Source organism: Pygocentrus nattereri, chromosome 28, assembly GCF_015220715.1.
Source record: "Pygocentrus nattereri isolate fPygNat1 chromosome 28, fPygNat1.pri, whole genome shotgun sequence".
Taxonomy (NCBI): Eukaryota; Metazoa; Chordata; class Actinopteri; order Characiformes; family Serrasalmidae; genus Pygocentrus; species Pygocentrus nattereri.
Window position 1 is genome coordinate 14,451,093 of NC_051238.1, and position 72,089 is coordinate 14,523,181.

General features: G+C 38.1%; 2 protein-coding genes across 3 annotated transcripts; both read right to left on the bottom strand.

Annotated features, from left to right (window-relative positions):
• Positions 1-27,558: 27,558 nt before the first annotated feature.
• tcf15 (transcription factor 15) lies at positions 27,559-39,964 on the bottom strand. Of its 2 annotated transcripts, XR_001857676.1 has the most exons (3): positions 39,285-39,964; positions 38,356-38,541; positions 27,559-28,246 (listed from the first exon to the last, which is right to left on the bottom strand). XR_001857676.1 is itself a non-coding variant. In XM_017693416.2 (2 exons), the coding sequence occupies exons 1-2, from the start codon at positions 39,768-39,770 to the stop codon at positions 38,476-38,478; spliced, it is 552 nt and encodes a 183-aa protein (XP_017548905.1). In that variant the 5' UTR covers positions 39,771-39,964; the 3' UTR covers positions 38,152-38,475. The 2 variants fall into 2 exon arrangements, 1 of the variants encoding a protein (XP_017548905.1); XM_017693416.2 differs by lacking the exon at positions 27,559-28,246 and having other exon boundaries at positions 38,152-38,541.
• A 23,077-nt stretch (positions 39,965-63,041) lies between these two features.
• On the bottom strand, positions 63,042-64,837 carry srxn1 (sulfiredoxin 1 homolog (S. cerevisiae)). The gene is made up of 2 exons (XM_017693417.2): positions 64,563-64,837; positions 63,042-63,747 (listed from the first exon to the last, which is right to left on the bottom strand). Exons 1-2 carry the CDS (start codon positions 64,785-64,787, stop codon positions 63,538-63,540), a joined length of 435 nt encoding a protein of 144 aa, XP_017548906.1. The 5' UTR covers positions 64,788-64,837; the 3' UTR covers positions 63,042-63,537.
• Between the last annotated feature and the right edge of the window lie 7,252 nt (positions 64,838-72,089).

Consider the following 72,089-nt stretch of genomic DNA (forward strand, 5'->3'; position numbering starts at 1 on the left):
TCAAATTAGGTTAATCTGGGAGGCTGGGAGTTTTGGACTGAGGAGTCAAGGCCAAGCCCGGAATACAACCAACTTGCATATCTGGAGTCTGAGTCAAGACTAAGACTTTCAGTAGTCGAGTCTGAGTCAAGACTGAGAACAGGAATGGCCAAGACAGAGATAAGACCAATACCAGATTAAGATTGGTTTCCTCTCCACAGCCTGACATCCAGCACCCAGCAGCTGCTAAATCAGCCTTCGCATTAGGTAAGTCAGAAAAAGACAATCTGACCACTTAAATGTGCTGAAACTTTTGTGGTCACCTGTGTGGGCTGCCAGCTGCAACAGTTTGGATAGACCGTGCCCAAATGAAGTTGAGACAGAGACAAAACTGAAAGCGCTAGTTTAAGACTATTCTTCAGAATATTTATCCATGCTTGGTGCAATTTTGTTATGATAGAAACATTTTTTAAAATTTGAACCACATTCTCTCAGACTTTACATACAAGTTTATCCAATTTTCAGGAGAAAATTCTGAAGAGATTAGATAAAGAGATAAGATGCTCAAAACTGGAGTTCAAATATTGTTAAAAGATACAGAGACAGTGAAAGTCTTCACAAATGCCCAAGATATGGTAGACCATCAAAACTATCAGATAAACAGCACTTAAAGCTTTCATCTCTGAGAGAGAGGAGAAAATCAAGCTCCACTCTTTCTTCAGATCTGAAAAAAATAAAACGTATGTCGCTGTTTATTCTTCCACTTTGAGAAGGCAACTCAATGCTATGGGTCTGAAAGGATATGTAGCGGTCAAGAAGCCCTCACTGAGAAGAGGACAAACAAGAAAATCATAAATTAAAGAATCTGAAAGGCTGGACACATAAAATATGGAAAATAATATTATATTTAGTTGTTGACACCTCTGTTTCATTTTCTGTTAAATATAGGTTGTCTATCTGGTTCCAGTGCTGGAAAATGAATGACTTGTAATTAATGGCTGTTTTGACTGGACAATAAATAAAGGGTAGCCTCTGCCTTTGGCACAGTTTTGCACACACACACACATTTGTCATGTAGCACCTATATATATATATATATATATATATATATATATATGTGTGTGTGTGTGTGTGTGTGTATATATATATATATATATATATATATATATAAAACATGGTATAAACAGAGCAGGCACAGCAGTACTGACCACAGATGAAGTGAGTGGTTAGGCTGTACTTACCAGAATAGTTATGAAGCAAATGGCAACTTTAACCAGACAGAGAAGAATAAAGGGCAGCACAGCCCAGAGGGCAGGAATTTCCACCACTTCAAAAAGGCACTGGTTTGAAGTGGTAGGCCAAGTTGGACGCATAGTCGGGCACTCTGAAAAACAGAATGTGATTATTATTTCTAACATGTTAACATTACAGGTCAATCCAGAAACTTGTAATGTCTATGCATGTACAGTCATGGAGGCAGAATAAATATGTAATAAACATAATACATAATAATAAGAGCAATTCAACATAATTCATTAATAAGTTGCATTGTTCAGATGCTTGGCTGAATTTGGTGCTCTAACTCAGGGATTAGATCAGGGACACCATAATGGAGAGCTCACATACCTGATACACTGAGTGACACATACGATTCTGCATCTTTTTCACCAATATCTGCAGCCAAGAAACACTGGTATTTTCCAGAGTCATAGGGCTGCACTTGCTGCAAAACCAGGGCCTCATGTACTCCCAGAGATGCAGGAGAGGACTTGTTATAAAATGTGACCTCATTGTTCTTCCTTTTAATGATAGCAATGTTCTGTCTATACCAGACGATGTACCGATACTTGTCTTGTTGTTGTCTTACTGCACAGGGCAGTGTAACATCATCATTGCAGCTTGCCTGGACAGAGTCAATGCTCTCCACTATCCCAGAGTGCAAAGCAAGCACCATAAGCCATGCTGAAATATAACAACAAAACAGACTTTTAATGCACAGGAGAGATAAAGAAGCCCCTGAAGAGGGATTTCCATAGATTTTTACAAATGTGAGTGATGCCAAAGAAGAACCACTTTTGCTTCCCTGTGTTTGAAAAAAAAAAGATTTGTGAGAGTGAAGAACCCTTTAAAGGCTTAAAGAGCCATCACATAATACAAAGGTGCTTTACCAGTTTAGATGTTCTAAACTGGAACCTTTCCATTATATGGAGCCTCTTTCAACTTTAACCTCTTATTCTCCAGGGTATATTTTGTTTTTTTCCATCTGAATTTATGTGACCAAATCACAAGGCAAATTATTCAGTAACTGCATGAAATAAACACAGATTTTTTATTTATTTTTTTGTAAAAGCTCCCTCTTGACTGGAAGGAAAACAGGCACAGCCCTCATATGACATCCACCTTTTGAATGTAGCTTGTGAAATATGAAGGTTATGAAGAATATGACAAAGTGCATTTTGGAACCACTGGTGGTTCCAAGGAGTTTAAGAGGCTACAAAGGTTTTTCACACTCACATTTTTCATACACTGAAAGGTTTTTTTAGAGAACCAAAAGTGGTTCTTCTATGGCATAATACAAAGAACTCTTTCTGGAACCTTTTACACATTTTAAAGAATGCATGAGCATGTAAACAAGGTCATTCATGATATGACATGATGAAATTAGCTTCTCATTCTCTCGCCTTTCTGTCTTTTATGATGCAGCAGTTATGTTCAGACAGATGGATGTGTGCTATTGCTGCATTTGCAATTGCTGTGATATTTAAGGTGGAACAGAAATTAGAATAAGAAGCTAATACTAGACTCAAGAGATTAGAGTATTAAATTCAACGCGACTGCGTGAATCTGGCTGCAATATTATCCACCCTGTGCTGGCCGACACAACAGTTTCTTAGAATAATTTAAACCTGTCAGTTTATTAGCAGATGCCAGTTTTAAGGTTTGAAGCTCCAGCTGCGGTTAAAAGATGTAACTGGGACATTTAAAGGTACATTTGTCTCTTATAGTATGTCATTTCAAAGCTGAAAACAAATGGTAAACAGTGTTGTCATCATTGGTGTTCTGTGAATTTGGTATTACAAAACTCTGTTACTACAAAAGCTGGTATGGGAGTTGTAAAAATGTCAAAGCAAACATCTAACAGTAAAAGTAAAGCATAAATGAACCATAACCATGTTTCATGTCTGCTGTGGCAATATGCTTTTACCTATGATCATTAGGTTTAGGTTTTAAAGTTTGCTGTGTTTTTTGTCCATTGCGCATCTCAACTGTCTGATTTTAATTGTCTGAATTTTATCATCTTATCTGCATTTTATTCTCTTTTCTGTGGACACATGATTTAAAGTGAAGGTTCTGCAGTGTTTGTTGTGGTTATGTGAATTCAGCTTTCTGGGTGATTGCTATTGTTTAGTATCACCACGGAAGTTTGGGAATACTACTGTCAGGAATAGCTAATAGCCTGATGCAATGACACTGATGGACATTAGCAAGTTTTGAAATGGGTCATTCTACAGAAATGTCCATTTTTATGTCCCTAGAATTTACAGATATATTACGCTTAAAAAACATGTCATGGTTACAAAGTATTTATATTTTAGAATAAAACAATAATATTTTAACAATTACACCTTGTTGAGCCATAAATTTTGCAATATTGGTTTTTAAATCAATTATACAGAATGCCAAGCACCACAGAAGTGCTTGTCCCCACAGTCATGTGTAAAGGCTGAGCGCCATATTTTGAAGAAAAAAAAAACATTTTTCTGCAATTTTAACAACAATAATCTATACATGAATTTGGAATATATCAATTAAATGACATAAAGAAAACAAATGCCAAATTAATATTATAAAATATATAATGAAAATTATTGTCCCCATGAGTCGTGTCACTGGTGTTACAGCATAATGAAAAATCTCTTATTTTGAAATAAAAATCACACTGATGACATCACTGGACTTCCTTTGACCTATTTTCTGAGGATCTATGAAAAACGCACATGGTAAGTCCATGGTGTCTTTTCAGAAATGTTCTCGTTTAGCTCTTGACTCGTTTTAGTTGACGTCACTGGTATGACCTTCTTCATTCTTAGACAATTGTGAAAAAATAGAATACAAGTGGAATAAATTACATATTTTAATGAAAATTCCATGATGACTTATAGCTTGATGCTCTGCAGCAGCCATTCTGTAAACTGCATTTTTCATTAAAAAGGTCACTGGTGTTACCTTTCTTATGTGTAACACCAGTGACACCTATGGAGAGATAGAAAAGTAAACGTTTCTGTAGAATGACCCATTACAAAGTTCACCTCCCCACTTTATGTCAGGTTTGGGGTGGGCTGGCCTGCATAGTGACTCCCAGTCTAAAACAAGTCCTACTCAGGCCCTGATCTGATGCATTTAATACCTTTAAAAGCTACATTAAAGAAAGATATAATATAAAATGGTTATGAACATGCTGCCTAGTGCCTTTGTTAAAAACAGTGTTTTTATGTTTGTTTTGCAATAAGAGTTTGGCCTAAAAGAATTATTCTAAATTTCTTTAATGGAAAAGAAGTACAGTTGGCAGCTGAGAAGCCCATTCATGGGGTTCTTTTCAAAGAATTTTCAGAGCCTGATGCAATGGGTTTAAATATGTGTTTAATACTATCACCACCACTGTAAAGAAACAGGAGTCAGCTTTTCTACAATGAACCATTTCATATCAAACCATTCACAATGTCTTTGTTCACTTATAATCTTAGCAACTGAATTGTGAGAACATTTTAAAAATCATGTAAAATTTTAATATAACTTTCACTTATTAAATACTGCCAAAAAGACAAAAAACAACAGTGACCCTAAATGACACACACCACTGCCCTAGAGTTTTTCCTGCTTCAGCACACTTGATGCAACTAATAAGCTTATCCACTTCTTCATTAGTTTAAGTGAGTGATGTTCCAGACGCGAGACACTAAATTGTGCAGAGCAGGGGGCCTCAGGCTGGGAGCCACTCCTCTAGGTGATAGTAACTAACTTTCAATATGTACAAACAAAGAAAGCAGACAGTGAGTTTAAAAAAAAACACTGACTGAATGACTGACCACAACTTTTTTTAGCCCTACATGAGCTGCCGCTTTCCATTTCACTGAAATCAGGATGCGTTTCACAGAAACTGTGTTAAAGGGGAATTCTAGCATATTTTTTTTAGTTCTAGAGAAACTTATTCACAGTTCTTAACAGTCAGGGATGAGAACAATGCTTTGGAAAAGTACTGATGGCTGAACACTGAACACACTGTTCTTAAATGGAATCAATAACAAATTCAATTACAGTGCGTAAAAAGTATTGTATTCAAGATACAATTAGAACACATTTAGAATGCATATTGATTAGCACATGGGGAAAAGACTGCCGTTGTAATTTTTATTTAGTTCACACTGTTCCTTGCTATTGATTGATTTCTTCATGTGATTCTTTTGTTAATATGTTTCATGAAAAATGTACTTATTTAAATGAAGTTAGAAACTTCAAACAATATTTTGGCTCTCATCACCTGCTTCAGTCCACTGCTACTCTGGTGATCAGACTGCCTTCTCCTAAACTAGGCCATACACCATACCCCAATAACAATATCTTACAAATTTGATTATAAAATGGGTACCTATGATTTTCAGTTTATGGCACATATGTAACTCGTCATGAAACACATGCATGAGTCCAGCACATGGGGCATGGTTAGGGAACCAGCCTCGTGACCAGAAGGTGTTCTTGAGCAAGACACCCAACCCCCAACAGCTCCCCGGGTGCTGCGGATTGGGCTGCCCACCACTCTGGGCAAGTGTGCTCACTTGTGTGTGTGTGTGTGTGTGTGTGTGTGTGTGCGCTCACTAGAGTGTATGTGGTGTTTCACTTCACAGATGGGACTTAATCTAATCTAATGTCTACAACACAAATGCTGCCTTTTTATTTGCTATCCAATATGAACAGTGAACATTCCCATGTCTGAATAACATAAAATAATGTTTTGGCACTGGCCAAATTACATATTTTTTGTCGATTTTTGAAGAGAATCAGTTTTTGAGGAGAATTGAGGAGAAGGAATTAAATACAATCTCACCGATTTTTCTGCAGTGTAAGTGCTCACTTACTTAATTTCTGATCATTTTAAGAAATTGAAAACAATAAAATAATAATTATAACGTGCAAACATTTGCACATCTGTACAGTTGTCTCAGGACATATTTAACTTGTTAGATGTTCACTGACCAATTAGGACTAGTTAGGCAGGCCAACAAACAAGCACCCAAAACATTAAACAAATCTCTGACTCTTCAAACCTTGTGAAAAGCGAAGGAAAGTTATAAAAAGATATCAGAAAGCTGCCACCTCACAATGTCCACTGTCAGGACAAGAACTTAAAGACCAAAAAAACCCAGAAAATACTGCTCATATGCTGCCCAGCAAGGTAAAGGAAAACTCCCACATGACAGCAAATGATCTGCATAAAGGTTAAGCTGATACATGAGCGGTGGTGCTGCACTGTCCTACTGTCCTGCATTATTGCTCACGCTAGTATCATGGGCATGAAAGTGTCATCAAAAGGAAACCTTAACTGTGTCATCACAAAAGTCAACCTCTGAATTGTGTGAAACCACAACTAGAAAAGCCAAGGTCATTATGGAAACACATGCTGTAGATTGATGAAGTAAAAATGAAACTTTCTGGCCATGGTCACCAAAAGAATAAGGTTAAAGCAGCAGCACTTGAAGAAAGGAAACCTTGCTAACTGTTAAGTATGGGATGGATCTACTATGCTTTGGGTTTGTGTGGCAGCCAGTGACACAAACATTGTATTGAGCATATGGTAGAATAGATTCCACTAAATATCCAAAGAATCTGGAAGCAAATATGACACAATCAAGAAAGTGAAGCTGAAAGAGGCTGGCTTCTGAACAGGACAATAGTCCAAAACATACCCACCATGGACTACATTACAAAAGGCAAGCTGAAACTTTTGTAATGGTCCTCACAGTCCCCTGACTTGAACATCATTGGAAACGGTTACATCTTAACTGGAGAGGGCTGATCTTAAACATACTGGGCACGCAAGATAGTCCAAGAGTATCACATAAATGAAAATGTTTGAGGTCGAGTGGGTGAAAATAGAATACAAAAACTCCTGGCTGGCTACAGAAAGTGTTTGCAAGCTGTGATATCTGCCAATGACGGTGTTTCTATTTTTTAATTTTAATTAAAGATACGACTTTTTTAAATACTTTGCAGAGGTTGTGTTAACATATTTGTACTTAAAATAACAAAAAAAATATGTAACTTGGCCAAAAGTGCCCAAACATTTTCTCTTCCCTGACATGATAAAGGCACATAATTTATTGTGCAATAGTTTCAGATGACAGTAACTTAATTAGACCACATGTATAGCTGATAATGCCCCGACACCATGATAATGACTCTGTTTGATATTTGTGAACTTGCAGGTAACTGCTTTCTCTCAAAAGCTGTCTCCCAAACTTATAAAGTTCCAGTTCCTGAATGAGGTGAAACTCTCTGTGCTACTTTTACTTTTCCACAATGAAAAGAAGCTTACTCAGTGGCATTGTTTGCCTGTTTTATGATGAGTAAAGAAGACATTCTGCCAATCTGTTTGCTTTTGTTGCGGTATGAGGCTTGGTACTCTCTGGTGTAGTTTATTTGTTTCGGCTTATATTAGGTTTCTCAGTTTGAGATATGGTGGCTGTTTCATTTGTAGATTGCACAGACTCATAATCTTTCTTTTTCAAAGACCCTATGTGTAACCACTTATTCATAATGAGGGAATACAAACAAAAAGAGAAATGTAAACAAATATGTCCTTTTCTGCAAATATTTGATCACATTTAAAATACCATTTGGTTAAATTCCTATTTATCATTAAACACAACTTCAGCAGCACCCAAATAGTACTATTGCAGCCCACAGACTGAAAACCACTGATCTAGACTCAAACAATTGAAAGAACAAAGAACGTCTGAAAGATGGATGGAAACCCCCCAAAAAAATAAAGGTGCCAAGAGGGGTCCTTCGAGTGAAGTCAAACAGATTCACTTTTGATTCCCTGAAGAACGTTTTTGTAAATGAGATGTATGATTGTGAAGAACCTTTTTAAAGACTTAAAAACTTCCAAATAATTTAAAGTTTCTATATTATTTAGGTTTTTGAATAACTGTACATACAAGCCAAAACCTTTAGGGAACTTTAGTTTTAGAAGTGCACCCTATGAAACTACTGCTCTTTATCAGAGCCAGGGCACTTACAAACATTTTCAAAACTTTTCTATGTGATGTGATGACGTTAGACCCATGAACCAATGAATAAACTGTTATTAAAACAATCTTTAGAAGAAATACCCCACTTACTGCCAGCAGAAAAACTGACAGTTTTGTACAAAAACTGTGATTATGTCTGGGACAAAAGGCCCACTATCAATAATACCTTTTAAAAATAAAGTAATTGCTACATCAAAAGCATTCAAGGATTTTAACAAGGACTTGACAGTTTTAACAAATTTTTTTCAAGATAACTGTGACATTACTCTTTGGATCTTCATTTTGGGGACATCTGACCACTGACCACTACAACTTTGTTTATATGCATTTTTAAATAAGAAAAAAAAGTATCCATCCTACAGAGCACACACTTCTTTCATTTCAATGCACAATTACTGTTTCATTGGGAAAAAGAAGTTTTAAGTATGTTAAATTCAGCTAATAAATACTAATTGTACAAAACAAAAAGTCCTTTGACCGGGATGCCCAAACTTTTGCATGTGCCTGTGTGTGAACTTACATACGCATAGCAAGTGTGCATACAATGAATTCTTGCAAAATATTGAATACAAATACTGAAATAGTGGCTACAGGTTTATTGTGGTAGTTCCTGTTGTTTTAGTAGAGAGAGTAAAGGAGAAGGGAACTTCTTATTTTAGTATTGCTTCCTTAGAATCTCATCCTTCCTTACTTTTTCTTAACTTAATAAATTACAGGCTGACTAGTTTGTCAGACTGTAAATGGAGCCTGGTCCCTGAGTTATAAAGAAAATCCTGACTGACTGCACTGTCTAGTTGTATATGAACAGTCCCACTCTTGTTTCTAAAAATGTTAAACTACAGAACGGTATTAGTATAACCTATTAGTTTTCTGCTTATGTTGGATATGTCAATACTAAATAAATATATTACACAATAGGAAAAAATAACATGATTAGCACGGTTACATTTTTTCTGTACATGATACAATTTGACTGTATACAATACGTTTACACTAAGTCATTGTTACCAGATGAAATACTACTGTTCAGCTGTTAACTTACCCCAAAATCCTTCATGCATCTTGAGCTTTTCTCATATGTGAGATGTCCCGAGGTGACCTTTCTCTGTGATAGCAAAAGAAAAGGGTAGATTAGAAGGAAACTGCATTTTGTTCATATATTCACTGTCATGTTAGCACCCATAGGCAATTCGGTGGTGTTAAATTATATGAGTGGGATGTTTTACTAAAAGCCAATATGTACTGTAGGACCTCCCTTATTTTAAAATTTACTCCCATGGCCCCCCCAACAGGCCCCTCTAGTGGCAAAATGCACCAGGTAGACACATCAAGTTCACACAAGAGGACACATCTGTTGAAATGCTTTAAACCTAGAAGTTCTTCAGTCTCTATACTGGAAGTCCAAATTCCCCTGCTTTAACAGATAGATGAATACATGAATACATAGATAGATAGATAGATAGAGAGAGAGAGAGAGAGAGAGAGAGAGAGAGAGAGAGAGAGTAAAGATGACCTCTTTCAGGTAGGTGAGCAAAAAAAAAAAAAACACTTACCCTACAGCACTGATAAGTTTCCTAAACTTATAATGAAAAGCACTGCTGTAAATCGCTGTTCCTGCCAACAACCCACAACAAAAGTCAGACTGTATAACCGACAGCAAGGAGTACAAACGCTTAAATAACTTCCTTCTTTGTAAGTTTCGTCCTATGACCACACTGGTGCAACAGTATGCATTATGTATCAGATTATGATCAATAACCAAAACAACACCAAATCCAGGCCACTTGTCCCAACACAAACTGAGATTTAACATGCTATTTAACTAGGCAGTAAGCATTTATTAGTACAAGCTCTTATATGTAGTATCATTAGAATGAATACAAATGAGTTTAATTCCAAAATGATGTACATTTATTTGTGATGATTTTAGAAATAATGTGTTTTTGAAAAGAAAAAAATGTATTTTTATTTCTCTAATAAAGGTGGTATTGATAATTTCTTGTATATGGAAAATGCAAAGTCATATGCAAAGGTTTAGCCCTAGGACACCCCTGGTTAAATTATTATTTTTTTAAAGTTAAAATAAGCACACATTTTCTACAGAGAACACACTTCGGTGCATTACATTTTAATGCACAATTACTGTTTATTTGGGGAAAATATGTTTAAAATATGTCAGCAAATAAATAGAAATATTAACTTATTTTCACCTTGAACAGCTAATAAAATAGACAATGAGTGCACATACACACATGTATATACAACCCCATTTCCAAAAAAGTATGCAAATCATTTAAACCTTATATTTTATTGAAGATAGTACAAATTAAATGTTGAAACCTCTTTCAATGTTATTGTTTTTTGAATAATCTGAAACCTGAACCTAACCCTTACACTGTTGAGAGTCATCAGATAATCTACATAGGACTTTGAAAATAAAGTGTGACAGCAGGCTAAATCATCAGGGCTCCAAAAACAGGCTTGAGGACCCACTGCTCAGGTATGTGTGCTGTTCACATGGGAACCTTGGTGTATTTTTCTCTCTGTTTGTACAGCAGTGCAAAACAACACAATAGAAACACCACAAACAGAACTCCAACTGGAATTAAAATATGAGTATATGACACAGAGGTCATCTTCATGTCCATTGCATGACTGGCAAATTCTGGCATCATCTCAGCACTGTTTTGGCAACCTGCACACACGAGAAAATGAAATCAGTCCATCAGAGTGTGAAAAAATGGTGAAATTTGAAATAGAGTAGGTTTAACAGCAGGGTATATCAGTTCTGACCTTGTGGGAGGCTATAATCACTCTCCTGAATGTAATAACCTACAGGTGGCCATACAGAGCAGCGGTAAGTTTCACATTTCGTCTCCCTCTTCTCTCTAGGCTCGGACAGAAGCAGCAAAGACAAATCGTCCCCAATTTGATACGCGTGATTAGCATGTTTGTAAAGAGCTGTGGTGTTTTTCCAGAGATCTTTCATGATGAGACCTACAACAGAGTTAGACTCTGTTACCTGGAAACAGAACAATGCAGTGCAAGGTCGTTATTGTGTTTGTTGAATATTGACTGCTGACATACAGTGTAACTTACTGACCTTATACCAAAATATTTTACGATACTGGACCCCTTGTTCCAACTGAGCTTGGCATGGGATTTGTAAAGAGCGAGACAGCTGAGGTAGCAGCATAATGAAAAGCAGCACTGTGAGGACACAAAGAAAACATGTTCGGCTGAGGAGGTTCTTAAACACAGAGGTGTAGCCAGTGCCGCCCTGGAATGAGGCACGGCCAGCCTCCTGGCCACCCCAGTTATGGAAAGTCAGGCATCATCAGTAAAGCATCAGTTATTCTTCAAGGAGAAATTTGCCAACAGGGTAGTTACCAATCAGTTATGAGAGTCTGATGATGCCACGCTTAATAATTAGCATATCCTGCTGTGATTGGCTAAATTAGTCAGCAAAGGGATAAGTGTATGAGCACTGGGCCCCTTCAGCAGTGCTGCTCTGAGAGCTACATTGTGAAGTAGGCTATCCGATGGTAAGATAACTATCAAAAATAAGGCACCTATTATAATTGGTAATGCTAACCAATTACTTTTTACAGTTGGATACATTACCTAATAAAGTGCTGTCTGGCTAGTTTTCTAATCATTAGACTCCTGTATAGTGAGGCCTACATTAAGAACTTTTTTCTGCCTGTCTGTGTGAAAGGATTTTCGTTGGGTGTTGAAAGAAATGATGCTTGTAACTCATTTGATTCACACATGTCATTTCCTCATGAGTGACTACATCTTATGTCATCACAGTTTTGCCTTACAGCTTCATTTCAATAAGTTATATTGATATAATGTTTTATTGGTGTAGAAATGATGGACAGGCTTCGCTATGTACAGAGAGTGAATCAGTTTGTAAGTCATTTTAATGCAGTGTTTTATTTGTTTTCTCTCTTTAGGTTTTTGTCTTAGCAGTGGGTTCCCCCCATGAAATCTCAGGGAAATCTCAGGGGCTGACATGGCCACCCAGCTAAACGTTCTAGCTACGCCTCTGCTCAAACATGACTGAACTGCATTTTTTTCAGTAGGTAATAACAACTAAATATCATTAGTGAGTATTAGACACCAAGAGAAACCGACAGAAACTTTAAACCGTTTTTTTCCTGCTGCAGGTTGTACACAATGAACACAGTCAGGTAGGAAATAGCCTGCTTATACCCGACAGTGGGTTGCTTACTTACTGAGATATTGTCGCATTTTCGTCGTTTTCTTCACTTTAATCACGAACAGCCCTGTTTTAAAAAGGAGGAGCAGGAACCATTCAAAGTGAAACTGGTCAGGAGACTGTTGACTGTTCGCCGCGTCATCGGGACGTGGCTATTCGCCGCTTCCTTTTCGTTTACCTTCCTTTTTGGCGAATAAAGCTTGGTTTCTTATTCTGTCTGACCAGACATGATACATCAGAGGACCAAGTAGGAGGGAGGACTCCCGCTCTGTATGGAACATTTGAGCAAAAACCTCAGTCAAAGACTTCAAATGCTTAAACATTTTAAATATTAAATAATATATTATTAGTTCGTTTCCTGAACACAGAACAGCATGAATCACTTTAGCACCGCTGTTATATTTAAACGCTTTTTATAGAGCCTATGAGCCGCTCCGCTCGCCAACCAATCAGCACTCAGCAGCAGTCACGTCAGCGCCTTCCTGCCTGAAACCCAAAACAGATAAGAACTGGGTTAAGCTCTCGTTTTAAGCCGTTCAGCTGCACTCACGCCATTTATTGAGGACTGGCTCGCGGGCGCCCTCTAGCGTTTTGCAGTCCTGTTTGTCACATAATGGGGAAATGGGAAGAGGCCAGGCTCCTCATACACCGGCTCTGGATTCGTGAACCCAAGAGCCGCCGTGTCCGAATATTTCCAGGACCGCAGTCACGTGGTTTCAGAGAGTGGGCGGGGGGATTGATTCACTTTAGGCAGACAACAGAGCCTCATTCACACAAGCGGGAAATTCTGCTCATTTCACCAAACGTTAGCCATCTCTGACGTTAATACATAAATAAATGTATTTATTCATTATTTAAAGGAAAAAATAATAATGAATTGCTTTTGAAGTTGAGTAATTTTGTCTGACGTTATGTTAGCTGCTCTATGATTGTGCATATTTTCTGACTGTTGCCTTGGTAGTTCCATATGTTTTGTAAAAATGATGTCTGTTGGCACAGAGATGCACCTCTGCAGTTTGAAGATTAAAAGCTGTTAGTCAAATGGGCGCCAAATAGTTGTGGCTGTGTAGCAAGTATCTTGTATTGTGCCTTTTTAAAACAGAGAATATTTCGTATAGAATATCTAAAAACATTTTTTATTTGTGATTTCAGTGTCTCACATATACAACTTTGCTATGCATGTCATTCTTTTTTTTAACAGTGTAGTGTTGAAAAGTTTGAAATCACTATTCAGCCGTTTGTAATTACTGATTTTGATCATATAAAACCTATTTCTTTACAGATAATATTTCAACAATACTTATACACTCTCAGAAAAAAAAGTATGACACTGTCACTGTGGTAGTACCCTCAGGGGTATAACCCAGTACCTTTAGTTAGGGAACATAACTGCACCATAATACATTGAAGTTATATTTTCCAAGTTGTATTGACTCCACACACACTGTCTCGTCCCCAGGCTTTTTATTTTAATGTTCTGATTTAATACATTTGGTTACAAAACGGTGCAAATATCTACTTTTCCACTAGGAAAAACTCATGCAAGGTACACCATTGGACCTTAAAACCACTGTTGTACCTTTGAGGGTACACTTACATTGTCTGTACCTTGATGAATGAATTATGTACCTGCATAGTATGTTTATTTCTAATGGTGTAATGTCAGTCCTGTGCAACTTCACTTTCAAATAATGAAATAATGAGTATGACAATATGAAGCTATAAATAAAAATGACAATTCTAAATGTGTCCAGAATGATCAAAGGAGGATATTGTAAAATTATTGAAAAAGTTATGTAACTGAAAATGACCAAGACAAAAAAAATGTATATAGATCAATACAGTATCCTGTGTACAGTACAGTTCACAGAATTGCTGAAATATTGAATAAAGCATTTAAAAATATCTTTTGTCCAGTAGTTTGTAGTATTTTAACCCATTAAATTGCACCCACATTGTACACGTTTTTACACATCCACATTGTATACATTTTTATTGTACTTATTTGTACTTTTATTGTACAAAAACCTAATTGTTTAATGCAATTGATTTCAAACACTTGGCTCTTCACTAACCCCATTTAGTTTAGGTCTTTGTACTTATGGCTTCATATTCATTTATTTTGTTTTCGTTTAATATGATACTAATGTCTTTGAGTTATTAATACCAAAGGAATAACTTGTTGGTTTGCCAGACTTCATGAATTGCCTTGGAGTAAGTGCCCTTTTTATTTTTGAGGAATTGGAAATGCACTCTTCAGTGTTTAATCCAGATATTATATCTCTCCTTTTGGGTCCTTGGTTTAGAAAATGGATCACATCCCCTCCAAACTCTTGCGTATCATGTATCCAATTCATAAGTAGCCAACACACTATGCAAAGTTCTAAAAGTTTATCAGAAAGGCCCGAACAGTCACTAAGCTATGATTAAACACTAACTTTAGAGAAGGGGTTTAGTGAAAGATTAATTATATACTATAATATCTTTTAGCCTCACAAAAATCTTTGGATTGTTGCAAGACTGAAGCACATTTCTGCTGTCCCAGGAATGCAGAACCACTGCCGCTCTAGCTGGCACTTCTAGTGGTCATTTGAAGGTGGAATATGAGCGTAACCTTTGTTAACCTATCCAGAGATCTTTCGGCAAGTCTGTGCAATTCTGATATATGGGGAGTAATACTTAAATCAAGCCCTAGATGGGGATGTTTAGTTGTTTTTCAGTGACTGTTTACCAGTGTTTAAATTCAAAGTCTAACCACAAGTAGGCCTAACCTGCGTCATCATTTTTATGTCATACTATAGTTGTCAGAATTTGCACTGTGCTTAAATGCACTCTGCTTAAATGAAGTTAAACTCCATGATTTTACTGAACTGGGGAACAAGCTTAGGAACAGACAAGAGCGGGGTCTCCCAAACTAGTCCAGGCAACACCATGCTCTGTGCTATATTTTCTCTTCTCTACAAACTTGACCAAGCCCACAAGGAGCATATAAATTAGTTAATGAATAAAATAAGGCAAAGCAGAAAATGTGTCAGGATTAGGACCGGGAAGCCATGGACCAGAGTCTGCTAAAAAAAAAATAAATGAAAAGTCTAGATTTGTAGTCCTAGCATTTGTCCACAAGGTGGCATCATACTAATGGTTTGCCTTCAGCACACCATTTGAGTGGTCTTCAAGGCTTCAGGAGACTCTGCATATACTGGTTGGTGAGCATAGCAAGACACATATTGCCATTCTACTAACAGACATAAACTGTTCAGGAGGTGTGGGTTATATGATCATCATGTCTCTTCATCTTGTGTAAGATTTTTAAAGTGAATGACAGATGAGTAGATCAGACACAGCAGTGATGCTGGAGTTTTTAAACACCTCAGTATCACTGCTGCACTGAATATAGTCCACCAACCACAAATATCCAGCTATCGTTGTCGTGTGGGCGCTGATGAAGGACTAGAGGATGACTAACACAAACTGTGCAACAACAGATGAGCTACTGTCTCTGACTTTACATCTGCAAGGTGGACCGACAATGTAGGAGTGTCTTGACAGTGTTTAAATGTTTTCTCTGCGTTTGATCTAGTTGTACCAGCACAACACACACTAATACACTACCAACACATCAGTGTCACTGCAGTGCTGAGAATGATCCACAATCCAAGTTATACCTGCTCTGTGGTGGTCCTGTAGGGGTCCTGGCCATTAAAGATTTTTATGTTCACGTTTTTAAGTTAATGTGGTCCCAGGGAGGGGCTTGTTTTCTTTTGACATTGATAACAGGGATCCAAATGAGCCAATGATAATACATAAAAGTTTGCACTTACAGTTTATGCACTATGCCTTAGTTATGTTTCTATATCAATACAGATGTAGTAAGTAAATATGTATGTGGACTCCATTCACCAACAACATGAGATCTGTTCTGCAAAAGAAGAATCTTTTATTCACTCTTTCACTTCTATATGTCTGTGTCTTACCTTTGCCACATCTCTCTTGTACCCCCCCCAGCCCCCCCCAGCCCACACTCTCTGAAGTCCTTGGCTTCCTCTGAGGCCCATTTGTAGGTCACAAATGGTTGAAGCACACAGCCGTAAACCTGTGCTTCCTATGCAGTAAATTACACTGCTGTTGGAATCTCCACTACAGGAACTTCTCTTCTCTTCTCTTCTCTTCTCTTCTCTTCTCTTCTCTTCTCTTCTCTTCTCTTCTCTTCTCTTCTCTTCTCTTCTCTTCTCCTTCACAAAGAGAAATCCCCTCTCTTGTATTTAGCCTACTGTAAATCATTCTCACTTCCATCCTGTTGTTCTTCTTTTAGGGCATCCCCTATTCCCACTCTCTGTCTGCTTGGGGCCTGGATGTTTTGCGCATGTCACTCTTGTTGACAGAGAAGTGAAGGATGAGAGTTATTAATAGCAGGCTGAGCAAATGGAAAGAGGAAGACAGAGAGCAGCATGATCACACCATCTGGATAAAACAATACCTGCACTACTTCAGGATGGAGCGATACAATGGGGAGGGGAGGGGGGGTTGCTGGAGGGCTCAAGAGGGGAGAGGAGGGGGCGAGGGGGATACAGACAGAGAGGATCTGTTTGTTGTCAATCAGTAAACAGCCTCTTAGTTTTTTTTCAATATCTAACACATAACATTTCTCTGATATTTTATGCAGTAACACAAAGAAACTCTAGATAAAAAAATATTGCATGTTTCCTAGATAGTTTTTCTTTGAACTGGAAGGACAAGTTTCATCACAAAGCAAAATATTGTCATGCAGAAAGTGTCTCCATTCAATATACAAAGCTGTAGTTGCTGCAATGAAATACGTTATGTTTTTTTGTTTGTTTGATTGATTTAAAGGCACACACATTTATTAAGGGTTCTTCAATAAAGGCAATTGTACTATTTAGAACTATGAGTTTTATGTAGCATAATTTCATGCCTGAATGGTTCTTTGCATAGTGAAATGGCTCTTCAGATTGATGGAGAATGGGTTGTATATTGTTCTATATAGAACTTTTTTGAAAATGGTTCTAAATAGCACCAAAAAGGATTCTCTTCTTGCTACAATTGTGACATTTTAGCAATAGCAGAACACTTTTTGGAGCTATATAGAACCGAATGCAACACATTTGCTAATAACCTAAATAACCATTTCACCATGCAAAGAACTATTTAAGCATGAAGTAGTTCTATACAGAACTCATGGTTCTCAATGGAACCATTACCTTTTCTAAAGAACCCATGAAGAACCTTCTTTTTTTAAGTGTGCATTTATTTAATGTTGTGCATAAGTCAGAGTAAGTATGTAAAGTCTTTCATGTGGACTATAAGCATACCTTTAAAAAAACACTACCATAATAAATGCAAATAAACAATGAATTGTGATTGTATGTTAACTTAGTTTTGCTTCACAAGGACGTCCATATTTACAGTTACAGTCCAATACTGCCAATACCTTCAACTAATGAATTACGCTTTAATTTAAATCACTTGACCTGCTGATGGAATTTAACAGATCCATACAGTGAATGCATGCAGTGGAGTGCATGGAACCAAAGGAACCTTGTGTTCTTTGAACTGTATACACTGTAAAGAACTGATGTTCTTATGTTCCTTTATAACAGAAACACTGCAGAAATCTGTTGTATGCCTTAAATGGGGAAGGGTGATATGAAGAATAATGCATTATGGGAGATAAAGATCAAACTTCTTGTTGGATTTTACACTAATTTATGGTTATTTGCAAAGTATATTGGGAAAGTGACTGGTACTTTGAGCAGTCTTTAGCAGCCTGTCTCTGAATATTGTCAAAGCGTCATTATTGTATTCATTGTGGTTTTGTTAGATCTGGTTGATAAACTTTTTTTTTGTGAAATTTCCTCGCTACTACATATGCCACAGTCAACTGTCAGTAGTATTATAACAAAGTCGAAGTGAGAATGACAGCAACTCAGCCACAAAGTGGTAGGCCAAGTAAAATGACAGAGCGTTGTCAGCGGATGCTGAGGCGCATAGAGCACAAAGGTTGCCAACTTTCTGCAGAGTCAATCACTACAGACCTCCAACCTTCAGATCAGCTCAAGAACAGTGCATAACAAGCTTCATGGACTGGGTTTCCATGGCCAAGCACCTGCATCCAAGCCTTACATCACCAAGTGCATTGCAAAGCGATGAATGCAGTGGTGTAAAGCGCTGCCACTGGACTCTAGAGCAGTTGAGACGTGTTCCCTGGAGTAACAAATCATGTTTTTCCATCTGGCAATCCGATGGTTGAGTCTAGGATTGTTGCCAGGAGAACGGTACTTGTCTGACTGCATTGTGCCAAGTGTAAAGTTTGGTGGAGGGGAGATTATTATGTGAGGTTGTTTTTCAGGGGTTGAAAAACTCCTTTTCAATCTGATAGAACCCCTATGGGATGAATTAGAGCGAAGACTGTGAGCCAGGCCTTCTCATCCAACATCAGTGTCTGACCTCACAAATGCGCTTCTGGAAGAACAGTCAAAAATTCCCATAAACACACTCCTAAACCTTGTGGAAAGCCTTCCCAGAAGAGTTAAAGCTGTTATAGCTGCAAAGGGTGGGCCAACATCATATTAAACCCTATGGATTAAGAATGGGATGTCACTCAAGTTCATATGCATGTGAAGCCAGACGAGCGAATACTTTTGGAAATGTAGTATATGATTGAAGCAGTTCACATATTAAGTTATTCTAGCTATGATATTTTGTGTGTCAGTTAATTAGTTTATCCCTTAACATCATATTAAAACACATACTAGGCTACTACCTGATTTATGAATTACCAACCTGGCAAGTGTATGAAAGGTGAAGTCAGGTCCACTTTTTGACAAATCCTTTTTAAATGCATCACCTTCAGTTGTGTGTTTTATAATTTAGTCAGGTCTTATTTTTTCAGTTTATGTTGATAATATATTAGAAGAAACATTACTAAGTCCTGCAGTCATTCACTTACCAGATGTTGAAGTTGAAATACTTCAACACAATCACACTGTCATCAGGTAAAATGGGCTTTGTGTTCAGCAGAAATGAGCCAGTGAATCTTTACTGCAGGATAATCAATATTGTCTACCAAACAGGAATAACATTAAAATACAACAGAAATAATGCAAAAATAAAAATGTTAAAAAAAGATAATTCAATGAACATTGCCTATATGTGTGTTGTCTGCATGACTGCATATGATTGAGTGTATATTCATGGGCATGTATATCTTTATCTAATATGAGTGTAACATGTCTAGGCTTGAATTTTCAGTCAAATTTTTTCAATGCAATAATATTTACATATTTTTACTAAGAACCATAAAAATGCATACTTAAGGTCAGATCATTTACTATGTTAAGCTTAAATGGGCCACCAACTAAAAATGCTTTTTTATTTAAAAAATATATAATTTTGCAAATCTGAGTATTTTTTATCATAGAGATCATAATATTATTGACTATGAAACATAACTTCGCAAAAAATGTTTAACCCCTTAAATGGCCTTAAAGTCTCTGTAGTTACTGAATAATAAGCTTAAGTATGTAATAACCCTAAGACGCTCAGTTTAAATGGTTTAAATGGTCAAGTCGTAGACTTTTGTACAATGAAAATTTATACTTTCAATGGATTTGCTGGTGCTTCATTATGAGCTAAATTTACATTCTCTAAATGCATTGATTTATTTATTTAGCCACAGAGATGGATTTTGGCAAATTTAGCAGGTGTTTTTGTATTTATGTTTAAACTTCTGTAAAAAGAGATGTGATTTCATTGTGGGTGTGGTTTAGTACTTGTGTAAAGTTCATGTGTGAGTCAAGTCTCAAGTTTTTAGTTGAGAATTTTACTCTCATCATCGCAGGCAGTAAAATTTACAAAAGCAAACCCCGACTAAACACCTGGCAGAGTTGACATGGCTTAAAATTACAAACCCTTCTATATAGAAAAAGTCTGGAAAAGTCTTTCTTCAGTCTGGAAGAAAGCAAAATGACTTGAAACAGTTGCTTAATCTGTAGTTTATATAGTCTATGCCAGCTAGCCAGTGCCACAATCGCTAATCCAGTATGTTAGCTGGAAACTTCAGCTATATTATACTACATGCTGGCCAAGTTGCGTTTCATCTTTCTTTTAACCCCTTAAAATCTCAGGCTTATGATATGCTAAGGCTTATTATTCAGTAACTACACAGACTACAATGCAAACTACATTTATTCTTAGGTTATACAAATGTGTAGTAGAACGTTGGGCCCACTGATGTACCCTGGTCATTGAAGAGTGTAAAACAGCTTGTATTTTGCATGTTGACCTTTATTCTGTCATCAGGCTAAAAGGTTTTCTATAAGGAAAGACTTGTTATTTGATGCGGTATTGGCCCTGACTCCACTGTGAGCTGTGGGAGAATGGCACTCTAGTAATGCACATGATTACAGCAAATCTAACAGGTAAAACAGTCTTTAGCAGAGAGCTTTACTCTCATCATCAGCTGCAGGCAATAAGAAAGTTTCGTTTGTGATTTTTTTTTCTCAAGGTTGAAATTTCACAAGCCGTAACTTCAGGTTTTGAGTTAGTTAATATGTGACTCAAGTGTCCCTTGTGTCCACGCCTTTGGTGTAGGGGTGTGTGTGTGTGTGTGTGTGTGTTTGTGTGATTCATTTAAGTGCGTCCAGCTCCAAACAATTATCACAGCATTAAGAAATAGAAATTTTAAGCAACAGAGTGTCAATAATTAGATGTGTATGTGTCTGTGAGTATGGAGGAATGCTGTTTGCTGGACTGTTAGATTTGGTCCCAGAGGCTAACAGTGGGTGTGCGTGTGTGTGTCTCCATTAGGAAACGGAACGGGCTCTGGTTGTGACTGTGTGTGTGTGAGAGTGTGTGTGTGTGTGTGTGTGTGTGCTTGTGAATTTTTGTGCTTAACGGTATGTTTTCAGCTGCAAGAACAGCAGAGTGTGAAATAGCTGTGTTGTGTGAGGTTGCAGAAAGTGTGTGTGTGTGTGTGTGTGTGTGTGTGTGTGTGTGTGTGTGTGTGTGTGTGTGTGTGTGTGTGTGTGTGTGCATTCTACAGTGTGTCCCTGAGGTTGTTAGTAGACTCAGCTGTGTGTGTGTGTGTGTGTGTGTGTGTGTGTGTGTGTGTGTGTGTGTGTGTGTGTGTGTGTGTGTGTGTGTGTGAGAGAGTCCATGTTTCTGTCAGTGAGCTTGTTCAGAGTGCACTCTGTGGCCCTTGATTGAGGATATCCTCTGGATGATCATTCCCTGCTCACACACACACACACACACACACACACACACACATACACAGAGAGAGAGAGAGAGAGAGAGAGAGAGAGGAACGCCCTGAACAGTTCCTTCAGTATACTCATACAGCCCTTGCACAGCTGGGAGACTTTCCCATGTGAAAACATAGTAACTAGAACAACGCACACACACACACACACACACACACACACACACACACACACACACACACTGTGATATAAGGCAGAAATAAATCTTTTGCTGTTGATCAAAGGAATATGATCAAAGGTGTAGCAGTAAAGATTCACACTAAACTTTAGTGGACATGGGTGTTTTGTCAGTATAGTGTAGAGGGTAACATATCTGACCTCCATGCTGATGTTTTATGTCTGTGTGTATGTGTGCAATGAACTGTGCTGATTATAGAAATTTTACACAATAATAATCACTTAAGTTTTCAACGCCATTTAAATTATCAAAATATTGCAATTGAAAAATGCTGCTTGCATTAAATATTAATGTTGTGTTCTGAAAGTCGTTATAACAGCTACGTTCTGTTGGTGTATATATTTGGGGGATTTCTACCTATAATAAAAAATCTTAAGGCTCTTTGTGTAATGGCACAACAGTCTTCAGTCATTTCGGAATTCTGCATATTTTAGTTTTTCAGGTAGTTTGCGTTCTGTTTTGAATACTGGGACTTTGTGTGTTATACTTTGGGTAAGTTGTGCTAAAACAACTTCAATTCAAAGTGGTCAGAAAGCCTATGTTATGGGCATTTTTACTGTGCTGACCAATCAGAACAAAAGGAAGGTGGACCTTCAGTCTCTGAGTACCCTAAACTACATGATTTCACTGCTCAAAATTAGCGCAACATAAACAAAAACAGAGTTCAAAAATAAATGTAATGTGTCCCCCTAAGAAAAAAGGCTATGCAGTGCACCTACATTTTTCTGCCATCAGAAAACATTTCAGTACTGTTGCCTGTATCACTGTTTCTCAGCCCTGGTTCTGGAGGCCCACTGCCCTGCACATTTTAGTGCTTTCACCCACTTTCACCCACTTTAACTCAATAATGGGCTGCTAATGAGCTGATTAGTTGGATCAGGTGTATTGGGAGTACAGCAAACACTAAAAATGCAGGGCAATGGGCCTCTAGGACCAGGGCTGAGAAACACCAGCCTGAATTATTGAATATCAGCACATGTTTAATACGTAAAAGGTTTTCACTGCAAACCTCTTCTGGTGACTAAGTTGTTGTTGTTGTTGTTGTTGTTGTTATTGTGTTTGTGCGTGTGTGTGTTGTGTTTTGTCACTGCTCCTGATAACTGAAGAAGATATGATCCTTGCTAAATGGATGAAAGGTGATGATGATGATGATGATGATGGTTGCTCTTCTCTCTCCACCCTCCTGCTGTGTGTCTCAATTGTTCGATTGTTTTCTTTCGGAAGCTTCGTCCGCACGATACTGTAAATGACTCCTCACCTCAGGGTCACGACTGTGTGTGTTTAAAGTGTGGGCGGGTCACGTCTCCACACCGACAGCCTTCGGAGCCGATCACATTGTCCCGAAATTCCCAACTCAGGGAATTCCTCTTGCACTTCCCCACCCTCCAACATACACCACAAACAATTGTCTGAGAGAATGTGAGAGAGAGAGAAAGAGTAAAAGAGACTGCAGAAAAAGAGCATAGTAGTTCTTCCATTCAAACTCCCTCCTCCCCTTTATGTCTCAGAAGTAAAAAAAGAGGATCCTGAAAAATCGGAAGCAGGAATAATATTTATAATACCCATGTGTGAGAGAGAGAGAGAGAGAGAGAGAGAGAGAGAGAGAGAAGAGAGAGAGACAGAGAAAGAAGTGAGAGAAAGAAACAGAAAAGTAAAAAAAAAGAGTAAGACAGACAGAGATAGAAGCAGGAGAGAAGGAGAGAGAGAGAGGAGTGAGACAGAAAGAAAGAGAAAGAAAGAAAGAGAAGGAGAAACAGAGAAAGAAATTAGAGAAATAAGCAAAAAGAAAAAGAGAATTAGAGAAACAGAAAGATTGAGAGAGAAAGAAACAGAGAAAGACAGGGCGAGAGAGAGAGAGAGAGGAAGAGAGAGGGGGAGAGAGAGAGAGAGAGAGAGAGAGAGAGAGAGGGGAGGGGGGGGAGAGAGAGAGAGAGAGGGAGAGAGAGAGGGAGAGAGAGAGAGAGAGAGGGAGAGAGAGAGGGAGAGAGAGAGAGAGAGAGAGAGAGAGAGAGGGAGAGAGAGAACATGGACAAGTACAGAACATGTCTGCAAGTCATTAGTGTCTTTGCAGTGCAGTTTGACTGAATGGTTATCTCCCTGGTCAATGGGCGTCTGAAACATGTGCATGTGCATGTGTGTGTGTGTGTGTGTGTGTGTGTGTGTGTGTGAGTTTTCTTTCTTGGGAGGAAGTGATTAAAATATTACTCCCCCTGCTACAATTCATCCAAAAACTCTTTAGCAAACTCAGCCATGGAAGCTGTGACTCTCTTGAAGAAATGATTCATTCAAGATTTTTTTTGCTCTAAATTCGTTAAAGCAATATATATATATATATATATATATATATATATATATATATATGTGTGTGTGTGTGTGTGTGTGTGTGTGTGTGTGTGTGTGTGTGTGTGTACTTGCTTGTAGGTAGATGCCTGTCCAGGGATTACTGCTTCCCAAGTGGAAAAAGCCCAGCATTTCCTTTCCCTTCATTCCTTGCTCCTCAGCAAGAAGTGTGCAGAAGTCTTTTTCATTAAGCGTCTTGATGGGTCTTTCACAAACGTTTCTCACCCCACACTGAATGTTTCATCCAGCACGCAAGGTTAATCATAATAGTCATACAGGGCCAGTTTTCAGGATAGTGATGAAATCTTAGACCTAATTACATCGTGTGTGGGGATTCCCTGCAGAAAATCATTTGTTAGTCTAGCTTGATCTGCATCTTGTCCCCCAAATTATGGTCCGTTTTGCTCCCACTTGCAGGTTATGTGATTTCCATCATAGACAATATTGGAGTGTAATCATCACATAAACTTACCATCTGTATCTCGCTGCTGCTCAAGGGCTCAGATTCAGTCACAGATATCCAAGCTCTATCTGAAAGCTCTCCTAAAGTTCCAGCTCCTGAGTGAAACTATGTAAAACTTTATTTTTCCAAAATGGAAAGGAGCCCACTCAGTGTCATCATTGGCCTATACCTTCGTCACCTGTAGACATTCTGGCCATTTGTTTGATTTTGTTGTGGTGTTATAAGGCTTGGTCCTCTCTGCTGTAGTATCACTATTACTGTTTATACTGGGTTTCTTGGTTTTCTCAGTTTGTAGGTGGCCCAGCCTTGAAACCCTTCTTTTTGAAAGATCCTATTTATAACCATTTATTCATAATGGATGAATTCCATACATACAAAAAGAGAAATGTTTTATTTCTGCTTGCACTGAAAATGTAAATATAGTGAACATTTTGCAAGACTAACAAATGAGCTCAACCTCAATATACCACAGTGGGACCACTGCAGCTCACAGGTTGAAAACCACTGCAGTAGAAGAAAGCAGACTATCATAGAAAATCTTTTTATCTCAGAAATAAAAGCAAAATCAGAAAAAAAGCGCACTTACCTTTATAATTTGTTAATGGAACAAGATTTAATTGTGGCCTATTAGTTTTAGATTTATTTTGGCCTATTAGTTATTATATGTTAACACATGTAAAGGGCAGCTACAACACAATGTCATTATTCAGAAGCACCAAAAGCTACTTAAATGCTAATAACACCCTTGTGGAGCATGCTCAACCTCCTCAACATAAGTGAGTGACAGTGGTGGACAGTAACTAAGTAAATGTAATTCGTTACTGTACTTAAGTAGTTTTTTCATCTGTACTTTACTGACATATTTCCATTTTGGATGGCTATTTACTTTCACTCCACTACATTTCAATGTCAAATATCTTACTTTTTAATCCACTACATTATGCAAAATCTGTTGTTCTTTTTGTCTTATGTGCGTATGAAAACGAAAGAAGCGCAAAGCAAGAGTGCTCACTTTGTGTTGAGCTTGTTTCGACCTGCTGCAAGTATACAGTTCAACGTCAGTGCAGCAGTGCAAAACATAAATGAAAGAACTAAGCTAACTTTGTGTAAATAGACCTCAATATAGAAATATGTACACATATGCAGTTGTGCCTGGCATGTCTTTTTTCTGAATTTATACAAAAACAATTTTTATTTTATAGTAAATTTGCTTGTTTGCAAAGGTTTATTTCAGAGCCACTCAGTACTACCTTCAGTGTTTTGTGCTTATTCTAATAGACATCAGCATCACTAATTAATCACATTCTATTAAAAAACTGGTTTACCAAGAGAGACACTGGAATATTTTCACCTACAACATGTTAATAAACAAGAGTCTTGTTACAAAAATAGTAATAGGACATTCGAGTGTACTTTTCCTTTCAATACTTAAGTACATTTGAAGGCAAATACTTTTGTACTTTTACTCAAGTGGAGGTACTTTTACTGGAGTAATATTTTACCTTGGGTATTTCTACTTTAACTTAAGTACCTGATTTGTGTACTCTTTTCACCACTGGTGAGTGAGTAAGAGATGCTTCACATCCACAACAAGGAGCTAGGAAGTCACTGAGACAGTATAGTTTAGACACTATTTGCTTGTGGCTACCCAACAATGCAATCTTTGTTTTATCAGTTCTCTCCAAAAGGGGTATCCCAGGTGAATCTCCAGGGAATAAGTTTGTTTTCCTCACCCAAGCAGTAAATGCCAGGACCACAGATTACACAGGCTATAGAAGGCACATATGACTGACTTCCTGTGCTACTACAATATAAGAACAGGAAGTAACCCCCAAGCTCTGTAACAGAGCATAAAAAAGACATTTCCCCACCTCAAGCTCCACTGTGAACTTTAACTTCTTGTTACCATGGAACATTCAGTCTAACCAAAACACTGAACACCCCTTTAGATACATATTCACTATGAAAATGGGGAGCATTACTGAAAATGTGGTTATAAAAACTCCTGCAGAGATGAGAGCTAGACAGCCACTGAAGCAATTCATGAAATTCACCTGAACAAAAATAAATGGAAGAAGTTTTAGAGAAACTTTCAAAGGACGGCTCTTTAGAGAACCATTTTCGTTATTCAGTCACGAATGTAAATGACCTTTTCTAAAGTGTAAAGAATCTTTGCATATTGAACAGCGTCTAGGAAGAAGCTGTGGTGTAGAACCTTTACATTATGTGAAGGCTCTTTAAACCTTTAATAGGTTCTTCACACTCATCCCTTTTTCAGACATGGTTATTCAGGGTACCAAAAGTGGTTCTCCAATGACATTGCTCAAAGAACCTTCTATGGCATCTTTTTTGAAGAGTGTAATGGACGTTATAAATTATAAAGTTTTCTATTGTTTGTACACCATTGTTTGCTTTCTCTTGTTTGTGCACCAAGAAGTGACAGAGAGCAGCAACAAGAATATATAAATATATACTAAATAATAGATTCAATGCACTACCCAATAACAGTGCAGGAAAAGTGTGTGAGTGCTGTAGAAAGCACCCTTGATCAGTCGAGTAGCCTTTGCAAGGCAAAATTAACACATTGCTTTAAAATGACTGATTGCATAAATTCTCCAGTTTCTCCAAGCTTCTAGTGCCAAAATTAGTAAGTGCAGCCAATGCAGAACAGTCTGCTAACTTTAAATCAATTTGAAAGAAAATGACATTTTAAGCAGACAAGGTTGAAGTTTAAATATGACAAAGACATGTCAGATTTGTACATGTGGAATTTATTACTGCTGTACATACTTTACCTTCCAGCTCAATAGCTAAACGTCTATGGAGTTTTACTTTTGGAGTTTTTCATATATTTAGTAATATTTGTTAAATGCTGTGCTGATCATGTTGTGCTAGGGTTTAGTTGGTTTTGTGCTGATTATCTTTAGGTTGATGTGCTTAATGCCAGTAATGTGTGCTGTTCAGCTGTTTTGTTGTGTTTTTATCCCATTCTGTCTGCTCCTTTGTCTGTCATACAAAGTAAGTAAGTCTGTCCAGTAAGTCAGCCACTAAGCGTTAATGGAATTTCTGTACTTCTACCACCTCTGGCCATCAACCTGCCTGCTGAATTTGTTGAAAAAATAAAGAAAAAGAAAAAAAGCGGATGCTTGTCTTCCTTTTTCCCCTTCTCATCTTTTTTTCATTCATACGTTCAACCCGGTTTGGCTTCTGGGAGCTATCCATCTGCTAAGTCTGCCGGATGATGTCAGGACCGGAGCTGACCCACAGCAAGGTGTGTGTGCGTGTAAGTGTGTGTGTGCGGCGCAGGGAGACATCCGTGGTGGGGTCGGACATGCATGTTTTGCTTTCCTGCGTGTCTCAGACGTCTTCCTGCAGAACAGAAGCCTCAGGGAACCATCTCAGATTGGAGGCCTGGGCCAGCGGTACACCTACACACACGCACACACACAAACACCAACACTCACCCACGCACTGCAGAGAGACAGAGAGAGGAACCTCAGTATTCTTCTCTACTGAACAGTAATGGAGTTTCCATGCACACTTCAGCACCAGGGAGTCTTCTTCAGTTCTTCCTCAACCATTTACTGTACAGTCTGGTTAGAGTCTGACCAGGTACAAATCAGGTCCAAACCATGTGTTTGTGTGTGTGTGTGTTTGTGTGTGTGTGTGTACTTGTTTTGCACAAAAACGTCTCAGTTTTGTAGGAAAAATAGACAAAAATAGGGACAACCAATAATGTCAACCAACAAAGATCAGACATTTAATCTTAGTATTTTTTTTCTTTTTGGACACTTTTCTTTTTGGATACACTCATTCCAAATGTGATACCTGCAGTTGGGATGGGAGCATGTTTACCATGTCACATGCATGGTTAGCATGTAACCACTGTGTTACATCATCTATTAACAATAATAACAATAAACTTAATAATCATTTGTAGACTAAATGCATCATTCAATCCAGTTCTGAAAGCAGATTTTTTCCCCTCTGTTCCATTATACAAATCCTCAGTTAGACCGTACAGATAGACTGTACAGGGCTTTATCATACTTTGTGATTCATAATGCTGCACATATTTTCAATGGGTAACCTGGTCTGGGCCGCAGGTAGGCCAGTATAGCATATGACACATGCAGAACGCAGCCTGCTGTTATCATGTTGAAATAAACATGGATGTCCCTGAAAAAGATGTTGTCTAAAAGGAAACATATGTTGTTCCAAAATGTGTATATATCTATGATTGTTCATATTGCCTTCACAGATGTGCAAATTACCCACACCATGGGCACTACTACACCCCATACCATGACAGACCCTGGATTTTGAACTTTACACTGGTAACAGTTTGGATGGTCATCTTCTTCTTTAACATAGAAAATGACTTCCATTATTTCCATAAACATCGGAAAGGTTGACTCCTCAGACCACAATACATGTTTTCACAATGCATCACTCCAGTTTATATGAGCTCAAGCCCAGATTAAATTTTAATAATATTATGCACCATAAATGGTGAAATACATAATATATTAATCAAACCATTGTTCCTTATCTGTTGTTCCTTAACTATTTTCTGACTCAATTTTGGCAAGCCTTGACCCATCCTTGCTTATAATGGACTAGGCCTTTCCGTGATGCTTCTTCTATACCCAAGCATAATTGCATCACCTATTTAAGATGTGTTTTGACCAGTTCACAGTGTTCCTAGTCTTAAACTGCCACTGTCTCAACTTTTATGGAATATGTTGCAGGCATCAGTTTCATAATGAGCACATATTTACAAACAACAATGAAGTTCAGTGAAGGTAAGTCAATAAATATCTTGTATTTATTCATTTAAATCCAGGTCAAAGTGAATGAACAAATCACTGCTTTCTCTTTTTATTTGAATTTCACAATGTTTTTGGAACTGAGGTTTGTAGATAGTTGCACATGTAATACATATGAACGTATGCATGACCGAACATGTATTGAAAACAAATGTGCATATGTGTGTGTTTCCAGTCTGGCCAGACCCGTTTCCCTGTCAGAGCTTACACAGTGGAGTTCTCCTCAGAGACAGGCGTAACTAGGCAACAGTTCAGTAGTTAATAAACAAATGGGAGTGGATGAGATCAGATAGTGTGCTTTTAATCACATCATGGTTACAATAAAAACAGTGAGGATGGAGTGTGTTTGCTCTGAATGTCAAATAGTATGATTTAGGCTTGTATCAAAACAACTATCCTGGCCTACAACAAGATTTTTCCCACATTTTTGGAAATTAATGAGTTCAGCTCTTTCTTGCGATATCATTCATAAAACTTTGACTTTCCCATGTTACACATATTTAAACATAGCTATAAATCTGTTATTGACTCAGGAAGGTGGTCCTTGGTCAACATATACAGTGACATTAGTCTTTAGTGTTTAGTTCAACCAAATCATTTTACATCAGTGGGGGAGGGGTGGTATACATGAGCAAATAAAGGTAATAATAAACATTAACTGAAGAAATGTTTGTGTTGTATGTTAACAAAGGCCATTTGGCCCAGGAGCCTGCTTTACAAAGATTTGCTAGATAACCTGAGCCATAATTCAGAACAGTGGCCCTTACCTCATGTCCAGCCTTTTCTCACCGAAATGACCTGGCTGCCTCAATAAATGTACTTGCATACGGGGTGTGATTAACATGAATTAAAAGCAGTTGTTTTACTGAATCACAGACAGGAACGGTTGATATGCCCTTTGCCCGCAGAGTCTATCATGGTGACTAATGCATGCACCCTGTTTACTGTACAGGGAAGCTGAAATTAAGGGCATAGCAACATTTGCCAATAAAATCTCATTAGTCTTCGACATCCTTTCATTACATCAAAGCCTTGTGCTTAAACCGATTCCGCCTTGCACGTCCTTCCTTTAATTCTGATACATGTGGAACGAATGCATGAGACAATGGACAAAGCATTAAACATACATCAAGTGAAATTTGGTTGAACTGAAGTGACCCTGAAGGCCAATCAGGAATTGCTGAAACAGTGCCATTAAAGTTCCGGGACTTGTTCTGTGTGTGCTAACAGAGAGGAAGAGAAATATACAAGACATAAGATGTTGCAAAAGCGTCAAATTCCATGTTTCATTGACTACTGAATGATGTTTGTGCTGCTGGGATGATCATATTTTTATTGACATGGATGTGATATGTGGTTGCAGAACCACAATCCTTTCAACTGCACACAGTTCAAGCCTTTCATTAGTTATTCATTTATTATATCAATTATTATCAAATCAAATCATGTTTATTGTCACATCACATTTACACAGGTGGACAGTGAGTGAAAATCTTAGGTACGTAGCCCCCTATAGAATTTAATCACAAAAAAATATATAAATTATTTGGTAAGTGCTATGAAACTTGTATATCATTGCTGTCATAACAAAACCTCAGTAACTGCAATAACTTTACTGGAGACGGGAAGAGTAATAGCACTTTACAGATCAGTAATAGGTGGGTAATGTAATAATATTATGGCAAGAAGCTGTACTTACCAAAGAATTGCATGCTAATTTTTATGGTATTACTAAATATGAAGTTAGTGAATGTAACCCAAACAAGTCAGTAATAAACTGTAATAATAAATGATGGTAACAGTTGTACAAAGCTATAAATTACATGCTAACTTTCCAGTTGTTAATAAAAGTTAAGATAAAGACAGATAAACGTGTTGCATTACGAAACGTGGTGTGGTATGAGTTTCTCCTTTTATCAGATTTGTGTTTTGTAATACAGTTACAGTATTTTATTAATAATTAACACAAAATGAACATATGATGTATTTTCAAGTACAATCTCAGTGTATTTACTTCCTAGTAACAACACTTTTCTGTAGGTTGTTTTCATGTTAAAGTAATACAACAAACATGAGAAATTGTAATGAAATAATAAATAAATAATTTTTTTTCAACATATAGTATAATACACACACACACACACACATCTTCTAAGCCACTTATCCTTATGGGTCACGGGGGGAGTTGGAGCCTATCCCAGCAGGATACACCCTGGACAGGGTATAATATAATATAATATAATATAATATAATATAATATAATATAATATAATATTATATAATAATGCCAACTGTAAGCTACATTATTCTGAAGAACTGACATTATCACCTGATGTGAGATGTAGTGACTGAGAAATAAGATGGAAAGAAGTAAGTTTGCATTGTATAGCTCTAATATCATTTAGTTACACTGTAATTACAGTCTGTAACTGTATCTGTACATCACACTGACCATTTATGAGCATAACAAGAGAGAAACAAAGTCAAAACAAATTAACTAGTATCTTATAACTTTAATACCTGATTTTAACAGAACTACTTTATTGTTTTTGAAGTAATAACCCTAATATTGGAAAACCTAACAATGATTTTTAAAAACTGGGGTGATTTGCTGATAAAATGATATCTTGCTGTAAGAGCTGAACACCTTATTCCTATAATCATTTTTAAAAACCAACTTGTTACCACTACAATTACTATCTTTTTATTTATCAGCATCTAGAATGGTATTCCGCGACCCTGACGGAGAAGCGGCTTAGAAAATGGATGGATGGATGGATGGATGGATGGATGGATAGAATAACTCACTGGTACAAAATCGGGGGGGGGGCGGTGTGCGGGGACATCAGTAACCTGACATGAGTGTATATTACTGTCTGTTAGCTGTGAAAGAGCTGCTAGTATTTGCAATTACTTCCATACATTTTGAAACTTTTTAAAACAAATACAAAATAGATCAACTAAAAGAATGAGACTGCCCATACTGCTAACCTGCCCTGCTAATGTTACAAATGAAATCATTTTCAGCACATATTTACTGTACTATGATCATTTGTTGATACCATAACAGTTATTAATAGTCCTTCTAATTCCTGTTTAATTTGCACCACATCTTTCATTATTGGGGTATTTTGTCAAAATGTCATAGCAACACTAAGACTTTCAAAGGAAAGAAAGAACTGCAAAATACATGTTAATAATACTGTTTGTTTTTGTGTTTTATTATTGACATTTAAAGCAGAAATCATGAAAATACAACAAATTTCACTGTAAGTGTACTTTGTTGATCTAGTTTTATGTTCACATTGGTGGCTATTGCATCCTGACATTGGTAGACCAAATTTGCACTTGGATGAACTAAATAAGTGAATATTAAAAACTCTGTACTTTATAATCTATAGAACCATATGCAGCTGGTTATCCATGATGTAGAAGAACTATTTAATCATGCAAGGAATCATTGTCATGTTTCTATGTACATCTATTGCCTTTACTAAAGAAAATATTAAATGTATGACCTCAGCTGATTGGAATTAAGGTAAAAAGAAAAATCTCCTGGCCTTTGAGATTTGTTACCAGTACCAGAAGGTCTAAAGAAAAATGTAAAGATGGAAATGCAGTTTAGTTCAAGAGCAAGTATTTCATTTGAATAATGGATGAAGTCAAAAACATCAAAAATAATGTTTAAGTAAAGCAATAAAGTAGCAATTTAATTCCATTATTGGCTTTTATAGGGGTTCCTACGATATGACAGGCATGTTATGTGTAGTGCCGTGTGACCATTGCTAAGCCAGTGAGGTGAGAAGTGAAATACTGGAATATACCTATAAATCAACATATTCAGTGTCAGGGTTATTGTCGGGAAGCTGTGGTGAATTCGGTGAGTGTGTTATGAGTCACAGGATGCTGAAAAGTGCTTTCTCTGCGTCACTACAGTTAAAGGGTCACTGTGGATAATGGTTATTCTAGAGAAAATGCCAAGCATTTCCCTGCAGTCTGCTTTGCTGAAAAATTACCATATCAAACATGTTGTTTGTGTGTGCACACTAAAAAATGTGTGTGCACTGGAAAAGCATTAAATTTACCTGATTCATTTCCATTAATTAATAAAATATATCCCAGCTGATGGGGAACCCTTTCTAGGAAAAGACAGCCAAGCTCTCTAATTGGTTTGGACTTCAGGAGCTAAACTGAAGGCATAAAATGTCAGATCAACTACTAGATAGATAGATAGATAGATAGATAGATAGATAGATAGATAGATAGATAGATAGATAGATAGATACTGGAAAGGCTGCCACCCATAGCGGCACCGGAAGTGACAGTGGAATCAATCAATCATGCTTTGATTTACAGTGGATTGGATCAATTTTGTGATAAATAAAACATCATGCAAGGCCTTATAGTTCTAGAGACATCGCTCACTGTAAATACAAGTGGAAATCAACCAAGTTTCAGTTTAAGAATAGAAAACAACTTCAGCTCTATGCCAGGACTTTTTTCTTATATTCAAGGTAAAATATTTGCTAACATCTGTTACAGGGTTTGTATAAAACATAAAATGTGTCTTACAAGCTTTAAATGTCTATGTTTAATCTAAAACAGTAAAAAAAAGTTTATTTCAATTGTTGTTAGCTTTGCGACAACAGTATAGTATGTTACTACTGTACTGTTACTTAGGGGTTCTAGCACAAATTAGCATTATCACAAATCTGCTTTTTCTTTGTTTTTGACCAACATTTTATACTTATGGCCCAGAACTGAAGGCCTAGCTCTAATAGTCAAGGTTCTCCAACACAGTTATTGCTGAAATATGTAAACTGAAAGACACCATTGTGTTATGTAATAGATTTTATAAATGTGGAACTGAGGTACACATTTGAATTTAATGTTTTACTTTTTCGGTGTGTGGCCTGCCTTTGTTTACTATGTAAGCTGTAGCTAGTTGCTTCTAGCAATATCACAAAGTTTTATAATAAAAATGAAATAAAACAGAAATTAAATGAAACATTAAAAGTAAATATTAAAATGAAACATTTTGCGACTTATGTGTCTCCATTTTTTTCTTCATCACTTGAGCACACCAGCTGCACTTCATGTTGTGTGAAAACTTCATGATGACTGGACCAATAGAAATGCGCTTGACCAATTGTTTGGAATACAATCTCTTTACATTGTCTTAAATTGTAATTAAAGATGGTCTTGCTTTGTCCTGTAAAGTTTCCATTTTGAAGATATGTTTTGTTTTGTTTTGGGATTTTTTTTTTGGACAGCGACATTTTTTTTGCTACTTCATGCAGTAGCCTGGAGAAGAACTCTAGCTGAACATTCTTGACTGTTTCGAATGGAATGTTTCATTGATTTTTCTAAGTGAAAATAACAAATTTTTTACAGAGAACAATTTTAAAAAGACCGTTATCTGCACATTTTACTGCACATTTCCAATTATTTTCTGAGTTTAGTAATTAAAAAAAAGAACAATATTAAATGAAGTAATTATGCATTAAAATGTGCAGAGGTGTGCTCTGTTCTCTGTAGAGCAGGTCTTATTTTCCCTTAGAAAATCAACAGAACATGTCATTTGACTAGAGGCACCCAGACTTTTGCATATGACTGTATGTCCTTTAAGTCTTGAAATTAGAGTCTATTTTTGATTACACTATTTATAAACAGGCATCAAACTCAGAGGTTCGGTGACCTTGTCATTCATCCAAAACCTTCCACTCTCAGTCTGCTTTTACAGACCTCGTCCCCTTTAGCTGCACCAAGAACTCTCTCTAACTCTCTCTGAGAGCAGCAATATTCCCCCTTTCCCTTAATTTCATCCCTCTATTTTCCCTCTCTCCCTCCCTCCCTCCCTCCCTCCTTCCTTCACTCCTGCCGACCCCACTGGTGATTTATACAGCTCACAGACACACAGCTGTGTCAAGGTCCCCACACTGACCAAGGGGTACTATTTACCATGACTAATCCATCCCAGACTTCAAAAAACAGAGTAAGAGAGAGAAAGAGAGAGATATGGAGAAAGGAATGAGAGTCAAAGCGTGAGATTTGCAGAAATACACTAGTCATTGACACTCGAGCTCGTGACCCTACACCAACATTGCCTCACACACGCTTGCAAAATAAGACAGAAGCACTTTGCACAACGACAATGATGAAAAGCAGGCAGGATAAGAGAGGGACAGAAAGAGGGAAAGATTGATAGAGAGGAGGAAGCTGTGACTTCTTATACAGCATAAGCCTTTTGCACTGACTACTGTAGAACATGTGCTCCATGAATAAGTCTTCAAGGAATAAGCCAACATTTAACCTCTATCTGCTTTATCTGTAGACTATGGTCAAATATCACAGACAAGATTTTCAATATGTTTCCTTGTACTTAATAAAATAAAAGAAAACTTAGACTATTCACTTAATGTTAGTTCTGCTATAGTTCAGCTTTATAAGCTATATAAGATACAAGGTTTTCTTGTTAAAGTGACAGTATTCAGCTGTATACGCTATGAATGGTATAAGTCATTACACAAATAATATCAGTATATGCACTTTGCAAAGTTTAGAGTTTAGCTTTAAACTGTATTTGATCCAAATATCCAAATCATGCAAACATAAAGGCTGATTCTGTAATTTTAGACACTGTTTATTTCTCTTCATATGGAGTTGGAACTTGAAAAGTACTATGCTATTTATCAACTGTTTACAGTTTATTCATTCATTCCTGGAATGTATATTTATATGACTAGGAACATTTTTCTAGAACTGCAGCACTGGGCTCACTAAAGTGGAGCTTTGTCTTTATTAATGGGAATTCTTTTGATTTTCCAAGATGTCTGCATAAATAAATCAATAAGCTGGAAACAAAGTCATTCATAGTGGTTTGATATGAAAGACTCTGTTCTAGAGAAGCTTTGCCAGAACTGTTCACAGCAGTGATGACAGGAACCAGACATCTGAAGCACTTAATGCCTCTGAAAGTTACATCGCAGAAAGTTATTACATGAAAGCATGATGAATGTCTGATGCCTGATACATTGTTTTATGATAGTCTTGAGATGGTTTTGGCCTAAAACACACTTCAAAAATCCATTTATGCCAGAGGAGTACATGCAGGGCATTATAGGGCCCAAAGAACCAGATTTAACACTATTTTAGCATTTCAGCATTACATACAAAACACCTGTAGGCTCACTTGTCATGTTTGGTTATAAAAAAAGGGTCATATTTACACTGGTGACATTGTGACCCCTGGTTCCTATCGCTACCATTGTAAAGCAGGTGGGTTGGTAAGCTTTTCTACAATCTATCATTTGACATCAAACCACTCTGCATGGTATTGTTTATATCTCTACTGTTGAATTATGCAGACATTTCTAAAAATTGGTGCAATTTAACCCCTTTTAAAGCGCTTAAAGTCTAAGGGCCCATATTTAGGTGCTCACTCCCGTTTACCACTCTCATAACTAGATTCCACAATTCTTTTAATTCCTGAAGAATTAATCACTGAGTAGATCCATAACAGGGTTAATAAGCTAAATAGTAATCCTGTAGTGTAAACGATTAGAAGTAGGCTATGTTTGCTTGCTTGCGTTTGCACTACTTGGCCCTCAACAGCACACTGCATGGCCATTTTGCTGGACTGGTCAGACAGTTTTAGAACTGCCAGTATTCGTGCCCCAATACAAAGGGAGTCTAACAGTTTCTTTCCTGTTTTTCACCTTTGTGCCCTCTGCCATTGAAGAGATAAAAGCAGCCTGGCGTCTTCCAGAGCTGGTGACCACACTAAGCGTCCTCTTCCGAGTAACGGAGGCAGCCGTCAGTGGAAATCCTTCCAGTTTCTTAATGAGAGCAAGAAATCTGATCTTATGACACACCTGTGCAGACTGGTTATGTAACACAGGTCAGTCTTACAGACTATCATTCATTATTACTATGTTATCTATCACCATTGGTATTGGCACTGGACTGTCACATTATTGACAATGCACATTTAATCGTGTCTAGAAACAGTTCTGTTTTATGCCTCAGAGCCACTGTGAGAATTCTTGACCCACTTGAACTACCAAAGGCGAAAAGCCCTCCTCAAAGGGCTAATAAACATACAATATTTCCATAGACCACACCATCTACAGCAAACTAGTGCTCAAACAGAAATACTGTTCCATCAAAAGCAGTGGAGTAAGCTACAAAACAAAAATTCACTCATGTTTGTATGCTGCACAGTTGAGCCTACTGTATAAAATTACAGGCCAATGGCACGGAGCTGCCAATATAGCAGAGCTGAAACAGGACTGTAAATCCTCCATATTACAGAAAATGCTGCACACCACAGTGAGACCCTCTGAACTCTGTAATCATGTGACCTGCGTGGCCCATCTGACAGGTGAAATATTAATGAAGAACTTTGTAAAAGCCTGCAGGAAGTGTGCTGGTCTGCCATGAGGCCTAAAGCTCAGCCATCATTATTTCCCACTGTCACTCCTCTAGCAGCTGCTTTTAGCCATGGGACATAAAATAATGCACATTGGACATAAAAGGCAAGGGGGGTTATAAATCTGATAAAAATATACTTTATTTCTTCATAGCGGGATACAAACCTCGTGTTCACACACATTTTTTACAAAAAATCATAAATTCTCTTTAGAGAAAACAAAGGTTTATGCACTGCATGTTTAAAAAAACAAAGAAACAAATACACAAAAACGACAATAAGAAAGATTCCCCGTAAAGAGCTGTGTCTGCGTCACTTACGGCTCCTGTAAGTGTCAGTCTGTAAGTCAGTCTCTGCTGGGCGCTCCTGCGCGCGCTCTGCACTCTCCGCGCTCCCTGAGTTCGGCGTCTCGCGGCTCGTGGCCGGCGGCTTGTGGGCGGCTACCGGCGGCTCACGCGCACTGAAGTTAATCCACGCATCCGGAGACAGTCTTTACCATCCTTCACCTGCAGCACCAACACACACACACACACACACACACACACACACACACACACACACACACACAGGGGATTAGAAAAAAAACAACAGCAACAATAAAAATATTATCTAATATTATTATTTTTGTTATTATTATTAGTAGTAGTAGTAGTAGTAGCACTATTATTCGAACTCAACATGTAATATTAACATTAACTTCATTAACTACCTAGCACATTGTTGTTATTATTATTATTAATTTTGTTGTTTATTGCTGCTTGTCACCATTATAATTAGACCCAATAAAATAACATTAATACACATACTAATATTAAAGTCGATAACACCAACAGTAAATAATAATAATAATAATAATAATAATAATAAAAAAAAATAATTTTAAAATACGAATTTACTTTTTGTTTCAATACAGAACATACAACCTAGAGTTAACTATAGTTTAGACTATTGAATTGTATAAAATCACATTAATAATAATAATAATAACAATAATAATAATAATATCATTATTATTGAGTGTTGCTATTATTATTATTATTGTTGTTATTATCATATTAAATATAATAATAAACTATTAAATACATCTCTGTGCAGCCTTTAATCAAAACAATGTTGTGGCCTAAACGTTTATGTTAGAAGTCGTTGTAAAGGGTAAAATTACTACGAGTTCACTGTGACCCAGCATGGGCGTTCACACTGACCGCTGAGCGCTGCTTTGTGCAGGCCAGCGCTCATTGCACGTGCTCACCCCTTTCCTCTGGTTGCTCAGGCAGAAGGTGCAGATGGTGCGCGGCTGCTTGCTGCCTCCGTCGCCCTGCGCGCGACACCCTGCGCTCAGGCACGGCTGCGCGTCCTCGCTACCGTCGCCGGTCAGCAGCACGTTGGCCAGGTGGGAGATGTAGCTGGACGCGAGGCGCAGCGTCTCGATCTTAGACAGTTTGCGGTCCACGGGCTCTGTGGGGATGAGCGTGCGCAGCGCCGTGAACGCCGTGTTCACACTCTGCGTCCTGTCCCGCTCGCGCGCGTTCGCAGCGTTCCGCTGCTTCACGACTAGCTGGCTGCCCGAGCCGGGCCTGCGTGCCGCGCGCCGCCGCTTCTCCGCGCTCGCGCAGCAGCCGTAGCTCTGGTCCGAGCTGCCGTCGCTCTCGCTGCGGTTCTCATCGTCGTCGGAGAGCGCGCAGTGCTCCGGGTAGGCCAGGTGCGAGGCCACGGGCCGCAGCATGGCGAACGCCATCGTCAACACCCAAATCCTCCGAGCGAAAGTGGAACTGCGAGTTTCTCCAGCGCGGGAAATATCCGAGCATCCAGAAGGGAACGTGCTGCTCCGCTGCTCTGCTGCTCGCGCGCTGTTTACACTAATGACACATGCTGCAGACCCCGCAGGCCACGCTGGACTTCAGCCTCTCATTAACATGGTCAGAATCCCTCGTGGACATCACAGGCGTGAGCAGCTGCAGCAGCGCGGGCTCTTATAGGCTGCGGGGTGGAGCCGCAGAGGACATGCAAGTAAAGTCCAGCCAGCAAATACTCCAGATAAAGTGGGTGAATAAATGAAAGCAGTTAACCAGATAAACAAACAAACAGAATGAAAACAATGATGCATATAAATGTAGTAGCATTATTATTGTTGTTGTTGTTAACAAGAAGAAGAACAACAACAAAAAACAACAACAACAATAATAATAATAATAATAATAATAATAACGATGATTATGTGTTATGTAGTTAAATAAACAGTTAATATTAATATTACATATTAAATGATAATAGTACTATTAATGTTAGTAATAATGCTGATAATAATAAAGGTTAATCAATCAATAATTAATGGACTGATAGATAGATAGATAGATAGATAGATAGATAGATAGATAGATAGATAGATAGACAGACAGACAGACAGACAGATAGATAGATAGATAGATAGATAGATAGATAGATAGATAGATAGATAGATAGATAGATAGATAGATAGATAAGTTTTAATATTTGTAAAACAGCAAGTGTGTGTGTATATAAAGGAAAGAAGAGCGCGTGCACTTTCAGACACACCTTGTTATCCGTTTGGTGTCCGTTTGTAAAAGACACGGACTCAACGTTTGTCGCTGTGGATTTTTAGTGTGCTGACCATTTGAGGCGTTAAAGAGTGTTGAAACACACGCCTCCAGCAGCGGGGCCGTTAACAAATGTCCGAACCACATCAGCTCTTAAGAGTAAAGTGTAACCTGTTTGAATTGATTTCTCCCCACATTTCTCCACAGTGCACAGCAACACAGCTAATTATACCGAGCAGAACAGACAGATTCTCGTAGTAGGGCCTTCAAATGATGGCGAATCGGCAGGAGGTCTGGGTTTGCAGCAGTATTTCGAAACCCAGTCAGTCTGGTAATCATGAGCGACGCATGTGCACCTCTTGCTTTCACTTGCAGCAGCATTGTTAAGCTATTGCGGGTCCACAGTGGTGGAGCTGAGTCCAGCCGCGAGTTTCACTGTGGGAGCACTGGCACGAGGCAAACTGACCCCCCTTCCCCGCCCCCCTCGCGCCAGCACTCACTTTCTCACCAAATTCTGGAATGAACGTTATTCAATTCAAACACAGTCTATTTAAAACCTATAATTACTGACGCCATAAAATGATTCAATTACAAGTCATTTTAATGAAAGACTTTGATGTAGCATGTCAACCTGACTATATTTTCCAAATGCACCACTCACTCCACAGCCCACACAGCCCACACATGGAAATTAAGCTGCAAAAACGGCCCAGTTTGAATTCAGTTTTTATGAAGTCACAAAATCGACACATTTACCGATGTTCACCTATGAAGCCTTCAGCAGTTTAGCTCCATGGAACCAGACTTTTTTCCAAATCATTTTGGGCCGCTTCTTTTGGTCCATTCTTAATGACGTTTACATACATTGTAAAGGGCAAAAGGTATTTTCAAATGATGTCAAAAACTGAAAAACGCCGAAAAAGGAGATATGATATTTTATGTTATCATTTCATGGGACAGCGCCATAGAAATGAAACTTGGATATAACTTAAAGTAGTAAGTGTACAGCTTGCATAGCAGTATAGATTTACTGTCCTCTGAAAATTCTTCAATACACAGCCTTTAATGTCTGAATAGCTGGCAACTCTAGTGAGAACACCTCACAGTGAACATGTCCAAATTGTGTCCAATTGTGTCGTTGTCCCTCCCTGGTGTCATGTGACTTGTAAGAGTTACAAGATTCCAGGTGTGAATGGGGAGCAGGGCTATTAAATTTGGTGTTTTGGGTACAATTCACTCACACTGGCCACTGGATATTCAACATGGCACCTCATGGCATGGAACTGTCTGAGGATGTAAGAAATAGAATTGTTGCTCTCCCCAAAGATGGCCAAGGCTATAAGAGGATTGCTTACACCCTGAAACTGAACTATAGCACGGTGGCCAAGGTTGGCTTCAAAAATAGATGCACGAGTGCTTCCAGCATTGCTGCAGAGGTTGAAGAATTGGGAGGTCAGCCTGTCAGTGCTCAGACCACACACCGCACAGCACATTGACTCAGTCTGCATGGCTGTCATCCTATAAGGAAGCCTCTTCTGAAGCTGATGCACAAGAAAGCCCACAAACAGTTTGCTGAAGACAAGCAGTCTAAGAATATGGAGTACTGGAACCATGTCCTGTGGTCTGACAAGACCAAAATAAACTTGTTTGGCTCAGATGGTGTCCAGCATGTGTGGCGGCGCCCTGATAAGGAGTACCAAGACAACTGTTTCTTCCCTACAGTCAAGCATGGAGGTGGTAGTATCATGGTCTGGGGCTGCATCAGTGCTGCCATGCACTGGGGAGCTGCAGCTCATTGAGGGGAACGTGAATTCCAACATGTACTGTAACATATAACGTTCGCTTCGGAAACTGCTTTTCCAACATGATAATGTCCCCAAACAGACCTCCAAGATGACAGTTGAGATGCTGAGGAAGCTAAAGGTAAAAGTGATGGACTGGCAAAATATGTCTCCAGACCTAAACCGAACATTTTAGAGGAAGACGGAGGAGCACAAGGTGTCTACCATCAACCAGCTCCGTGATGTCTTCATGGAGGAGTGGAAGAGGATTCCAGTAGCAACCTGCACAGCTCTGGTGATTTGTATTGCCCAAGAGGGTTAAGACAGTGCTAGATAATAATGGTGGTCACACAAAATATTGACACTTTGAGCACAATTAGGACATGTTCACCTTGAGATGGACTCACTTGTGTTTCCAGCTATTTAGACATTAATGGCTGTGTGTTGAGTTTTTTTCAGAGGACAGTAAATCTATACTGCTATACAAGCTGTACACTGACTACTTTAAGTTATATCCAAGTTTCATTTCTATAGTGTTATCCCAAAAATATTTGCAGAAATGTGAGGGGTGTACACACTTCTGTGAGATAATGTATATAATTTTAGGGATGGATGGATGGATGGATGGATGGATAGATGGACATATGGATAGATAGATTGATAGATAGATAGATGAGAGAACTAGAGAAAGAGAACCCAAGAACCCATAGTCCTCATGAGGAATAAATATGTGGTGCAAATTACATTTATGCTGACAACATTAGAAGTTTAATGTGCTTACAGTATTGTGCAAAACTTACCCTTCATTTATCAAATTTCCATTAAAAAGTGCACAGTTATTCATTTTTGGTAGATATTTCTGATGAGCTTATATACAAAATAATCTACTTGCATAAGGAAGGGAAAAGTGAAAGGAAAATCAGTGGAAAAGTAGGAGTGTCCAAAACTGGAGCTCAGAAAATAACTAAAAGATACAGAGAAAATGGTACTTCTGAAAATCACCTGCAAGACCTGGTAGACCACCAAAACTGTCTTCATCTGATCAACAGTGCTTAAAATGTTCATCTTTGAGAGAAAGTCAGGCTCCACTTTTGCTTCAAATCTGAAAAAATCCACAGGTGTTTATGTCCATCCTTCCACTGTAAGAAGACAACTCAAAAATATGGGTCTGAAAGGATGTGTAGCTGTCTAAAAGCTGTTACTGAAAAAAGAAAATAGATAAAAAAGATTTAGAAATTAAACAAAGAAGCTGTCCAGACCTCAACATCACTGAATGTGTATGGGATTACTCAGATGGCCAGAAAATGAAACCAACATTGAAGACTGAGCTTTTGAGATGTGGAAAAACATTTCTACAAATTTCTCAAACTCAAAGCAAGTCTTTAACTCAGTAAAAGCTGTAACAAAGGCAAAAGTTGAACATGCTGGATTTGGCACAGTAAACAATTATATTTATTTGAATGAGATGTACCGCTGGGATAGGCTCCAGCAATCCCCCCACGACCCTGAGGGAGAAGCGGCTTAGAAAATGTGTTTGTGTGTGTGTGTGTGTGTGTGTGTGAATGAGATGTTTACACTGTAGACTGCATGAGTATTTCATTCACTGTTTCATCAGCCTGAGAATAGTAAAATGATTTTAACTGTCTTTACCACTTACTTAAGTGAGTTCCAGAAATAGAAGTGCCACTGCCCTTTCAGAGTTTAAATGAAATTATGTATTTGAAAGAAAAAAAAATCACTTAAGCGACTACATATGCTTTAAAGTGTGCTTCTGCTTTTATGATATTTTATGGTTTACTTTTATGGTAAAAGTTTGTGCATGCTTAAGGAGCCCCTCTTTTGACTGTCAGCATTTATCATAAATGTCTGGGTGAAATCTGTGTGTAAAATCCATCAGATGAGTTCTGTTAGCTCTGCGCTGGCTGGAGACTGTTACAGTGCTACTGCAAATATCATTCGCATTCTCTGTAAACATCAAGGGCCCAATTCTGCAGAGCTAAAGCACATGCACTTGCTCCGGAGCCACTGCTCTGGGCCTTATCTCCCAAAAGCATCATAGTGGAAGACCACAGGCTCTGTCTAACTGCTAGAGAATGTGTTCAAAGTGATGCTCTTTCCACCGTCTCGTGATGATCTTGGTGCTGCTAATCTTCTGGGAAGTCATGGCCCCGGTCATTTCCTCTGGAAAGACTCAGCCATATTGCAGTCAGCCATTTTAGGATTTTTTCCCTCTCTTTAATGCAAGCTATTTTGTACTAAGCAAAGGAAGACTTCCAGACAGAGATCGTCACTTATATAACACTCCCTTCTTCACACTAGAAGATCCGGTCCCCATCTAATCTTTGACCTCTAAAACCTCCACACTCAATACTCTCTAACACGTGCATGCATTTTAGCGTGTGAGGAACCCAAGATGGCACATTATCATTGCTGTCTTAACAAAACTTCATGACTTTACAGGAGAAGGAAAACAATCCTTAATTTGAATGTATATTTATTGAAATACTAAGATTATTTGTAAGCAAATGTCCACTCAATTGGTCCACTCATGATGAAAGGCTCACATTATGTCTTTACATTGGCAGCTTAAAAACGTAATAAAGAAACAAATAAATAAATGAAAATGATTTCCAAGAAGACCCTTCTTCTTAACAGAAATGATAGAAGTTGATGAACTATATGGTGCTAAAGACCAGTCTTTTTAAGATATTATTGCTATCAGAATAAAAATTTGTCATTTTTTTCCCATAGTTTGAAAATGACAGCTACTTTATCAGAGAATTTCGAGGACCTAAATGAAAATGTAATAAGTAAAAAGTATTTTTGCGGAAAGGTTTTTTCTGACAACAGCTATATATTTATTTACTTATTGGGAGAGAGAGAGAGAGAGAGAGAGAGAGAGAGAGAGAGAGAGAGAAAGAGAGAGAGAGAGAGAGAGAGAGAGAGAGAGAGAGAGAGAGAGAGAGAGAGAGAGAGAGAGAGAGAGAGAGAGAGAGTGTCACGATTGGCCCCTCCCAGTCCTGTCCATGTGCTTTGTTTTGGTTTTCAGTCCTGCCCTCTTGTTTCGTGACTCTACCCCTGATTGTCTCCACCTGTGTTTCCACCTGTCCCTTGTTTACCCTCATGTATTTAAGCCCTGTGTTTTCCCCTATCTGGTTGCTGGTCTTTGTTTGGTATGTTGGATATGTTTGATGTGTTGGATGTTTTGCATGTTTTGTTAAGTATTTGGATTTCTGTGTTCTTTGTCATGTCTGTCCCTCCTGCTCTCCTTATTGGCTACCTGAACCTGGATTGCATCGACCACGACCCTGGATATGCCCAGAATAAATCTTGCTTTTCTCTGCATATATGTCCGCCTCCTCATCGCTCCACGTTACAGAGAGAGAGAGAGAGAGAGAGTAATAGTATTCAACAACATTTTCCATATATGATATACTCAGCAAATCAACAGTAATTGTGTATTTGTGTGTTTCCTGTATAGGATATGTATTGTCACGTACATGTAAATCAGACACACACGGTGGTTGACCTGTAGTGCCTTCAGGAGAAGGAAAGGTTGTTTCAAATATCTTTAAAGTTCTACATGCATACCTTGCAATTTACTGCTGGTGACTTGGTAAAGAAATTAGTCTGATAATTCTTACATGTTGCTAAATGTTGAATTATATGAGCTTCAAGACAGCATAGCATTTGGATTTTTCTAAGCATGCGGTAGCCAAAGCAGGCCAAGTCAATGCAGACCCCCTGTGGCTCGGGTTTGTTTGCAGTTCTGGGGAAAGTTAAGTGTCGGATAAATAAACGCTTGGCAGATGTTCAGGCTTGTGTGTGTGTGTGTGTGTGTGTGTTTGTGTGTGTGTGTGTGTGTGTATGTGTGTGTGTGTGTGTGTGTGTTGAAATGGAGAGTGAGAGTAAAAGAAAAATACACTGGAAATGGAATCCTAGGTTATTCTTGTTATTCAGTTATTCGTTTTAAGACTTATTATTCAGCAACTACTAACATTGTTCTGTAGCCACTATGAAGCTAATATGTCAGTTCTGTAGTTATTAGAGTGAGGAATTTAAGTGCTTAATGGCTTAATGCATGTAGTAAAGGGAATGAAATTGATCTCATTAATTCTCACATGAAGATATGTATGCAATAATATGAGGGCTCATACGTTGCTAATAGCCTACAATTATGACTGAATAGAGTGTAGTGAAAAGGGGAATTGCAGCTTTTTGATAATTTCTGCATAATTAAATCATTGAAATACAGATAAAGTCATTCAGTGTGGTTTGGTATGATTTGGTTCATTATAGAAAACTTATTGACATTGATTTCTTTCCAGTGGAGGTGACAGGAACCAGGGAGTGTGATCCGTGTTTATGCAAAAATGTTGGTGGAATTTCCCTTTAATGTGGTGAGAGGAATGGATGATGAAATAAGATGAACTATATCTCAGAGTCAGTAAAATCTTCATTACATTCACTGTATGCATGGATGTGGATGCAAGCAAGCAGCTGATTCTTGAGATATCTCACACATTAAGAGAAGGAGCTTACAAAAACAAAGGGGAGGATTTCAGAGCAGTGAGGTGGAGCAGCAACATGGGGGGCAAATGGCTTCCAGGCATTCTCTCTCTCTCTCTCCCTCTCTCTCTCTCTCTCTCTCTCTCTCTCTCTCTCTCTCTCTCTCAAGATGTCAACTGAGGGGCTGCTTTAACAAACATGCCACAGTGTCACTTCAAACCATGGCTCATGGTCCCATCAGCTGCACCAACAATGCCCCTCACTAAACACACACACACGCACGGAAGTCTGATACTCGTCTTCTACACCAGCGTTTATAAGAGAGTCAGGGGTCAAAGCCCACCAGGGGTACAGTGATCCCAGCAAACGTCAGTGATCGTAAATACCTCACTGATCACAGAAGAACATCCAGGAGCTGTGCGCTGCTCTGCTTGGGTGATGAACAGAGGGACCAAAAGAGAGAAAGATAGATAAGAAGCCTTTTCCCAGCTACTGTACCTACAATGCCTTGTTTGTAATCAGGGTTTCTGAGGGAAAATCTCTCAGACATGGGAATATAAGACAGTGAAACAACTGATTGATTTCAAGAAACATTTTATGTAGAAACATATATTTCAAGCAAAACTTAAATGCATTCCAGCTAAATGCATTCCTGTTTCAGCTTTGGGGTCTTTTTAATTTTACTATATTTTGTCCATCTGGTGTTTAAAATGAATCAGAAGTATAATATTTGTCTATAATATTTGTAATGATATGATCAGCTAATAACCTTTGTTTTGTAAACGTTTCACTATAAACTAGAGGATGCTGTCAAGTGTGTTGAAAGCTGGGCCTTCATTTTAATTACAGTAACTTTCTGTAACAGTTCTGGCTCTGTTTACACTGTGCCTTGAAACATGCAATTCTTTTTAATATCTGGTGATAAAGACACAGTGTGTAAGATTTCAGGGGATGTATTAGCAGAAATGGAATATAGTATACAAAGCCATGTTTTCATTAGGTGTATAATCACATGTATCTACAAATTATTATATCTTTGTCAGCCTAGAATGAGCCCTGCATATCTGCATAAGGGTCCTCTTCCAGCAGATGTCATCATGTTGCACTGCCATGTTTCAACAGTAGCCCAGAATGGACAAACCAAACACTGGCTCTAGAAAGCGCCTTTCGCGTTTTTATACTGAAGTGGCAGCTTGCATTTGGTGGCAGTGTAGTACCGGAGGGAAGAGATAGAAAACATAATTAAGATTAAGCACAAGGAAAAGCAAGGGAGGGTGAGTCCTAATTGACAAAGAAGCAAAATGAAACTGGGATAGGCAACAGCAGAAAACCTGATGGCCACTGTAGGTTCTACTGCTCAGCTGTTCAGCTGGTTGCAATCTTCACCCTCACCACTAGATACCACTAAATCTTTTATACTGCACCTTTAATATAGTCAATTATGGTAACAATTTGCTTGTAAATTTGGCAGGGTGGTTGTCTGCAGTTCACACTCTTCCTAATGCATAAAAAGGTTTATTTTTAATTATTAATAAGGGGGGGGGATATTTGGCCTGTGCAGAAGTTATGGCACATTTATGTTTCATTTTTCCTTTTGTGTTAAACTCCATAAATAAGTAGAAACTTTACTAGGGGTGTTTAGACATTTGCATGCATGTTGTATTGTTGCTGTCAGAACAAAAACAAAAATGCACAGGAGATGCAAAAACACTCAGCTTATAATGTAAGTTACCATAGCAATATTTTATTCTACATGATTTTGGGCCACTTCTCTCTGTCTATTTATCAGGAAATTTACACACAAAGTAAAGAGTAGTTTTCATTTTCAATTTATATAAAAAACAGAAAAGAAAAATGGCCATGAAAGGTTTTGATCTGACAGCAATAATATATTAGAAGCTATATAATAAGAGAGACTGACAAGTATACAACACGCCCTTTACAATGTGTTGAAAGGTCACTGATAGACCAACAGAAATGCTCCAAATATTATTTGAAAAGAAATCTTGTTCCATTTAAAGTTATAAAGTTTCCATTTTGGGCACACAAAGTTTTGTACCAACATATAAATAACAAGATAAACAACAACATATTATGATAATACAGTTAATATTTTTTACAGTTTTAGTTCAGCTACAGCACGTTTTAAAAATGGATACTGTGATCAGTTCTATTTCATATCTGTAATGAGGCAAATATGTAAAGTTTCAACTAATATTATGTTATTAGTTACATTCATATTGATGTACCATATTGCTCTTCTATAAAAGGAAATAGGCAGGAAGAAAGTAAAGTCTGTTTATGGTGACAAACAGTGTCAGGTCTTTGTGGAGAAGAAAGTGTGAAGCTGAATAAACTCACTATCAGTCAGACGTGTCACTGGTGCCGTTTAGCTATTTATTGAGCTCAGCAGGGAGCAAACTGACCACAAGCCTCACCTCTGAGGAGCGAGAGAGAGAGGGAGACAGAGAGGGGAATGTGTGTGAGAGAGAAGCTCAGAGATGGCAAAAAAAGGTCAAATGCTTGTATATTACAAGACAAAGTATGTTTAACATGTCTGAGTGAGAGGAACAGGTGTGTCTCTGTGTTAATGTACATGGGGGTCTCACTGTAGTGGAGCACGAGAATCCCCCAAAATCACCACCCTGTAACACACCTCACTAAGCACACACCTTCCCAGCCTGGCCTCGTAAATCTGACACCTTTCCCAGTCTCATTCACCTCTGTGGCTCTGGGACACTGAGAGTGGACGCTGTTGGAGAGTGGACGCTGCACAGCCGCTAACATTCTTCACACCTCAATTAACCCCTTAAATTCTTACATATGTGTGGGTATGTGTGGGTTTCACTCTCTTAACTACATAACTTCCAGATTAGCTCCACAGTATAATAAACACAATGAAATTAATATGTAATACTACTAAAACTAGTAATACACTTAACAATACATTTGGAAGTTAAGGGGTCAGTAATGTAGTTATTTTAATATCCTTTAGCTTGATTTGCTGTGTTACACGGAAATAATCTCTAATCAACAGGCTTTCGGTTTTATAATGCGTCTAAAACCACATCCTGAGGTCAAATACCATTTGACTGGTGGTTAAAATGACTGGTAATAATTAATAATTTAATTGCATTTTTTTCCCATTTATATGATTCCATGAATTTTCATCCTTGGATGGCCCCATGTCATAAAAATATGCTTTTTCAGAAAGTTTAGAGAAAATATAGTCACAGTTATAACCAGATGGCAGTCTCATAGGACCAGGCGTATCTAGCAATGAGAATTTCTAAAGTGGGTGGGAATGTACTTTTAGGATTCAAACAAACTGAATGCAAAATTTTCAAACTTATTCAATACTTCATGAAAGCAACGTTCAAAGTAGGGGGCGATGGTGCGCTTGTCAACACGCAAATTTCACCAACATTTCTGCATTAATTCTTTGGCTTATCTGTACAATCAAACTCACGTCTAGTTGGAGTGTGTAAAATTGAGCATAATAGTTTAACAGCCTAAAAGATATGTCTGATTTGTGATTAACTAACCAAAACTATTATCAGTGTCATTTTAATACACTAAGAATAAAAAAGAAATATCAATAACATTAATCATCTGCACTCATGGCAATCCAAGACAAAAGTGGATGTACTTATTTTACTGGCATGAGCAAATGCTGCAACTATTCCATTAAAAAAAAAAAAAACAGGGCTAGTTCAGAAGCATAATACAAGACAGTATTTAAATATGTGGTTTGAGGAAAATCATCATACTACATAATTACATCATTCTACTGTCTAAAAAAACTTTTGTTTAAGATTTTATTTATTTCAGCTGTCACAACTTTAACACAACGAAGTTTGATCATTAGGGACAGCACTGCACTCACCCAAGAGTGCAACAATTGGCTCACAAGGCACTGAATTGGTTTATTGGCTCCCTACAGAATCATCTGCATGAATTAGGGCCTGCTTCATGCAAATTATATGCAAATGGTGCGCTCTTAGCCCATCACTTGCTTTCACGCACTGAAGCTGATTCATCATCTGCGCTCAACTCTTCACTTATTTCCCTGTCATGGAAAAGTTTCAAGACACAGAATAGTGCATGCTGTATTGAAGACAGTGAAAGCGGCACTTTGCTGAATAAGGGCCATTGTCATTCTCAGATGCATACTTAAAGAAAATTTCTGGTCTGGTTCTGGTCATATGACCACTTCCACTGCCCACATACAAATTTTAATTTGACACCAAGACAACCTATAATTTCATTAATAGTAAAAACATACTATACTATACCAAAACTAAATTTCGGTCACAATCGTGGGAGTGGTGGGAATTAATGGGCTGAAATAATTTTACATATGTAATTCACTCCTTCGTGAATTGATGCAATGAATCATTAAACAGAATTATTAATGAAGTCATATCTAATGGCTCTGTACAAATGTGCTTCACAGTAGATCTGCTTTAAGTCAAAACACTCTCTAAATGACCAGGGTCAAACAGTCTGTGATTAATCACTCTTGCGGTGCATGTTGTGGCCATGTGTGTGTGAGTGAAAGCGTAATGTGTTTTCAGGACAACTCATTTTTCACAGCATTAGCAGAGGCCCTATTGCACTTTCTGCATCTTGAGAGGAAGTATAGTCGGTTAAACATGTGCATATGAGTGCGTATGGTTAGTTGGCTATGATGCAAAGCCTGTCTTCTGGACGGCACTATCGGCGGGCAGTTTGGTCATCTCACAGAAGTGCAGTGTATGAGCACAAAGCCCTCAGCTGTCTCAGCCAGGTTCTCAGGGCACAGGTCAGTGACTCCTACAGGTAGGGGTCAATGGTAGGATCCTTCCGGAAGCCGCACAGGAAAAGGAAGCCCATTCAAGTTGGCCTCATAACTGTCTGACCCCATAACTAACTAACCCCAACGGAGGATTGCATAGATTCGACAGAATTAGCATAGCATAAGCAATGAATTGTAACCCATTAACCCCAAGAAATCCATATGTGGGTCAGTTCCTCTCTCTCATGAATGCATAACTCACATATTAGTTTTATGATAGTTGCAGATAATTTATGACTCAATAATGACTCTAAAGTTCAAGGCGTTGACCTTAAATATCTAAATGCAGTCTTAAAATAAAAAGGTCCTTTGGAATGATGCCATGAGATAAGCCATTTTGGTTCCCTAAAGAATCTGACAGCAGATGGTTCTTTAAAGGAATACTTTTTCAACCTCTTCTCTGCCTACTGTTATCGTCTACACACAACAATAGCACCATATGAAAGGTAAATGAAGTACACTGAGTTATTATATATCTTCATATCATAACTAATCCACCAATCCATCCATCCATCCATCCATCCATCCATCCATCCATCGGTCATGTGGACACTTTATAGATTAAATATATAACAATAATGAAATGTTGATTCAAAAAAGTTAGAGGGTAAATTACCCACTTCACTAAGTGCTGCTGCGTGCTGTCAGAGACTGTTTGACACAGCAGTGTGCACATGGTACATTTTTCCTACATACAGCCCTTTGTTCTAGCTTATAATGACAATGCAATATAATTGGTGTTGGAAATGTAACAGAAAATGTCATCGGGTGACCTGCTACAGCAGCACTAAACCAGCATAAACCAGCAACATGGAATGCAAGCTGGTGTAAGCCCTGTTTTTTTCCAACAGAGAAACATAATAAAGCCCAGTACTAATGAGGGACTAGGGATCCATTTCAGTCACAGCCTCTATCTATTACATCTGCAGCATACAGTCTATTAGTATCAATAATCTTTTGTCAGGTTTCCTCGTACTCGTACTTTGTTTTCAGGTTGGAAAAAAAGCTGAAACATGTATGTATACAACCATCCACTGAAAGGTTTTCAGGTCACTCCAAAAAAAAAGAAAAAAGTTTTGATACCTTTATTTTTAAAGAGTGTAGAGTAAAGCAACATTCATCTCATCTAGAATCACAATTCAGCTGAGTCACATGGTAAAAAGTAGAAAGGTGGTCTGGCACACATTACATGGCTACAGTAGGGGGGGCATACTCTGAGTTTTTGGGAAACAGCTCCAGAGTAATGCATTACTAAGTGGAACCAATGGATGAGCTGCCAAGCAGGAGGTCAGTCTTACTGTCCATACTGTTGGGATTTTATAGAAAAAAAGTACTGTTAAACCACACACACACACACACACACACACACATAGAGAGAAAGAGAGCAGCAAGTTATATGGTTTTATTAATGCATTTACAAGCTTGACTGGGTCACTCTGCTGTGAAATTGTGTAGAATAGTGAAATCCGCTCTATCCTCTCATGCATCGTTACTGTGTTTGACTCATGCTGAACCCTGAACCAGGCTATGACAGGACTAGTAGGTTACAGGCTAGGGTCTTATGTTTACCAGCCATTTGGGAGGTTGGATCACAATGGGAGAGATGAAAGACAAACAGTGAAGAACTAGCTAAGCGCTCTCTCTGTCTCTCTGTCTCTCTCTCTCTCTCACACATACACACACGCACACACACACACGAGACTCTATCAAGTGAACAGAGAGCACAGCCGCATGACACTGTCTCACTCCTGTAAAGATCAGAGAGGTAGAGTTACACCATAGACAGCCATGTTCACAGACAATGACAGGTGCTTTTGGGGCCTATACACATACAGGCACACATACAGAAACAAGCCCATATATTTATAGATTTTTCTTGTGCTGACATGAAAGAAAAATATATGTACACATATTTCCTCATACCCAAAAAACATGTATCATATGAACATTTTTTACACATCCTCTACAGTCTTTCATGTAGAATTTATTGTCAAATTTTACTGTACAATTTCTAGAGTTTAACATTTGTTGGGGGGGCGGATAATAAAATAAAAAATGTGCCATAATTTTTGCACAGGCCACATTTATTTGTTTGTTTGTCCACCTGGTAGTTCAGCAAACAAACATATTTGTGTGTTTTTTTATATGCAGATGTATGTAGAGGACATGTACTTATTTTTACTTAGAAAAAATATATTTAAGACATACTATTCATCTAAAAAGACTTTGTGAGTCACAATGTGAGTCACAATTAAATTTTTTCCTTAATGAGGAGTCAACTTAGCAATCAAGGCTGACAGCAATCTTTATCAGTTAAACAGTCATGTAAAGATCAGGCTACAAAAAACAACGCTTCACCAAAAAGTGTACTGAACTATCACTGGGGTGGTACCCCTCATTATTGGCATGATAGTCTCAAGGTTGAATCTTTGAGACCTGTGTTTAGGGAACATAATTGTACCATATTATAATTTAGCTACTTTTCCAGAAAAAGTACTGGCTACTTTTAGCTACTTTCATAGCACAATTGTCAGAACATTTGTAAATCTCCACCTGATACACCAAATAGGCCCAACTGATAGTGTGAACAAGACACTGCATTTAATCATGTGCCAGAAAGAAACATGCAATTGAAAAGCTGCAAATGTACAAAAAGGTCAGCAAAATGTGTAACCAGCAATGAAACTTACACAGCCAAAGGCGTGATGTCCAATAAAAATTAACACTAAATGCAAAGTCAATCATTCCATGTTTTTCCTAACAAAAATCAACAAAAATAACAAGAGAAAAACCAGAGAATTTTGTGCAAAGCATTGACAACTAAAACTGCTCCAATTTAAACATTTCAGCTAGAAACACCAATCAAACATAACATTATGACCACCTCCTTGTTTCTGCACTCATTGTCCATTTTATCAGCTTCCACTTACTATATAGGTGCACTTTGTAGTTCTACAATTACAGACTGTAGTCCATCTGTTTCTCTGCATACTTTGTTACCTCCCTTGTAACCCTGTTCTTCAGTGGTCAAGGCCCCCACAGAGAGCAGGTATTATTTGTGTGGTGGGTCGTTCTCAGCACTGCAGTAACACTGATGTGGTTGTGGTGTGTTAGTGTATGTTGTGCTGGTGTGAGTGGATCAGACACAGCAGTGCTGCTGGAGTTTTTAAACACCTCAGTGTCACTGCTGGACTGAGAATAGACTACCAACCAAAAATATCTAGCCAGCAGCGTCCTGTGATCACTGATGAAGGACTAGAGGATGATTAGCTCATACGGTACAGCAAGAGATGTCGTCTCTGACTTTACATCTACAGGGTGGACTGACAAGGTAGGAGTGTCTAATAGAGTGGACAGTGAGTGGAGACAGTGTTTAAAAACTCCAGCAGCACTGCTGTGTCTGATCCACTCGCACCAGCACAACACACACAGTTTCATAAAACTGTAGCGGCTACAGCCACTAGCTACATTTCATAAAACTGTAGCGGCTACAGCCACTAGCTACATTTCATAAAACTCTAGCGGCTGCAGCCACTAGCTACGTTTCATAAAACTGTGGTGGCTACAGCCACTAGCTACGTTTTATAAAACTGTAGCGGCTACAGCCACTAGCTACATTTCATAAAACTCTAGCGGCTGCAGCCACTAGCTACATTTCATAAAACTGTAGCGGCTACAGCCACTAGCTACATTTCATAAAACTGTAGCGGCTGCAGCCACTAGCTACATTTCATAAAGCTCTAGCGGCTGCCGCCACTAGCTACATTTCATAAAACTGTAGCGGCTGCAGCCACTAGCTACATTTCATAAAACTCTAGCGGCTGCAGCCACTAGCTACATTTCATAAAACTGTAGCGGCTGCAGCCACTAGCTACATTTTATAAAACTGTAGCGGCTACAGCCACTAGCTACATTTCATAAAACTCTAGCGGCTGCAGCCACTAGCTACATTTCATAAAACTGTAGCGGCTACAGCCACTAGCTACATTTCATAAAACTGTAGCGGCTGCAGCCACTAGCTACATTTCATAAAGCTCTAGCGGCTGCCGCCACTAGCTACATTTCATAAAACTGTAGCGGCTGCAGCCACTAGCTACATTTCATAAAACTCTAGCGGCTGCAGCCACTAGCTACATTTCATAAAAATGCAGAACTATTTAATGGCCATTGACAGGAAATTAAATAAATGAAGGGCGGTCTCTGACTTTTGCACAGTTCTGTAATAATGGCCATGTTAAATGTCAAAATATATGTGAATATGTTTCTAAACACTTTCTGAAAAATATTCATGAATATGTTTTTATAGCCACTGTAATGCAAACAGACTGCGCTTATCCTAAACCATACATGTGCACATACAAGGAAATCTTCTTCCTCTAAATTACCTGGAACCACTTCCTTTCTCACTCCTCTACTGTACGCACCCTGGGCAGAAGAGTCATTTCCAGAGAGAAAGAAAAGCAGCCCCAGCACTGAAGTTCATTTAATGTCTCCCAAAAGTAGCAGGTGCAGCTCAAAGCCCCCCAAGTAGGATCTCTCTCTCTCCCTCTCTCTCTCTAGATAGAGAAGGGGTTTCGCGTGTCAAGAGTCCTTTGAGGATACGGTTACTTCCAGACAGTCAGCAAGCCACAGGAAGTCTTCTTACACGCGACGATTCTTTCTCCAGAAATTTACAGTCGAGCCGGGCTAGCCCACCGGGGGCTCGGGCCCCCCTCTCTACTTCCTGAAGGCCCCCACGGGGAGGCGGATAGCCAGGTCTGGACCCCAGGGGCCCATCCATTGCGGGCGGAAAGGCTTCGTTATCTTCCTGAGCTGACCTGCGAGGTAGCAATCACAGTTGCAGGTCTGCACCTTCCGCATGTTCCTCTCTGATCAAAGACAGCAGACATTCAGGCTGGGCTGCTGCACTTACAGTAGCCACCATAACTGCACTCATGTATTGTATTGTAATTTATTGAATTGCACTGCTCTGTGTTCAACTCTGTTCCTTTTCTCTGAGTTTCAAACAAACAGTGACTTTTTGTTTCTAGCAGTATCTGAGCTCAGGACTAACTTTCTCTCTAACCTATTAGTAAACATACTTTCTCTAGATAGACAAAGCACTTTCTGTAAGTCGCTCTGGATAAGAGCATCTGCTAAAGGCTCTAAATGTAAATGTAACTGAACACTGCCATATATATACAATTTCCTCTTATCTCAAATTCAATTGATTAGCCAAGACTTGTTTGGCGTCCAAAGTTTGCAGTGGAGCTATGGCTCTAATGTAGCTAACAAGTAACGCAAACTCACACCCTACAAATTCACATCACACCTCAATCATCCTGTCATTAAAGCAACATCTCCCCAACTAGCTCATCCAGGCAGTGGTGATGTGGAGACTTCAGGGAGGAATATCTGTAAAACCTTCATCTCATGAATCCTGGAGGACAGGGCTTTTCATTAATGTGGTCTATATTATATCATACTAAACACCTTTTAGTGAATGGTAGCATACAGGGCCGGGGCAACCTGTCACAAATATTATAAATAACAGCCATGAAATTGATAGTTGAATTTAATGTTATCTAGGCCTTGTAATCAGTAGAGCATCTTTCAGATGTTCCGCCACACATAAACATTTCCGTGATTCAATATAGTCTAATTAATTGTCATTGTGAGGTCTTTTCACTCCATTTATATTTTAAGAGATTTAGCACATTGAAACCTTCACATCCTGTCCAATGCAGGAAGAAATTACAAATGAAGAATTAATGAATTCATCAAGAGAAAATGGCAAAAAAGTTTTTATTTAGCCAGTACAACTCAAAGATACAGACACTGAGTAACAGCCCATTCTGCTAAAAAACTTCAACAAACAGCAGGAGGAGCTCTACCTTGTTTGTGTGGAGTTCAAAGCTCAAAACTTCAGCTTCGTCTTCTCAGTGTAACAGATTTCAGTGGCTTGGTTCTGGCTTTAAGTCGCTGACTTGGCAGTGGTGAGTGTACCCTCTAAAAACAAAGGTTTAGAGTTTTTAAACATTATGTGTCATTTGGTATGTGGTTACGACAGGCATTGCTTAGTGTGAAAGGGCCTTTTTTGTCACCAAAAAAACTGTTACAGTTATGTCCCCCCACCTCTGGTGCAAATGCAAAATGCTCTAAATACACTGCTAGTGTAACTACATTATTCTAAATAATGAAAAAAAGATATTTATAACTAATTTTGTTATGACTTTTTCAAAACTGCTTATCATCCCAGCTATAGTAGCTTTCAAGTGGCATACAACTAAAGCATTTAACTAACATTGTGGAATACTTAGTCTTAGGCTAATATTCACTCCAGAGAAAAGGAAGCACACCTCAACCACTCATAAAAATGAAAATACAGTGAAATGTGCTCTATTGATTGATTGCAACAAATTTGGACTCACAATGGCCCTCTCTGGCATAAAACGTGACATAAGCAGCCAGCTGTTTACAGACACTGAAATAGGATGATAAGTACATATCTTTTGTAAGAATTCTACAGCTCTGTTAATAATGTTGCGATGATTGAATGATTTTGAAATGCTGCTCTATTTCTACCGCTCTCCTTCTCTCTCTCTGATTTTCAGTCTTTGGGCTGTGTTGACATTTTGAGAAAAAATATCATGAAGTTCAATATTCCATAACTCTCACTGCCAGAAACAACATATTGAAAAGGCCAACATAAATCTGTCTGTAAAAACACTCAACATTATTTATTGCTGCTGTGATACTCACTTGAATTATTCATAACTTAGTCTGCAGGACCATCAGTGGTTTTTACTGGAAAATAGATCAAGGGTTCTTGAATTTAGAAGGAGACATTTGTTTAGTACATAGATATTTGAAAACAATTAGGAGTGTTGAACAAACAAAATGCTACTAATCCTAAAATCTTTCTATCAACACAAAGCATGTGAAGTAGTTGGAGTGAAATATAAATAAAGTAAAATTTTATTTTTTTTCTTTCTTTCTTTTCTACGGGGTCATACACCTAGCTAACCTCATGTCAAGGGTCAAAAAGGAAGAGTTTAAAGTTGTGGAAAAGATTCCTTCCGCATGTGCTCATCTTCAGTTCACTGGGGTCCACACCCAACATCAAACACACACACACACACACCTGACGGTTTATTGGATACACCCGGTCAATATGTGTATCATTAGAAACACATTTAACACTCAGGTGAAAAGGTCAACACATCCCTTCTTCCGATCATGGGCGTGACTGCTTGGTGTATGTTGGCTTTATATATTGCTTTAAAGCCACATGTCCACCATACAAACTCATCCACTGGAGCAGCTAAAGCCCTCACACCTCAGCTGTTTTCTCCCATCAGCTGTTATCAGTGCATTTGTTAGAGCTCAGTTACATTCTTACAAATTTAACTTTACCTTCTAAAAGCAAAAGTTCCAAGTAAATGAGTCTAACGGGGAAACCTAAAGAAGCAAAATTAAAGGCCTCATATCCTACATTTTTTCCTGTACCTAAAGGGACCAGTCATGCTGTCAAGAGGTCCTCCAGCCGTCTAAATAACAAACATTTCAACACTTTGCAGTAGAGTTACAGAGATGTTAAACTGTTTGATTCCAAGAAACTACAAATGTGCTTGTGCTATGGGAGTGGCTATATTGGCACTGCACAACCCACACATTTCTGGTGGGTTACAGTCATATGTTACATGTTTTGTTGATTTAAATTACTGTTTAGTTGCTGAAATTAACATACTGAAAAATTGTACTAAATATGACACGTGGATGAAAATGTTATGCCACATTTTCTCTGTCAGTATTTTTTCCAATATGTTAAACTCAGCAAATAAATACAAATTAGTTAATACAAAAAAATTAATACAAAAAAGTACTAAAATACTATATCGAAGTTCAGTGTTAACATATTTTTAAAAACGTGAAATTTGACCAGGGATGTTCAAAAATTTCTGTAGCTGTACTTTCTTTATCACAACCACTCTCATTACTATTCAAGTAGAGCTGCGTTTCCTGTAAGTTTAACAAGTCAGTCAATATGCAGAGTTTAGCTGTTAAAGGGTGTGCAGGAACCAAAGCCTTCATTGCACACCACTTCAAAAACCTGATATTGGTAAAAGGTCATTGGCTGCTATTCATAAGATTGGTAGAAAACAGAGCATTATAGGAGCTGAAAACACGTGTGTTCAAGAAGAATTTTAGGTTTGGACTTTTTGCAAATCATCAGATGCAGATGTGATCTCATTCTTTCTGTGGGCAAAACTGGAGCTGAGGTAATGTGTCTTTAATAACGTGTAGCATTGCTAACATGCTTTAGCTGCATATTAGCAGTGCATGCTATGCTAATATGCTTTAACTTTTATTTATTTTACAGTCATAAGCTAACCTCATGGACTCTGGTGTGGCTTTCCATCTTGGGTTCACTAAGTGTGCTGGCATCACAATGTGAACTGGAAATAGTTTTATGCCCGATTACAGTTACAACATAAGGCTGATACATGCACATACAATGTTTCTTGGTTCTGCTTGGCTGCCTTGCTTGGAATCATTCAAGCAGTCCAGGCTTTAAAAACATCATTAAAGACACTCATAAAACATTAATGGGCAGACTAAACTGCTGTGGGCTGAATAGGTGGGTAATTGTGTTCGTATTTATGATATCTTAAAAACAGTTAAATCAAAGGGGGGCATATTTGCAGCTTTGTCTCTATATATGGATTGTATGGGCTGAGAGTGAGTGGTGCATCTTGAAAATTTATATTTATATATAAAATAAATACAATTCTGAAAGAACATGCATGTATCACACTACATAGTTAAGCTTTTTGTGAAAAAAAACAAAAGTATGATGTGCACTGCAACTTTGAAGAGTTGCTCTAAAGACCTATTGTCTATCAAAAGATCTGTTACTTATACATGATGACCATAACTACACAGTAAATAAATATATAAATACATAAATTCTCTCTCTATGCTCCATATCTTCTGCAGTCCAACATCAGTCTGGGAATCTGAGGCCCAGCATACAAGCCTGTCTATATATAGTAGCGTAACATCACCAGAGTTGCTGTGTTCATTTTTTTCTCTGTTCAGTTCACAATATGGTCTGGTTCTCATGACACATGACCCCAATCATATCCTGCTCTGATTAAGAAGCATGGTAGAAGATTATTGGTGGACCTTCTAGATTCTTTTCTGGTATACACTTTTTCGCTACTTGTCAAATCTTTAATTCTAATGCTGCTCAACAATTGTGATTGCATAGATGCCTTAATGACATCACTGTCTTAGCGCCTCCTTCAATCACTGAGCCAAATTCTTTTGGATGTGGCCTAAGACCACTAAACTAATCTTAGGCCACATCCACAATACAACTAAATACAGACATTGGTCCACATTGTAGTGTTAAATAGGCTGTTCATGTATAACACAAGTAGCAACAAAGTGAAAGTGACAGCTGTAAAAAAAAAAAAAGTGTGGCTCTTCTGTTTCATGTACACAAAGAACAACTTGTATGCACCTTCCTTCTACAATTTGCATGTACAGTCCTATGCAAAAGTTTGAGCACCACCCCCACCCCAACCCCCTGTCAAATTATGTTTTGTGATTCTAAAATGACCCCTGAACTGAATGGTCTCAGCAGGCTGTGAAGCAGAGAAGAGCATTGAAGAGCCGGACTGATGCCAGACCAACACGTGCTATTGGACAGACTGTGGTCTGAATAACCAGTATGACATCAGCAACTGGTCAGATTGTGGTTGGGGCATTTAAGCAAGTATCACACTCTGGTCTGGGAGGCAAAAGCTTTGGTAAAAATGAATAGTAGTAGCAATACAGGGAAAAATGATTTGATCTATTATTTGGTTTGGCAATTAGAAGCAGAAACACCACAGTCTAGTACATCTGATACCTGTTCCTGCACACAGTAGAGTTTCCAATGAAACCACACTGGATGGATTGGGACCTACACAGATACATTTTTTTAAGCAAATATCTTTTTTCCTTAAAGCAAGTATCTGCCGCTACCGATTTGATCCCGGATTCATCATCAGGTTCTGCATCAGTACACTGAAAATGCAACATTTAAATCATTTCATAAGAACTGTCATACATAAAAACTTTAAGATTATTGTTAGGGGCACACAATGAACATGGAATCAAATAAGTAGAGGCAGATATTTGCTTTAAACATTTAATCTAATTAGATCTAAACATCAGGCAGATGTTTAGTTTTAACTGATATGTCTAACTGATGTTTGATGACATATTTATTGCATGTTTAGGGGATGCTGGGCTACTGTAGTAAAATGTATTTTATTCATTTTGTAGCAGTATGTACACTGACCAGCCACCTCATCAAGTACATCCCCTTGTTTCTACACTCACTGTCCATTTGATCAATTCTTCAATGTTCAGGACTCCCACAGAACTACAGAGCTGGTATCATTTGGGTGGTGGATCATTCTCAGCACAGCAGTGACACACGGTGTGGTGGTGGTGTGTTATTGTGTGTTACACTGATACAGGAGGATCAGACACAGCAGTGCTGCTGGAAATTTTTGAACACTGTGTCCTCTAAGACACATCAACATTGCTGGCCCACCTTATGATAAAATCAGATGGTAGAATCAGAGACAGTAATTCATCTTTTACTGCACAGTTTGTGTTGGTCATCCTCTAGTCCTTCATCAGTGGCCACAGGATGCTGCCCACACAACACTATCAGCTGGATATTTTTGGTTGGTGGGCTATTCTTGGGCCAGCATTGACACTGAGATGTTTAAAAACTCCAGCAGCTCTGCTGTGTCTGGTCCACTCATACCAGCGCAACACACACTAACACACCACCACCACATCATTGTCACTGCTCTGTGGTGGTCCTATTGAAGAACAGGGTGAAAGAGGGTTAATAAAGTATGCAGAGAAACAGATGGATGGTAAGGAGGATTACTTACAGAAGTGGTCAATCAGTGTAAATGTTATACGCAATGCTTATACAGATCAGCATAATCCCAATTTCATATATATGGAAAAATACTGCATACTTTATCTGAAATCTTTATTTACCTACGTAAAGTATGCATGTTTAATCACATTTATATTTAAATATAATGGAAATATCATGATCGGTAAGGTCAACAAGAGAGACACTTCTTGCTATAAGCAGTATATATAACTTGCTGAGAGCCCATAAGCTAGAAGGGGTCCCCACTCATATGCCGTTTTCTTTCTTTCTTCAGATCATTTCATAGCCTAATCATGATATTGATGAAAAAATATCTTATGAAGCCATCACTGATGACTCTGCTTCTGAAAAATAAAAAAATTCAAACACATTTTGTGAATTATTTTGTATTTATTTATTTCATTTAGCTCTTAAGTTTTACTTATATAGCAAACATAATTGATACTATATATACAAAATGTTATTGCTGGTATGGGTAAGGGTCCCCAGATAGTATGTCTGACATAAAGTATAAACAGTACAACACTGCCATCTTGTGGTGAATATCAGTCCTGTTACAATGGTAAGTGCCATGCGATTAAGATTTTGATTCAAATTTCCCATCTAACTGTTCATATATTCAAAATATTTTTCATAATATATGTAATGTATCATAATAAACTTAATGAAAAAATAAAGTTATATTTACATTTTTTTAAATAAAGGGTGCACAATCAGAGTTTTGGCCAGTTGACGTTTGACAGAAGATACATTAGCATCGTACACAAACAATAAGTGTTTCCTCCATTCTAATGCAGCTGCAGATGGACACAATCATAGTGTAACTGTAGTCCAGATGAACCATAAGGTCATAGTTCTCCTTCATGTCACTGTAGGTTAGGTGTCGAAGCTCCCAAGTAGGTGCGCAAGTCTGAAATGTTTGATTTGATAATCTTGGCTGGGATGGATTTCATCTGTAGTCTCTGGTACGCAGCAAATCTATGGCATCCTCCAAATGAGTAGAAATAGTTACCTCCTTTTTCTCCCGTTATCCATAACACGTCTATGGGAGGGACAATTCTGATATCAGATGTCTCCTGTGAAAATGTTGATAAATAAATGTCTGTTCTGGGAAACATGAATATATAGGACTTATACAGGTCCGTCAACAGTGGAGTATTTCACAAAGCAAGATTTCCCATTAAGCCAGACAACACATGCCTAAACTGATGATTAGTTCAATACAAAAGTCTCTTAGCTCACTGTCTATTGGGCAATCCTCACTTGGGGCAGATACAACTGAAAACAAGTCATTGTGAAGATTTAAATAATTTAGTATAACGAAGATGAGGACAGAGACAATTTATCTTCATAACAGTGCATAATACATCCTGATGGCTGTACATACAATCCGGGACCTGGAAGAACTGTGCAACTTGGCTTCATCTTACAGGGTGGTTAGCTTAAGGAGCAGGGGTTTAGCCAGAAATAAATCACATATAAATATAAAAAGATATGAGAAGGATTACATAATAATGCTAATACATCATTTGTATCTATTTATATAGCACCATCTAATAATACTCATTTCTTCTTGGTCAGTAATACTCATAATACTAAATACTTAATGATTTTGCGTCAGAATCAAGATCACATTCAGGATTCAGAATCTAAGTATTCCACAAATGCACTCCTCCATGGTTTAAGTTATCCAGCTAACTCAGAAATCCTGACTGTGAAGGTCTTGTCACTGTAAACAACTGAATGCAGTTAGTGAGGTGCAGTCATGCTTCTTCTGACATACTGTAGTAATAACAACAGCAGCTATTATAATTTAATAACCTAGATACTAGCTCTAGCTAGAGTGAATCGTTCCAATAGGGTTTAGTTATAATAGATCTCCGAGGCTTACCTTCACTGTATCCATGAGGCTCTGAACCTTCTGCTCGTCTAACACTGAGGGAATGGGTCGAATGATCACATCCATGGGGATGTTATGAACTTCTTCAACATTGTCAGAATGAATGGAGCGGTTTTCGTGGTTTAAGCTGCCCATGGTGCGCTGGCTGAGAAGAGCAGTCTGTTGTAGAAAGCTGACAGTAAAGCTGGTGTAAATACTCTGTAAAACTCGCAGCATCACGCTGACTAGTCGGATAATCCCGGAACCTTCTACGCAGCTCAGCGCATGCGTCACCCTGTGGGTGTATTCATTTACAGCAACAGGAAGACTTTACCAAAAAAAAGTCGCTTTCAACGAGTTGTTTCAAAACAAGTGGTCGAACTGTAACAGGTGGTGTAGATATATTATTACTAGTCACTCCCAAAACACGTTTTCTGATACCTCTTTTCTCTCGTACCCTAAAGCTGTGTTTTTCACAGGCCTCTTCGGCTCGTTGCTACGACACGTCAACGCGTCCGCCATATTGGTCCGGGCATGACTGGCCTGTAAATGAATGCGAGTCAATGGGGAAGCGGTAGTTTTTCTGGATGAAAAGCACTTTAACGTTTGAATTTCTCAAATAATTGATGTGATATTCAAAGTTTCATGATCGACGTGGAGCACAAAAAAGTTTGTCAAAAGTGGATTATTTTCCTTTTTTTAATACTTATATAGATGTCTCCTTAAATGTACATGAGATATGTTGAAAGTTTTTTTTACATTGTGCAAATGGCTTTTTCTGCCATTTTTCATATGTCACCTATGTAGCAAGCATACATTGGACCCCTCTGTCTTTGTTTACATATTAATTTAATTAATTTAATTTTATAGACATTTTTTAAAATGTCTGTGGATTTCCCCTTTAAGTGGAATGCCAACAGCGGTTGGCAATTTTGCAAGGGGAATGCCAGCTCCTGGGATTCCATGCTATCCAGAAATGTAATAGAGCCTGTCTGGTTTCTGGAGACCAGTTAATGCCACTGCTGACAAGCAAAGCATTTAGTTTTCAATCCTGGAGTACCACTGCTATGCACATTTTAGAGTTTCCTCTGTTTACAACAAACTTGATTCAATTATTTAACTGATTAACAAGCCTCTACTGAGGTGAACTGTGTGTTAGAGCAGGGAAAGCACTACAAAATGTAGGCCAGCAGTACACAAGCACCAGAGTTAAGAACCGGCCCAGAATAGCAAGATACTCAAAATCCCACAGAAATTATATTCAGTGCCCTCTCCAAATACTGGTACTCGTGATAAACATAAGCAAAACAGGATGTAAAACATTCTTCCTTGCTTGTTCTTTTGAAGTTCTATTCAAGGTGCCTGAAAGAAAAAAGTATCTGAAAGAAAATGAACAATCTTTTCATGATTTTTCCCCCAAATCTATCCATACATTTTTATCAGCACTGAGAAAACTCTTTACAACTCTTTACTGGCACGGACTTCATAGGACGCTTTACACTGTTCCAGTGTTCCACTCCACCTCTGTTTTATTATTATTATTTTGTTCTTGAGTGTGCAATCTGTAATCTATATTCTTTCTGTGCAATAATTCTTAAGATGTGCAATATCATATGACTCTATAAGCTATCCAAGGAATGTGCAATAACTAACTGCTACCTCACTTGTCTATTGTCTGCTTAGAATATATAGTTTTATAGTCCTTTTTCTTTATATTTAAGATTTTTTATACTATTTTTCTGCACTTTATATATTTTAGCCTTACGTTTAATTGTTTTATATGTAGAAAGTGCCATTGGATTGCTGCTCAATTTTGTTGTACACTGTGCAATGACGATAAAGGCATCTTATCTTAAAAGTTGAAAGAGCTTGGCATTGAAAAGGAAAGCTTCCACTCTTTTTTTCATTCTTTCCTCTCTCAGCCATTCTTTAGAGCAGACATTTCCCCATTACATATTTTAATGGAATACCCAGCTGTCCTCATTTTAAATCCTAACTTTTCAGTATGGAAACACAGCTAAAGTTTCACTATGTACCTTTTTCAAATCGTTGGTAACAGACACCAGATATGGGTAGACACAAATGCAGCCATGCAGAAAAGTGCCCCATCCCTGTGTATGGTGGTGGATCTGCTATGTTGTAGGAACCTAGACAGCTTGTTCAGATATGTGGTGTCATGGATTCTGAATTAACTCAAAAGCTGACTGCCTTAGCAGGATGCTTACCTGGGCCATAGTTGGATCTTCCAGCAGGATAGTTCACGTCGAACTCAAAACAAAAATGGTTCACTGACCAGTGAGTTAAAGTTTTGGCATAGCCATCACAGTCTCCTGACCTAAACCCCATAGAAAACCTGTGGGATGAGCTGAAGAAGAGAAACCACATGCATGGACCTCAGAATCTGAAGGATCTGGAAAGATGCTGTTTGGAGGAATGGTCTCAGATTTCTTGTAATGTGTGAAGACTCTTAACTGTTTTATTCACAATGGGAGGGTGCAAAAAGTATTAAATGAATGTGTACCAAAAATTGAGGCCCACATAAATGAAAGAAAAATATTGAATTCATGATAAGATTTAGTTTTTTCTTTAGATCTTAGTATGTCAAATAAAGTTTAAATATTTGTTATTTGAATGAAAGATCAAAAGGATAGGAAATCAAGAATGTTTTTTACACTGTGTTTTGCTCATGTTTACCAGTATTTGTGGAGGATACTGTATAAAGGCCAAAGAGTGCTTAGATATAAATTGTCTAAACGCGAGAGTCTAAATTTTAGTATTAGTGGGGACCACATATCTGTCTTTACAACCATGAATTGTGTTACAACATAAAATGTAAGGTTTATTTTGCCTAGGCCTATGATTGTTCAAACTGTAGATAGTTTAAAAAACAACATCTGTATAGAAAAAAGTCTTCCAAGCCTACTGCTGTAGTTAACAGGAATGTTAATCACTAGACTATGTTTATTTTTGTAATGAGCTGCATGGGTATAATGAAGATGAGGTCACTGAATTAAATTGACTTCACTTGAGAAAAGCTCTGCACTCAGTATTGCATGTTAACTGTTAAAATTGTTGAAAAACAGTAGGCAGGACCTATTCCAACAGTCATTTAAATAAATCTTCTGCATGAAATACAGAATACAACAATGCATTTTTAGTGAAAACAAAGGGTCTGCAAAATGTGTTCTGTTTACCTTGCTCAGTATACCTTGTTAGATCTTTACGTCATGACTTTAATCCAGGAGACAAATTCAAATGGCCAAGCGATATATCAGCCTGTGGGATTGTTTAAAACCATCAAGCATTTGCAACATGGAGACTTTGTATTTTCAAAATGAGAAGATCTGTGTATACATTTTACATTTTGGTTCATTTTGTAACTGTGTGAAATCAAGATGACAGACTATAGTGAAACCAGTCACTTTTCACGTATCAGATTTTCAAACAAAATGTAGGCTAATAAAACACATAGATGAGAATACACACAAAATACAGTACTTAAATGACTGTTTCATCTTCTGCAAAAAGTTATTGAACACCAACTGGCTATGTGTGAAACAGCAATTACCCCATCATATAATTAACAAAATTGACTTGATAAATAGGATTAGTTAAATAGCCATAACCTGGGGTGATGGCAGACAGTCCTGTTGAATCCTAATTACTTAAAATCTTTTCAGCAATGTGATCTAGGCTAAAAGGTTTCAACAAGCAGCACATTATACTGTGATCAAAATAAATTCCGGAAGAGATGAGAAAAAAAAAGTTGGGATATATCAGTCTGGAAAAGGTTACAAAGCCATTTTTCAGGGCCTGGCACTCTGGGCCCTTACTTCCAAATGGAAAAAAAAACTTGTGAAAAAACTGGTGAGTCTTCCCAGAAGTAGCCAACTTACCAAAATTCCTCCAAGAGCCCAGCAATGACTCATCTAGGAAGTCATAAAAGAACCCAGGTTAACATCTAAGGAAGTACAGGCCTCATTCACCTCAGATTAGATACTGGGTATAAGTGGTATCTACAGAGCAGCGGAGAGGTAAAAACTACTGCTATCCAAAAGGAACATAAAGATTTGTCTCACATTTGCCAAAAAAAATAAACAAACAAGAAGACCCCCCCAAGCATTTTAAAACAATGTTCTATGAACCGATTAATCAAAGGTGGAATTTTTTGGACAGCAAGGGTCTCATTATATCTGGCATAAAGCTAACACATCATGCCACCATAAGAACATCATAGAAACAGTCATGCATGATGGTAGTGTAATGTATGGGAATGCTTGGCTTCTTCAGGGCCTGGGCAACTTGTCATACCTGATGGAAAAATGAATTCTGCTTTCTGCCTGCAGGAGAATGTCTGGTGGGCCAGAATTCCCCCAAACAAAAATGAAAGTCTGACATGCAGTTTACCCATAACCCTGCAGCAAATTCTCACAGTTCACTTGCCCATCTATCTATCATTAGTTAACAACACCAGTTTTAATTTTGTGTATATTCTCTCTCAAGTTCACAGACAGCTTTTTACTTTCTCAAAATTTGTAATTCTTACCAATCCAGTATCGAAGCAACAGGTGTCAGTACTACTGTTGTACTGTTGCATGCTAAACTCTGAAAATGAAACCACCTCCACTGTTTAAACAGCTTTAGGTGAATACCTTAATAAGGATATAAAAAGGCCTTTACATTTTTACTTATAAAAGCTGCTACTGCTGTAATGTTTTCCTTACTATGATGGTGAAGTTTTTGGAATTTTAGATCCTGCTTGTTTGATTTAGTGGACATCAGATGTACAGCATAGGAGTTTGTAGATGTAGCCTTCTGTGTGTTTATTTTAACCGAATATGGCAAAAAAATTGGCCTATAGAATTGAGAACCATTTGTCACTGTGTTTGCACCCTGTGAAATTAGACCTCTGCATATAACCCATCCATGCAGTGAAACACCCACATACATGCACCTAGTGAACACACACTAGGGGCAGTGAGCACACTTGCCCTATCCATGGCACCTGGGGAGCAACTGGGGGTTAGATGCCTTGCTCAAGGGCACTTCAGTCATGGACCGTCAGCCGAGGGGATTGAACTGGCAACCTTCCGGTCACAGGGCTGGTTCCCTAACCTCCAGCCCACGACTGCCCCACTATGACTACAGGAGAGTGAATGTAATGTTGTAGAACATGAGATATTACATCACGTGAGGTTTTTAGACCAATCATTAGAGGGATTATGGGTATATGGACACTAAAGTAGTTGTGCATACATTTGGGATCTGCCAGCCTGAAAGAAAGTTTCAAGCAAGTTAACAAGTAGAACTGCATGAACCTGAAAAAGTGGTAGAAGGAGAAGTCTGACTAACAAAACAGGCCTCTAACAGCTTCACCGCTTGGAGCCCTAATGACATTTTCACTGTGAAACAAATTTTGGGGGACGTTCTCATTCTGCTCTAGTGTAAATTTATGCTGCCTATGCTGCCGATTCATTTACATATCAAACATGCTTTCCGACTAATTGCCGAATCAGCTAATGAAATGTAACACAAGGTGTCTGACAGTCATTATTTATGGCTGTGTGTTTGAACTTACATGGTAATGAGCACCTCATTAAAATAATGGTCAGCAAACGGATCTTAAAGACCTCTTGCCCCCATCATACTGTTGTTTAGCTGCTGAAACTAGAAAATAGTGACAGCCTTTTTATGTCTGGCCTGTCAGTCAAGCATGCAGTTCCTTCATACAGTTTGAAAGCAGAAATGTCCATCATCATCAAGTTCTGCCAATTCGCAACAGATCTGATAATCAAAAGTCTGCCATCCTAATCATTCTGGCGTATATCATATGTGCTTTTCGACAGTGTGTGTGTGTGTGTGTCTGTGTGTGTGTGTGTGTTTTATACCAGGTCATGGAAAGGACAGCTCACACATGATAATTAGCTGTTAATATTAGATTTGACTCCCACGAGACTCCAATCACCCGAGCTGCTATAGAGAATTACCTGCCAAGTGCCTGTCGACAGATACACCTGCTATTTTTATTTATATCCTTTTCTCTCACTCGCTTATTCTCTCTGTGCCTCATCTCCTCCATGCAGCCAAATGCCGTTCTTTGCATTTAAAGTGATAATGATGGCAAGCTTTTGCTGTTGGATTATGCGCTGCCATTCAGGGATGAAGTAATTGAAATGGATTTATATAGGCACTGTGGTGACAGGTTGTTAGAGCTGATTTGTCCTGAAGTAGAGACTACTGCTCATTTTATATTATACTCCAGCTTGGCTCTGATCCCTGGATGCATATTCCAAGACTAAAATGGAATTTCAGTGGGGAATTCCCATTGACAATATAATTTAGTTGACAACCAGCTTTATTCTATGCCCAGAAGCAGACTATGCCCAGAAATTCTTTAATGCAGAGTAAAATTGTGTTCTTTTTCTCTGCTTTTTATTTGGCTGCTGTCCTTAATAGTTTCACATTTATTTTGATATGTAAAGAAGTGACACAACAACAGATAATAAATTCATAGATTTATTTTTTTATTTGAAAGCTGCCTACATAAGGACTTCATAGCACCTTCATAAGCGCCAAATAACATATTCAGAAAGCAATACTTACATATATACATATATATTTATGAACATATTTATGAACAACTTACACCAGTAATCTTGAGACAACATTAGATGTTTTATGAAGACAAGTGCATTATAGCTTAGTCTACAATGACACAAATCCCAGACTTATTACATACTATAGTTACTTCAGTAACTGAAGGGACTTTAATGACTGACTTTAATGACTGTGGGCCTGTTGGTGGTGGGCCCTGGCCCAATAGAAATACATACAACTGAAATGTGGTGTTGTTTTTTAATAAGACATCCGAATTGCAAGTTCCAGTACTTGGGAACCGGGCCAGCTATAGCATTTTGGGGGCTCTACTCAGGTTTTTTGTGGGGCCTCATTTGCTTACACACTCCTCCAGACCTACACCTTGTTAACGGTTAGGAAATAAAAGCAGAGAGAATATTTTCCTCTGAGACCTCAAGCTATTGTGTTAAATTATCAATATCAGTAACTTATTTGTTGTGTCCTGTTCATGTTTTTGCTGTCTATTTGGCTTTATACTGTCATGGAATGTTTCTTTTCTAAACATCTTTCATTTATGATTAATATGGAGAAAAATGTTTGAATTATTGAGTAAATAAGGACCTAACAAGTGAATAAGGTGTAATGTAATGTAAAGCTAACTAATAACAATAATTACCAGCTGAGGTGTAAATTACGTAAAAATGTTAATTAAATGTTAACAAGGTTCAAACAACATCTCAGTACTCTCTGTCCAGATTGACTACTTCTTGTTTTCTGACAAAAAGCCAGAGCCTGCTCTGCTTAGGAATTATGCATAATAACGATTTTATAAATGGACCAAATATCTGTAATTTTAGTTTAAGTCATCTTGTAATTAATTATGTCATCTTGTAATTAATGGTATTAATCTGCTCATAAATCCTCAAGTATTGTTTTAATAATACATTATTTGGTGCTTAGACA

Coding starts and splice junctions, on each gene's coding strand:
- tcf15 (XM_017693416.2), bottom strand. CDS start 39,770: ATGGCGTTCGCCATGCTGCGGCCCGTGGCCTCGCACCTGGCCTACCCG. Junction 38,542..39,284: donor TGAGCAACCAGAGGAAAGGG/GTGAGCACGTGC, acceptor TTGGTGCTGCAG/GTGAAGGATGGTAAAGACTG.
- srxn1 (XM_017693417.2), bottom strand. CDS start 64,787: ATGCTGCGAGTTTTACAGAGTATTTACACCAGCTTTACTGTCAGCTTT. Junction 63,748..64,562: donor GCCTCATGGATACAGTGAAG/GTAAGCCTCGGA, acceptor ACATTTTCACAG/GAGACATCTGATATCAGAAT.